This window comes from Schistosoma haematobium, chromosome 1 (assembly GCF_000699445.3).
Source record: "Schistosoma haematobium chromosome 1, whole genome shotgun sequence".
Classification (NCBI taxonomy): Eukaryota; Metazoa; Platyhelminthes; class Trematoda; order Strigeidida; family Schistosomatidae; genus Schistosoma; species Schistosoma haematobium.
Window position 1 is genome coordinate 72,601,393 of NC_067196.1, and position 66,223 is coordinate 72,667,615.

Here is a 66,223-nt window from a genome sequence, read left to right on the forward strand (position 1 = left end):
AGTAGGTCATATGACGTATTCAGTGAATATCAAAATAGATTTCAAAGATATGTCAGTGTATGAAGCTGGTAACAAGAATGAGGTGATAGTAAACAGTGTTGATTTATTAACTCACTAAAAAGAGTTATCGTAAATAAAAAATTAGAATCAAACTCACAATCTCTAATTTAAATAATAAACAGTTTTATCTAAGAGATAGGTACATCTGTTAATAGTAGTTCAATAAAATGTCACTGACAAACTGGAATATACTACAGTTACACTCTATTTATCTGGTTTACAACAACTCAACCTAACGACAGCTTGTGATGGAAATTACATTCGAACAGTAAAACAATTGCAGAAAACTATAAGAGATCATTTTAATTTTACAACCTAATTGCAATTTTTTATCGTTGAGAAGTATTCGTTTAACGATAAGTTAATGGATGTTTCATAGATTAGGCATAAGATTGAACACAGAAGAATAATTGATTTTTAACCATCTGATCAATAACTTTGTAATACCATTTGAATGTATTATGCATTTGGTGATTATCATTGTCTATAAAAGGTGATATTTCATTCTCTTTACCAACCCTAATTATCTATCATTAACATATAGTTGAATGGAAACACACTTGCGTGTAAAATGTGTGAAATAAATAATCTTATTGATTCAGATATACTTTGTTGTTCAACATTATTGATGCTAAATATTGTAGAAATCGTTTCACGGCATACTCTATATGATTTTCGTTAATAAATACAAATCTTAAATTTGTGATTTCGTCACAGCGATATCAATAATCAGATCAAATGAATAAACATTCTAGTAGAATAATATCACTTAGATTATGTTACTTAGACATGACGTTCAACACAATAGGAAGAAAACACATTTTAAGATCTAAGCGAAAGACAGAACACATTTCATTTGAAAAAATTCTCATTTCACTGATAGATTCAATGTTAAAAAAATTACTGAGAATAGATGGGACAGAGCATTAACTTAAAAATTATAAACGAAGCCAAATGCAAAAGTCATTTGAATTACTCCAGCAAAAATATGAGCCAATTCTCTTTTTTACGATGAGAACAACATATCGGTATCTACATATTTCTCATCACATTACTAACATTCGTGGAGGAACATAGGTCTCCCTCATCTTTCTGAATCCAACTCCGTCTTGTGCTATCCCCCCATCTTTATTCCAGTTGTCATTCATTCTTTTCATGTCCGCTTCTAATTCCCAATTCACTGTGTTCCTTGATCTTCTTCTCTTCCGTTTCCCTTCACGATTCCAGGTAAGCGCTTGACTCGTGATGCAGTTTGATGATTTCCGTAATGTATGTTCTATCCACTTCCAAAGTCTTTTCTTAATTTTCTAGTCAACTGCAAGCTGGCTTGTTCCCTCCCTCAGTAGGCTGTTGTTGATGGTATCCGACAAACGGATATTGAGTGTCTTACTTAGACAATTGTCTATAAATACTTGTACCCCCTTGATGATGGTTGTGGTAGTTACCTAAGTTTCAGCTCCGTAAAATAGGATAGTCTTGACATTCGTATTGAAAATTTTGACTTTGATGTTGGTCGACAGATAGTTGTTTTGAGTTCCATATATTCGTCAACTGTAGGAATGCTGCCCTTACTTTGCCAATCACTGCCTTTACGTCTGCATCAGATCTTCCTTGTCCATCGATAACACTGTCCAAGCCGATACGTGAAATTTTCCACCTGCTCCAGAGTTCCCCCATCAAGTGTGATTGGGTTGGTGTTCTCTGTTTTGAATTTGAAGATCTTGCTTTTTTCCTTGTGCAAAGGCTGCTGATACATTAGTTATCTTCATCTGAATTTGTTCGTGTGTATGGGATAGAAGGGTCGGGGTCATCGGCAAAGTCCGAATAGTCTAGTTACATCCAACCTGTCCATTGTATTCCGTGCTTTCCCTCAGATATGGAGGTCTTCATAATCCAATCAACCACCATAAGAAATAGAAAAGTGAAGAGTAAGCAGTCTCGTTTGTCGACGGTCTTCAGTTGGAACGCATCTGTTAACTGTCCTCCATTCACCACTCCCAAGCGCGGTTCATCGTATAAACTCCATGTGGTGTTGATGATCTGAGATACACCATAATATCAGAGACGTTTCCATAATGTCCTCCTATCCACACTGTAAAATGCTTTCTCATGGTCAAGGAAGTTGATGTTTGGCGAAGAAATCCTTCCAATTGACTTTTCGACAAATATCTATAGTCCACAATTTGGTTTATGCAAGACGGATCCCTAAGTAATCCGGTCTATTGATCTCGGAGCTGGACATCTACTGAATCTTTCATTCGTTCAACAGCACCCCACTGAAAACCTTTCCTGGTGCCGATAATAGTGTGTTACCTGTGTAATTATCACACTTACTGAAATCTCCTTTCTTTGGTATCATGTTAAGGTGTCCTTCTTTCCAGCTTATCGGCACTTATTCCTTCTCCTAAATTTCCCTGAATAGAATGTGAGGCATAACTGTAGTTACTTTTATGTTTGTCTTCAGTGCTTCAGAAGGTATGTTGTATGTTCTTGCTGCTTTCCAATTTTCGATTTTTCTGAAGAACATCCTGATTTCTTTGACCGTTGGTGGGGTGACACCTACTGAGAGGTCTGTGTGTGCTGTTTCAATATCCGGTGAACCTAGTGTGGCTAGTTTATTCAAGAGTTCCTCAAAGTGTTCTACACACCTGTTCCTCTGTTCTTTAATCCCAGTGATTATCTTGCCTTCTTTGTCCTTGACTGCTCTCTCTGGTTTGCTATATTTTCCAACCAGTCTCTTCGCTATATCATATATTCGTCTCATATTTCTTCCTTTACAGCTTTTTCCTGTGTCATTGCTTGGTTTTCCACATTTTTCTGTCTGTCAGCTTTATTGCTCCTCTTCACTTTCTTGTTTACTTCTGTGTATTTTGTCTGTGCGTTGACCTCTTATGATCTTGTTGTGCTTTTGTTAATTGTCGTCTTCTTGTTTTTCCTTTCTTGAATCCTGCACAATGTTTTGGTAGAGATCCATTTGATTGGATGACGCTGGTTGTGGCAGAGCATCTGCTGACACGTTGAAGTTAGTGCTTCTTTGATCCTTTTCCAGTTGTCTTCCATAATAGTTCATTTTCCTTTGAGTAGATCTAGTAAGGCTTGTAACCTTTTGCTAAGAATTACCTTGAATTAATCGAGATGTAATAAAAGCCATAATCATTTTTTGAAACCTTTTTCCACTTTCATCTTTCAGTGGTAATAATTTGATCATGCTTGCAACAAATCTCTAATCATATAGATTATAAAATCTGTTGAACAACACAAGTTTATGTTGCTGAAAACAAATAAAACAACAGGCTCGTTGTCCTAAAAGAAAAAACAAGTAAACTACAAACAGGAAATACAAGCTAAAAACCGCCAAATGTAAATGATTCATATGGTACAACTGTGAAAATAAAAACATATTCATGAAAATGTAAAATAGATTGATGAGAAATATGACTAGTAAAGAAATTAATCCCTCATAATGAAATAAGTAACCATAGTAATCATGCATCATTGCCAGACATAATGAAGGATAAACATATGATTCATCATGAAGTACATATACATTGAATGCACAATTTATATTACACATTCATCATGTTCTGTCAAAAGTAAGTATAGTTGAGTAGTACACTCCTCATCCATTTTACATCAAGTTGAGTTGATTAAACTAGCACATAATTAGTTAAATTAATAAACAAGAAAATAAATCATGTTCGTTCGTGTTCAATAAAATCACAAACTTGTGAATGTAATGAGTAATTTATAGAAAGAGTTTGTTTTTTGTTAAATAGATTCCCGAATAGTTTGAAGTTTAAAGTTTAGTTAGAGAAATTATTTACTATAATAACAATAATAATAATATTTTAGAGTTGTTATTGCTCAGACAAATAGCAATAATCAATCTGTTGTGGCTTGTGACTGTGGATTAGATGCGCAGCGAATTATCGATCGGATCAATGACACGTAAAACGTGCACGAACGGCCTAGAGTTCCGATTGGTCCTGCTCCCCTGTTCAGCCCAGCCAGTCGAGTCCAGAACACAATTCTCAGCCTCTGAGATATGAATCGTTATATTTCAAACATACTCTGTTTATATACCAATCAAGCAGACCACATCGTACCATAAAATAGAAAACAACATCTGTACAATATTTGGCAAGTGAAATAAACATTGACCAATAGGAAATGTCCATTTAAAGTCCAAGGACACCATTAGACTTAACATGATAATTATTGGTATATTTTTACGAATATTCCAACACAATCTAAATTAAATTTGTTTTATAAATTTATGAATGTTGACAGTCTTTAAATGACTACCTTTTTTTATTTTATTTCGATGCTTAAGATAATAGCTTTACTAAAAAAACAATTTCAATGCTATGACTTGATATGTAATAGTCATCCATAGTAGGTATTTTATTGAACTTTTGAGTATTGGGTAACGTTAAAGTGGGGGATAAAGGTTTTATTCTATTTGGAATCTGTCAGCTAAATGAATCTTCATGCCAGCGATGAAGGTTATACTTGAACCATATATCTAGTACCTTCTGTTTTGTGGTTTATTTGGACAGAGATAAATTGCGAAGACCTTTAGAATATGTATTTTCTAAATCATGTTGGGTGGTTGAAGATAGTTGACAAACAATCCTGGACAAAGGTTGCTTACCATTTGGCAATTGTTAGCTAGGTGTCCCTGCGTTACCCAGCTTGACAGACAGAGACGTTGGCAATGAATTGTCTGGGACTTAATTGATCTCCGGTAAGAGTAAAATGTATTTGCAATTGATTTATTACTGAGTAGCGTTCAGTGTCATGTATTTCAAGTTCTTCTTTTATTAGTGATAAAACTCTATCGATCAAGTTAGAATGTGTTGACCAGCCCAGGTAACTCGATATCGTATGTATTATGTCGAGACGTTAGGTATCTGCGACCCGATTATAAATAAGAAGACTAGCCAAAAATAGTTTTGGACACTACTCAGCTATCAATCAATTGTAAATTATCTGAATCATGTTAATAACTGTCTACATAGAAAATATAACTTAGAAACGTGAGCGAAGATGAAATTTCGAAGCATGTTTCAAAGGCGTGGCTGGGTCATAGATACACACTGACAAGTAGTCCCATACTAAAACAAAACATCCGTCCAATTCTTTGTAGTTTTTAATAGTTGCTTAACTGAGATCAGTTTATAACATCAACTATAAAAGGATATTTTTCAAACATCATAATGAAATAATAAAAAGAATTGACAAAAAAAGAATGTTTTTATTTTCTTAGGGAATCAAATCAGTTTTGATTGCCGACATTCGAAGTTTAATGAAACATTTCATTGAAACTGGATTATGTTAATGAATGATCATGTAACTATGGTAAACCAAATAATTTCAAAGGAATATAAATGGAATGGTAGATGTTTGTTTAATGAAAAGAAAGATACTTTATTGTTCATGTAGAGAATATGTTTGGTATTTAATTTCTTACTAACTTGATAAATTATATTAATGATGTATAATGGATGACGGAATTCAGCACTAACGCTCTTTATATTCAATATTAATATATAATAATAATCTTAAAGGAAATTGAATTTATCTGAGTCATAGTATTATTGTAAAAAGTATGTGTAAGTTAAATGTTCCTCATTTCAGAGAGACATTTGATTGGAAGTTTTCTATGACAGTAAATTTTATATGTAAATAAAAATATGAGGAAAATGATAGAAAATTTTTGTTTATCGCCGAATTTATCAAGGTGAATATTTATTTCGGTTTAAAACGGAACAAGATGGAATGATAATTGAATGTCATTATGTATCTACCAATTAGTTGAGGCCACAAATTTTAATAAGTAATCTTGAAAAAACTGGTCGATACAAAGCAGACCTATTCTACCTATTCACAATTATGGGTAAGTGTACCTACTGTTCTGAAGAAAGTAATGTTGTCAAAATTACAATCGAAGGAATTGTAAGTCATGGTTAAGAAAGGTGGTGCAGAAAACATTTACTGAAACCAAATTGAATGCGATTTTTTTACAACCACCAGATAATAAAAGCCATCAATAAAGACAAATTGCTTCAATTCTCCGCATCCATGTGTATTTATCAATTTAGCTGCTGTCGTGGAGTCAGTTATATAGGGCGTAAAATTTGGTAAGTTCGTCATCGCATAGCAGAACACCATCCGTCTTGGTTGAGCGAAGGACAGGCAGGAGTGATCCAGTAAATTGGAGGGCATAAGTCATCAAGTTGATTTAAATAAAGCTCTTATAGTAATCTATCATATTTCATTGAATTAACTACATTATTTACGAGTTCGTGTTCTGCATATGACTGAAGTTATTAGAATCCATGTTCACAAACCTTGGCCATCGGTACAGAACTGAGTTTTTAGCCCAACTTCGAAAAAATCCTTCACATCAAAATATTCAAACATTTTTCCAATTTTTATTGTTGTATTTTACATATTCTCAACATTCATCTCTTAATTCTAACATAACTATTATAATACTGACCTTTGATCAAAATATTTCGTTAGTTCTTTTTATTTATAATGGACATATTTAGAATCAGTCTTCTTTCTATGTCCTGTTTCCCAGTCTGTACGACATTGAATGATGTAACAGTGTTGACTTTTGCGGGAGTGAAACTTCGAAGATGAATGATAGACAGAATGTCTAACTTCAACCACTTCACAATATTGCGCGACCATCATCAATTGTTTTCGGTGGGTAACCGCCTCACATTTGACACAGTTGAACACTACTAGTCACGGCTTCTCATTGGAATTCCGAGAATCACATCTCAAATCCAGTCACTAGTGAACACATCCTAATTATTATAGGGTTGTAGAGGGTTGTAGAGATCGTTTAGTTTCTATTGAGACCATGAACCATTTTATACAAAGAAATCAAACAAGAAGTTGATCATCCTCAAAATAATGGTTATTTTTTATCTGCAGTTTCAGAAATGAATCATCAGCAAGTGAAGATGAAGTTGGTGTTTATTTCAGTGGTTTTTAATTAGCTTTATTCAATATCATGTTATCAATTCGCTCAACTGATATCAATAAAACTTCACATAATAAAATTCACAGGAAGCAATGAATGAGAGTCAATAAAATGACTTTTCATCATTACTGTATTCATATATTACTGAAGTAAACATGTTCAAAAGCAACCGGATGATACAATTATCAATAAGATGTTTGATAATTTTATAATTTATCAGGAGCGGTCTGTAGTGAGGGTCTAAGATCAGCTCATGGTTTTGTCTATGAAATGTTTACAAACCCCAAAAATCACTCTATACTATGCTCACTGCTGACTAGCTTCAAGGTATATTCCATGGAGTCCTTATGAGAAGCAATGATCAGTTATGTCCGCCAGTGGCGGGTGTGAGACAGATATCTACTGAGAAAAGTTGATGGGAATAACTCAGTATCGTGAATTGGTTGCATCCAAACATCAACACCACTGGATGGAAGCTCAGTGGTTTAAAGGTTAAGCATCGGTCGCGAGATCAAAAGTCCTGGATTCGATTCCTTGATGCAAGTTCATGGATCAGCACTGTCGAGAAGTTCCATACTATGACGAAACGGCCGTCCAGTGCTTCTAGATTTCCAGTGATGGTTTAATTAAGATCAGTTCATGATTTAATCTATGAAAGCTTATCAGATGTATCTTTGGTTAAAAGGGAGATTTTAATTATCCAGATGTCATCAATTTTTTAGTGATATGCATCCCCAACAAATTTTTGTATATTTTAGTTAAACTATGTTAGGTTATCGTATTATATATCGTTCAAAGCATGTCGATTAAACCACATATTAGCAAGCAAACAACTATCACTCGTAAGCAGTTGTGTAGCACAATCATTTCACAAATTTCATTTATTTATAAACTACGGGTTTTACAGATTATCTAAATTATTTTATTTTATTTGTAATTACTTATTTCGTTCACATGTTTGTGTTTTGATTGGACACGAACGAACATGATTTATTTTCTTGTTTATTAATTTAACTAATTATGTGCTAGTTTAATCAACTCAACTTGATGTAAAATGGATGAGGAGTGTACTACTCAACTATACTTACTTTTGACAGAACATGATGAATGTGTAATATAAATTGTGCATTCAATGTATATGTACTTCATGATGAATCACATATTTATCCTTCATTCTGTTTAGCAAAGATACTTGAATAATATGAAAATACTAGCAATCATCAAGGTGTATGACTTATTTCAAACTATTCGATTATTTGGCACTTCATTAATTAGTCAATTAATTGTAAAACGTTTCTATGTGTACGTAGTAAAACTTGACTTGATTTCTGCTACTTTAATTGTTATGAGTAATAGAAGTGACTGTATAGAGTACTTGTAATATTCTATGCCGATAAGTTGTCAGTGTGAACGAAGTGAAACACTGGTACTCTATGACTTTTAAAGTTCAAACTTCTTTCATTAAGGAAATTAACTTAATGTTAGCGAGTTCATCAAAGAAAATACAAAGATGAAAATGATGTTAATATTTATATAATATCTATAGTATATGAAACAGAGACAATATTCATATTTGTGTTTTACAAATTGAATTGAATATTTTTTTAGTCGAAGTCTCTATATTAATTTGTAAATTTACACTTGGTTTCATCTAAACACAACGGTTTTTGTTTTTTAATATCTCAGGCACCTATCTCAGTAAATGTTTCTCAATAAAATGAGAATATTCTCTATTGAAACATGATCTCTCTGTCTCACAGATATTGAAAATTATTTCCTTCCTGTTGTATAAAATTATTCAGTAAAATAGTAAAGTACATTTTGTGCAACAGCGAAAAGATATTCAAGACAAATAGTGTTGGGAAACGGAGTTTCATGGACGGATAAATTTATAAGCTTCATTTTCTCTAGGTACAAGTGTTTTTTTAAGCTTGTCATTACATTAACATCAAATTTAACTTTACTTTGGCCAAATGAATGATAAATCAACTGAAATAAACGATAGAGAAATTCGACAAGTTTTGAAACTGGTTCGCGTTTTTCTTAGTGAGTTAGTTTTCTACGGGATGAGTTCGCTAACCCCATGCCCAACCCTCCCCCTTCGTCCGGGCTTGGACCAGCAGTAGCCCCAGAGGGGCCTCAAGCGTAGTAACGTTTTGAAACTAAACTTAAATAAAGACACTGTTGTTTTTTTGTCGTGAACGAGAACAGAGATGGTGACAACCGATTTGTTTTATTATAAAATTACAGTATCTTGGTAAAATATAAGGACCATACACTAAATACTTCATTTGCAAATTTCCATAATTTGTTCTTCACATTCTGTATGACTCTTCAAGTTTACAATTCTTTTGTATTTTCCCTTCTACTCTCTTGAACTCGATCTTCTTAACCTTTTGCTGCCAGATTTTCCACTATCGATTGAAGTTACATATTACTTATGTCTGCCTACATAAATGGCATCCACCACACTCGTACCCTCTTAAAAGGCCTTCTCTTGCGATTGTTCTGCTCGGTGTGCCACTTTCTTCTTTTCTGAAGCCTTTGCCACGCTCCGCCGGACCAACAAAATCCAATTTCCCCCCAACACCTGTAACATTTGGCACCTGCGCCCCAGAGACTTTCTGAGCCATCTACATCCGATGTTCCCATGCAGTCGCATATCCTGCTGCTGCTATCCGTCGACAGCAAGTGCTACAGCCAACACCGCCATGTTAAAACATTCCACTCAACGTACCGTTCTCGCACTAGACTGCTCTAACTAGCGCCTTCTCTTTTAGCGCAGCAACAATGTCTGAAGAACTTCACTTTCCCCGGCTCCTTTTTGGCAGCGACACCAAATGTTGTGAACGAGAACTCAGGTGAAAACAGATAATGTGATTTATTACAAAATTATAGAGTATCTTGGTAAAATATAAGAACCATACACTGAACTTTTTACATTGTTCACTTTCTATTGTTCATAAGTACTATTTTTAGATTGAATGAATTTGCCATAAAACATCATGTTAGAAATTAAATAAATAAATAATTTGAACAATATACATTTACACATTAATTTGTTAGCCGTCGAAATTACTGAATATCTTCAAATCTGACTACCGACGTTACAGTATATTATTAAGTACTTACAGGCTTGTTACATTAAAATTATTGGCAGATTAAATTTTGATAATACATTTAAATGAAGTAAGTGGTAAAATTTTCTGAAAAATGTTTTCAGGATGCTTGCAGTTTAATTAAATGAAACTGATATTCTAGTATTTCAAACTAATGATCCTCATAACAATGACATCTCAAGACAGATACTAGTTAGTGAATATAATGAATAACCATAGATGGTACTATAGTTAGAAAAATAATCTATTTTCTTTGGTGGACACGCTATGGCAACTTAGTATATTGTTAAAACAATCGTAGAGCTATTCATTGTTTGTTGAGCACACCTAAATCTTACGAGATACAGTAACAGCGCGAGCTTTTTAGCAAATCTAATTTTCCACATGACTTCTGACCTTTTGTGATCAGTAAATTTTTGTATGCTTGAAGGTTATGCTTTTGTCACCATATATACAGAGATGTACCATGTCACGTCATTCTGCTTTTAATCTTAGTACTTCATAAATTGCGTACTCTTCATGTGTTAACTGTTAAAGCATAAGATCGCAGCTATTGTTATCGTGACTGCTATAGAACTGTTCGTATTAGAATGTTCTGATCATTCTTGAACTCGGAAAAGTTGTGGACCAACTGTAAACCACTACACCGTGGCGGCTTTTTAAAAAGATTTAGCATACATATTCGTATCCGAATTAACATTCCTGTAGTTTATGATTATGGTTTAAGGAAAAAAACGTTTATATTCAAACTAAAAATTTATTGTTAAAGAACATAAATACACCAAAATTATGCAATACATAGTGAACTATTTCAAAAAAGCAATAAATTAATGGTGTGAATGTATATGCAAGAAGTTAGGGTGTTAATTAATGAATACATTTCAATTAAAATGACCAAAATATATATAAATTAGAAGCAATTACATAAATCAGTGAAGATTATGGACTTAGTCATTCAGAGAATGTATTTACTGATTCCCATGCAAACAAACAGAACAACAATAACATGACGATGAATAGATAATTTTGTCATTCCATTCCATTTATCTGTTGAGCAACAACCGACTGTATTCTCATGATCCAATTGATCACATGTAGGTCCATGAGTTGTCTGAAGGTGTAAATCAAAATTAAATATTCAATCGAAATAAATGATCAAATTAAAATTTGACATAGGTATATGAAACGTTGTACACAGTTATCAATAATAAATGATTGTGTAATTAATTTATTCAATGAGAATAATTTAGTGAAAAATAGAAGAATTTAATTCATTCAATTTAGATGATAGAAAAGACAATGAATTATATGTTATTTGTTTTTTTCTTTATAATCATTATTTTTAAAATAACTGCTGATTTCTGGTTAGCGTTTTTTTAGCGAGTTAGTTTTCTACGGAATGGGATCACTGACTTCATGCCCAAACCTCCTCTTTTATCCGGGTTTGAGATCAGCAGTAACCTCAGAGAGGTTCCAGGCGGGTTTTACTATAAATAAATTACTTTGTCAAAAAAATTACTAGTCATTCGTGAAATATCTAAAATGTACATTTTTTGTATGGAGTCCCATACTAGGACGAACAGTCCGTCGAGTGCTTTCAGGTTTACCATGGTGGTCTAACTTCAATTGACTCATGAATTCAGCTATTAAATTACTAGAATATCCATGAAACTCTTCTCTGAAAATAAGTAAATATTTGTACATTTTTGAAAACATTTACAGAAAGAAAATAGATCAGTATTTTATTGGCATTGCTCTAACAATTCACTCCAGTTAGAAATATATTCCTTTGCACGTTTATAATTTCTACTTATTTAGTTGGAACATTGTAGATTTATAACCTATAAATATACCATAAATAGACATGATCAGATATGTTAGCAGAAATGGATGACGACTAGTTTATGATGCTTATAATGTTTGCAACTTTAACCATTATCGAGGCAATCAGCATAGGATACAAATATGTCAATATGAGGCTAATCAGTTTCAGTTCTAAACATCAATAAGAAGACTCAACCAATATAAAAATGAAATGATCAGATTTAGTTTTCTTTATTAAACAAGAAATATACTACTGATGTTCATTAATAATATGACAGCAGATAAATTTTGATAAATTTGATTTTAAATTAACATAACTCAAAATGAATTGAGTTGTAAATCATTACTTGAACTTACTACACGCCCTCCATAACCCTCTATAATCATGTAGATAGTAATATTATCACATTCAAGACAAGTATGACAACTTACTGAATTATCTGTAAAATCAAATTAAAGAAATGTCATCATTTTAGAATCTTTACAATAGATATAATGCAATAAGCATCCGAAAAAACTCTGAGAATATAAAAACATAATTTTGACGGAATTTTGTTCTCTGAACTGTATGGTTTAGTCGTGGGGCTCTCGTCGTCATTCTGAACGACAACATCAACACAAACTTCAGGTAGAAAATACTACCCAGAAATAGTCAATGTTATTGTTTCAAAGTAAGCATACAAAAAAAATATTTCGAACGATACAAATTTAAAATAAGAAACAAATCGCTACTTATTACCCGCCAATATTTTAGTTTAAACGTTGAATTTCAGGTACGTTTTGAAAGTATAAATTACTGTTAGAAATGATAAATACAAATCTTTTTATGTGTACATTTGAATTGTCACCACTTGTTTCCCGTTTTTTTTTCAAAATGTGCTAATTTTGCTGTGATTTCGGTATTCGTAGCCTGTGGTGGTTTTTCTGTGGTTGATTATGCCTTTTTCACTTCAATATGAACTATCGACATCAACTATTATTTGTTTTCTAAATACAAGAATGCATATAATGTAAACATTTGTGAATGGGAAATAATTGAGGTTACTTACTGAGGGGATTTGTTTGATTTCCTAAATTCAGTAAAAATGGAAAAGGAAGAAAAATTTTATTAAAATTACAGTGTACTAGTCAAACAAATAACAATATATATATATATATATATATATATATATATATATATTCTTTGAAATAAACTAAACCATATTAAAACAATTAATCCCTTTTATAGAATTTCGATAGAACAATGAGAAGACGGAGTTGATCTGAAAGAATGTGATATATTTGCTTCATACATTTCGAACAATCTGGTCACACATATACTTGTCAGGGCAATTTAAATGAAAATTAATAAAGGTCAATTAAATGAAAGTTCAAGTAAAAAGTAACAAAGGGGAGAGAGACAATTTTACATCATATAAAAAGAATAAGAAATTGTCGCGTTATCCGAGGCCACAGAATAACTTAAGGATTACCACGGTAAATTTAAGGTTACAACAAATTGTTTTTGTACACATAAGGAGGGTTTAAATTTACGAATAGCCAAGGCTTCAATAAACTTGAGAGTTCGTCCTTGACAATTTCTGTAAAACTTTCTAAAAGCTGTATTAATGTCAATTTTGTGCCCCGTTTCAATTATATGCTTCACTATCGATGAACATGGTTTTCTACCTCCCACGTTGATCGAATCATTTGACACTAATTGGTTTTGATGCCGTATTATCCGGCATTTAATTTTATCAGAATATTTGAGGTACTTTGCCAAATATTGAATTATTTTATGTTTGTAAATTTCTAAACTATAAACGTTATGATTCCGTTTCAGAGGTTAAATGATGAGTTTTTCTTTAGAATCAAGAAAACTGTCTCACATCAAACACTCGAAAAGTGTTTTTAACGAAAAAAATTATTTGATCCTGTCACTGAAGGTAGAAATGTATGGAAACACTTATTTTTAAACTGATTGGGAATTGCTGGTTATCATAGTCAGTCATTAAGGTGTATTATCCATATCTTTAAGTTTAATCAGTATTTAGCATAGCATAAGATCATAAATGGATATCATGTTTGACTTTTCTGTTTAAAACTATAGGCAATTGAATAAGTTCATTCGTACAGATTTTTAAAACTTAAATACAAATCTATACATTTTAACAGTTAATCTGTTCAATAATCAATCATTTAAACAAATAATGAACAGAATAAAATCGTCATTTAGTGGATACTTACATGCAGTAATTTGCTAGGTATAATAAATACGGGATCAATAGAAACGAATCATTTCACGAAGATGAAATTCATGTTGACAATGTTTATTATTTTCTACTTACTTAGATGATCGCCAATTATTCGATTATTACACAGATCCGACTTGCACACATTCAGATTCTCCTCTGGAAAGTTTGTGGGAATCGTACTATTACGTAAACATATTCTGTGTACTGAATAATTTTCACCGGCAACCTATGATTCAATTACAAATATATACTTATTAAAGTGATGTAAACTATCCTACAGATAATTTAATAGAGCTAATGCAACTAAAATAAATACGTTAGCCTTTACACATTTTTTACTCACAGAACCGTATAGTATTTCAATTTGATCATTTAATAAGTGAGTTGATAAGCAATGACAATGTATTCAAAATATAATCATAGAAATGAAAGTAGCTTTGACCGTACGATATTCCTAACAAGTAAGCAAAGGTCGTAGATCGTTATTCCATTCAATTCAACTATAATCTGAATGCAAATACAATTAATACGTATTTGATGATTAGGTATGGTATTCTAACGCTTTCAAACGTTTGAGCACGATTCATATGCAAATCCAGATTTCAATGAAACTATTCCTACAATAAGGAATGAGAAGAAATACCGAATATGAATAATAACATGTAGCCGACATAGAATTCGAGTTTTTCGTAAACTATGAATTTTAAAGAACATCTGAAAAGCGTAATTTTTTAGTTTTGATGACATACTGATTCCTTCTGAAATTCCTAAAAGAACTTGTCAATCTCATACTTGAGAGGATTATCGCTAACATATTATTACTACAACCTTGTCACTAATTTGTATAACCTAAGATTGAGTATATTGCGTAGACTTGTAGGAGACTTTAGAGATATGGTTATTGAAAATGTTTTAGACACTTTATAATCCTGTTCAACATAAAGAAAAAACTGCTTTAAATATCAAACTGAATGTCGAGTCAAACTAGCTTATCGTGTGTATTAAATTAGTAATCTAAACGGTAAATCATGAAAATAAATATGCAAATATAGTTATTCAGATATATTTATTTCGAAATTTAACTCACTGCACATGAAGTACAATTTTCATTTGATATTGACTTATTCGTTACTATTGGGCAGTAATCACACACATGACATTTAATTGACTGAATTTGATCTGTACAAAACAAAGTAAGTAGAGATATGTAGTATGTAGAATAATTTCATTTTAAAATCAGTAAAATACTCATCAATTCAATAGGTAATATGATTGTCTTAAACATCACTGGGATCAGACAAGATAAAAACCACCACGACATTTTCAGAAAATATTCATCCTCAACTCAACACAATCAATTAATCAATCCACATTTCATCTATTCGAAAGTGTATTGAATGCTGATTCACAAATTTCGTAAGAGGAAAATAATGTATTTTGTTGTTAAAGAATAGAACTAAATAAGCTGGCGGATGGGTGATGAAGGAGTTCACTCATTCATTTAAAATAATACAGTCTAGGCAAACTATTCAAAGTTGATTAATATGCAAGTGGATTGAATGAGATCTATGATTATTGTTTATTCATTTGATCATGTCATAGGAGAATCTTATGATTATATAAATATCTGATGTGTTGTTGTTTGATGAGAATCAAACAATTGTGACGAAGTACTTCAATGAATAAGTGGGCAATCAAAGTATTTTTCTATATACTATCACAATTGATCATTCAGAATCCCTGTGAATTTTAGATAGATGTTGATAGATTTTTAAGCATCAATAACTTTCTATCTGTATTGGGAAATTGCTACTCGTTTTAACTTGACTTTGAATGTTTTATGCTTATTTTCATAGTAAACAAATACTGTTCTTAATTATTCATAATAAACAAATTAGCATTTATATTCAAATAGATATTTTACAGACGATAGAGTCTTTAATTAAAGAAATCTTTCATAAAACAGAGAAATTCTTTAAGTTTCACTGGATTGTCATAAGAAATTTGAGCCATTAGTGAAAACAGCTCAACTATGAGGATGAGTTAGTTCATTACTATGTACATCATTAATTATAAACAATAAATCCAAATGCTTCTGAAAAAAAATGTAACATTCTAGTTAAAGTTTTAGAATATTTGACACTGCTACATGCAAAACAAGAACTATACACATTTATTCAACTGATGACAGTAAACTGCTTTTCATTTAAAATATGGATTTACTGAAACCATTTAAGTAGAGATAATCTACCGAAATTAATTTGTAACAAATTAAGATGAAATGCCCTATGTGATCACATTTTTATACGCTGTGTTTCTTAAAAGTGAATGAATTTTATTGTACACGAGTCCATGTATATTTCATTGCCAACAGGGTCTTATAAATATGCAAGATTACAACGAAATTTTATGATCCTAATTTTCTCAGATACACGCATTTAGGCTGTAAATCATAATTTCATCTGAAGGAAATTGATTATTAGCAGAAAATATTTAAGAGTTGTAAGTACTCAAAGTAATACTCCAGGATCATGATATAACATCATTTCCTCTTCAAATCATACAAATTTTAAGTTTAAATATTATTCACTTACAGGCAACTCAAATGTATGCTACAAAATGTGAATCGAATTACTTACGTCTATCGAGTATATTGAATAAGAAATATATCGAGATTCCAATATACTTTAAACCTTCACCCATCATTCAGGAAACTTGAGATGCACAAATATTCGGAATTAGCGTATATATATATATATATATATATATATATATATATATATATATATATAAATGCATTTGAAACCTTGCTACAATCCATCAATAAATATGCACCTTCATAATCTACGCACATGAATTACCCAATTAATAACTAGAATATTAGAAGTCAGCTATTAAAATTTGTCTATTAATCACACTTCGGTGGGACTTAACTGAAACTATAGAAGCACTGTTAAATGAATCAAGTATTAGACAATATTGTTATAGTATGTCTCACTCGACTAGATGTAAAGGAAAATTTAGAAAATGTTTTGAGCTGTGATAAATTTACCGAATTTTTTCATCAAAAAAAAGTAATTAAAATTTATCACCTTGCAGTATTTAGTAGCTTGAATTAAAACAGTGTTCACAAGTTTAAAAAGTATCAAGGAACAGTGATGTATACGAATGATTGTTTTATGGATTAATAATTGGTTTATTGTATATAACTGAAGAGAAGAAATATAATGTTTGAAACGAATTTGAATTATCGTATGAACTAGGAATCACAGAATTAACGCAACTGAATAAGGAATTACGACACAAGCACGAACGAGTGTATTGTATTTAAAATTGGAAATCGAGCATTTAACAAGTACAAAGAAATCATTAGTTAATTTAAACACCACATCCGCCACATCTTAAATTGGAATATAAATGTCTGTAATAGGTTGTACGTCTTCTTCTTAAGTTCATCCTGAGTCTGTCCGACATTGTATTGGATAAAAACTCTGTATTATCCAGAATACACTCATTAGTATTAGAATTAACATCTGAAATCGGAGCAGACTTACCTGGAATTGTATACAACCAGCATGTTGCTTTTGTACTGAAATCATTAATATCTACAATTTGAACCATAGATTTTTCAACACTATCCTCCCCCACGAAATAATGTTGGATCTTTATATCCCCAAGTTATGAATAATGTGGCTTCATTTAAAACACATTTCTCACATTGATTAGAGTATACATTGGAAGTGAATTTGTGATAAGGATGAACAGCAGTTGATATGAAATCATCTGAATTGTAATAAAAATCGAGGTCATTTAGTACTTGTGCTTCGCATTGAACAAGTTTCCCACAAGAAACAAATGCATTATGAGGACAAATAATATTTGGTATGACATCAAGCTTTGACTCTTCTGAAATAGTTTCCTCGAATTTATTAGGAATGTCATTGCAGAACAAAGGATCATTAGAAAAATCAGCATCCATCAAAGTTGCATCAGGTTTTTGATCATCATTATGTTCACTCAACATATTTTCTTCAGATTTGCAAGGAATTTCATCAGAAATATGTGAATCATTAGGAAAAGTCATACCTGGTACAATAACATCAGAATTCTGACAAATTGATTGATTAGAAACCATTGTCTCACAAGGATTCTGAGTTTCATTCAACTCCGAACTGCTATATGACTCTACACTGTCTTTTAAAATCGTTGATAAAGATAAATGATCATTATAAATACTCGACTCAGTAGAATCAGAATTACAAAACTTAAAATTAGTTGCAGTAAGATGAACATTAGTATTACAAACTGACTGAATATGTCCAATTTCAACAAATTTAAAGCACTTAGAATTACGAAATTTACATGAATTAAAAGAGTGGAACTTGCCACAGGACAAAAACTGATCAAACTTGTGCCCATCTTCGTGAAATGCATTGCAACTCCTCAATGAATTATCTGCATGGCGTTGAGTATGCACTGGGTCGGGATGACGTAGTAAAATAGTGGAATTTTTTATATCCTCATGAATCACTTTACAAAATCTTCCTTTATTGCGTTCGAAATTTGTATACTTAACACAGTCTGGCAGCAGTTCCTTGAGAGTTGTTTAAGGAAGCGAGATAGGCTTTTCCGTCATAGCCAGAGTTCTTAATAAGCTATATGCTTCTTTACCGATGAATGTGAGGAAATGTGCCACAATATTAACATCCTCAGCATCTCCTTTGGTCATAGTCCAGATTTCGAACCTTTCAAAATAATCCTCAAAAGCTTCATAAGTTGAATAAATATATAACTTTTCCATCGCAGGCTCCATCGCGACGCCAATATAATATTTGAAAGTATTTGAATTACAGTATTTGGATCACAGAATTAACGCAACTGAATAAAGAATTACGACACGAGCACGAACGGATGTATTGTATTTAACAAGTACAAAGAAATCCTCAGTTAATTCAAACACCACAAGAAATTATTGTATTATAATCATTTAATTTGATAACATATGTAGATTAATGTTAACAATCCATATATTTCTTTTATCATGCTTTATAGGATCTTTCACAAATAAGACAATGGGATTAAAGCTCGTTAAAACAAATGGATAATGTAGATGGTGGAAATGAAACTTTTTGGCGTCTACTGACATCGAATAACTTGAAGGTGTATATGGTAATGATATTTGGGTATCAATGTTACAATATCCCTCCTGATCTCTTTCTAGTGGTTTGAATTGTTGGAACCAATCAACTTATTAATGAACTCATTGTTCAGGAAGAGCCTACAACGGTGTAGTAATTGAGTTGATTTTCGTCAAAGATTACACTTTATTCATAACATATTAAGTTAATATATCAATTTGTATTCAATGAATTCACTACTACTACACATTCAGAATGAACATATTTGCAAACCGACAGTTAATGAAGTTCAGTGGATACAATCTTGAATAAAATGTCAACATATTTCTATGTTGACCAATTGTTCTCTCTATAAGACGTTTTATTCATCCTTCTATTAATCACTTGTCTTTCATCCAAATGAAGCCTGTTAGTCAAAAATGAAATGAAGGAACAATTCCTCTTACGTTGTTAATAACACAATAATTTTCAGAATACCATTGAACCATTCAGTGTAATGCACGACCAGTTACCATTGTAAAAGATTATTTTTCCCCCTATTTTCCTACACTTTTTTGATCAATCAACCCTACTTTTGTGAAGTAACCACATATATGTAGTTAAACAATCCAAGTAATATAAATGTATAAACATATATTTATTGTTTGTTAGCTTGACAAATAAATTTATTTGATCTGTGTTCTTGGATTATATACTACATAAAGGAAATATTACTATTCAATAAATTTCAATAGTTGAGATCATGAGTCAATCGAAGCTAGACCATCATGGAAGACCTGGAAGCACTGGGTGGCCGTTTCATCCTAGCATCGGACTCCTCAGCAGTACGCATCCACGATCTCGCCTCACGAGATTCGAATCCAGGAGCTATCAGTCTCGCGCGAACGCTTAGCCTCTAAATCACTGATTTGGCGGTGTTAATGTCTAACTTCAACTAATCCACGAAATTGAGCAACACACCCACCATTGTCTTCAGTGAGTTATTATCTCACTACAAATCTGGTTGAACTCCACTGATCGCTGGTCAATAAATGTTACTTATCATCAACATGTTCATTATTGTTTTGATATGTTTTTTTTGAAAATGTATACTTAAACACCAAATTGTTTGTCGTTGATTTCTGTCAATTTTCATGAATGAATATGCTAAGAAAAACAACAGCTGTTATTTCTTGAACACTGATATTGTGTAGTATAGTGTTTTTCATTGTTATTATTATAAATTCTTGTTGGACAGTATTTCGTTATCTGAAGCAATCATAATTTTCATGGCAATAAGTATGAAAACAAATCAAGTACAACTAATACTATTCAACTACAAAATAATTCATCATTTTGTATTATCATTTCAGTCATCGTATGAATGAATAGCTAGTTATTAATGTATACAAAAAATATCGTTGGTTACATTTTCTGTTTATGGAAAAAAACCCAGTAAAATCAAGTTTTTATATTATCAAAACCAAGGGGGTTAATTTATTAAATGTGTATTATATTGTATTGATCACAAAGTAATTTATGATGCAAAAATCGGATAATTTCAGTAAAGACGCTAATGAGACTAGATTTTGTCAACCATTCTGAATATCACTTTTGTTTTAGCTTTAACTTATGGAAGCTATAGTTAGGATAGATTATTGATTGAACGATATGAACTATCTGGAAGTTTCCGAAGAGCTAAAACAACTTACATGCAACATTCTCTATTCAATATTTTGTCTCTATTTTTGATGCAAATAATTCCCACACTAATTCATCTTACAAAAATATTCATATTAAGAAAAGTATTCATCATTCCAACAAGTTTGTTAGATGTTAACCGTATCCGAGTACATTTTAATCTTTGAATAAAGAAAGAATAAGACTAGTAGTAGAACAATATGAATTCATTGATATCCTTACTATCTAGAAACGAATAATTATGTACAAAACAAAATTTGTGCCTACTTTATATGAGAAAGAGGTTTAGATTAAAATTTAGTTAGATATGGAAACGTCAATTAATAAAAGACAATAATTGTAGACGTATAAAGACGCTTGTTCGAAAGTTCGTACATTAACAGGTTGAATATATAAATGTTATAGAAGAAAAAGTTCAGAAGAGCATAGAAACAGAAGTTCTATGAATGAAATGAGAAATTAATACTATAGTTTACGTGAAACTTGAAAATAAAATAGAATTGCTCAACTGAATACAGCTCGGATGAAAAATAGAAAATTATAATTCATATCATGGAAAAAATGTTACATAACAGATATTGGTATCTGTGGTCAGGATCCCAAAGAAAGATTTATAACTACACTTTTGGATCCTTCCACTGTGACCGATTCAACAAAACATAGTAAACTGAATGTCTTCATGTTCATTATTAAATTAACAAGAAATCGCACTACAAACACTAGTCATTCAATTTATTCATTCATTCAATGTATGTGCTTTGCTATGTACATATAAATTGGTGGACATATTAAGTGTGATATCTGGAAGTTGAATTTTTGCTATATCGCGTACAACTTGAGCACTCGAACGTTTGAACCGTCCAAGTTGCAAGTTAGTAGGCAGAAGACGAGAGGTAAGGAATCTTATTTTTAACTCTGTCAGATATAGTACGAAAACACTCGGGTATTTATAATTTTTAGTAAAAATGAAATCGTCATTACAACAACAGTAGTTCCTAGCATTTGTTCAATCAGGAAGCTACAATTCGAGACTTTAGAGTGTTCTTCCGAACGATGATTGGATAGAATGTCTTCTGCTCTTTCAGAGCTTCCTTGAGTTCATCGGGAGCTTTCTCCACAGAATGAAGTAATATAATATGGGAATTCGTTTACTTTTGACCATTGCAATCAGTAATTCATTTAGTAAAAAGAAATCCACTTGGCTGATGAATATAGTCTTTCTAAGCTGAGCTTTAATATGAAATCATTTTATCACTTTTGTAGCCAAGGCTAAAAGAGACAGGCTTTTCAGAAAACTAGATTTCCTTTATTTCAATCTTCCCATACTTAGTTTTAAATGTTTAAGGGTAACCATTATCACAAAAACCACGTTCAACTACGGCTAATTCTCTCTCAATCCTATTATCTGAACACAAACTTTCTACTTGGTTGAAGTACTTTCGGATCAAAGTTCGCCGTAGCGCTCTGGAAAAAACTGTTGAAATCTAATCGCATTCCGTCCTGCTTCGTTTCGATGAATATATCCTTGAAACTGCGCCTTTGTATTATGCCCAGTATCAAAGTCTGTAATGCAAAACATGCCATCAGGTGACATAATTTGGTGTGTTGTATCGATAAGCTCCAACTTATGGGAAGCGTGTTGATAATCATTACTGGCAACAAATGTAACGTTAAAATAGTCGTTCTTCAACGAAAGATTTTGATAAACTCTTCCCAGAGTTACTACATACTTGTGACTGAGCCTCTTACAGTAAAATAACTAAATTCTACGTGAAATGTTATATATTCACCAACTTTATTGATAAGGCCTTTTTGAGTTCAATTTGCGATTTCACTATAAGTTAAGGGTTTGTATATACAGAAGGTTATTTGCAAAAGCTGACAGTTTTCGAAAACTGCCTGAAATAGTTACGTATGTTTAGTCAATGTTTGAAGAAACGTAACTTTTCATGTCAATAATTATAATGCTTTACTGTTTCTATAAACTGTACTCAAGTATTCAAGTTTATTTTTAAGTACCACGTCAAGTATGATATCAACCTTTCACTTACTTTTAAAACTTCTGTTTTTATACACTTGTCAGTTCTTTCTCTAGAATATTTATACTGTCATAAACTCTTACTATTCGAGCAATTATGTCAAAAGATGCAGAAGAATGAGTTTTAGTTACATTGATAACTAAATCCAACTGAATAACTTAGACTCACTAACAGATGGGTTATTAAATGGTTCTTTATTAATAATTGAATGAAAGGCAAATATATGGAAAATATATTTTTCATATTGATCAGTCAAGTGGAAATATTATAACGAAATAGAAACTGACAAATAAATTTCATTGTATTCAAGCAATGATAATTAGTGTTTCAGATCAGCTGACGAATTCTTTACAAAAATATTATCCCATAATAGATATACTAAGGTGACTTCTCATGTACTACAGTGGAGACCGTATAACTCTTATTATAAACGGTTTATAACGACATACCAACCATCATCTCTTAACATATATTTAATTAGAATGGTGGTTGGAGATAGTAAACAGAAAACTCTGGACCTAGATTTCGTGCTACTTGGCACTCGTCAGCAAGGTGTACTTGTAATCTTGTGGGAACTGATGACCCCTGACGGATTCAATCCCGTGTCACTCAGCTTCACAGTCAGATACGTTACCATTGAGCTATCCGGGCCGTGTGTGTGGTGAACAATGTTATGTATGTCAGCTCCTTCTTAGTGCAGATCGAATCTTATCATATATTCAATTACAAATTAGTTTTCTTGAAATTTACCTCAGCTAACTGTTATTCTCTAGAACAAGTAGATTTACGTTCAAAATAGAAATTTATTACAAATATTACGATAAATGTAGTAAATAGTGAACTATTTCAAAAAGCAATAAATTAATGGTGTGAATGTATATGCAAGAAGTTAGGGTGTTAATTAATGAATACATTTCAATTAAAATGACCAAAATATATATAAATTAGAAGCAATTACATAAATCAGTGAAGATTATGGACTTAGTCATTCAGAGAATGTATTTACTGATTCCCATGCAAACAAACAGAACAACAATAACATGACGATGAATAGATAATTTTGTCATTCCATTACATTTATCTGTTGAGCAACAACCGACTGTATACGCATGTACCAATTTATCACATGTAGGTCCACAAAATTTACTAGTAACCCCAGAACCATGAGTTGTCTAAAGATATAAATGAAAGCCAAATATTCAGCCAAAAGAAATCATTAATTTGCAGATACGTTTAATTTAAGTGGGTGAAACACCAAACACGTCACTTGAAGAATATAACTAATAAATGGTTTTTAACCAAGATGAATGGTGGCTAGTAGTGGAATCCAAAATATGCGTTTCTCTCTATTTAGGACTTGTCACATGGATATTCACCTCCGGACTCGAACCTAGTATAGTTCATTCCTAACGTCGCCGAGTTATGCACTTTGCTACTGAGTCCAGATGGCTATTGTCTTGTGCAATGGGGTGAAATTTAATTCGTCAATACAAGTAAAGTCATTGATTTGTAATAATTTATTCGATGAGCATAAATCAGCGACAGATTTATATTAGGACATCGTAAAACGTTCTAAATCAGTGTAAAGTTTAGCAGTTGTAAAATTTCTTTTATTTTGTTGATCTTAATTTGAGTTTGCCTGACTTTAATGACTATATAGGTGATCTCATATAAGTCAATATAATGATTTATCAACTATCGGTTGGGTTAAATGTGATGAACATGGTCGACACACAACGTAATTTAACTCATGATCATTTCTGATTACAAAAATCTAATCTAGAATATTACATAGGAAGTGAGGATTTGTGATGTTAAACACAAGTTATTGACTAGCTGTATTAAAGATGTCATTTATACTGCTTGAAATGCTCACTTTTCATCAACTAGTAAAACACGCAATCTAGCATTACAATCTTCTTATTACATCATCATTTTTATTTCTTGTTCATATGTCCTCACGGAACTAATACTCTAACAAAAAATTTCTCATATATATATATAATTGTACAGCTTGATAATAAATACAAATTGACACTTTAGTTGTGCTTTGAATACAATTAACCAAGATTTGTAATGCTGCGTGATACTGATCAAATTATTGTGTCTTATTCAAAATACTAGGAAAATTCGTTTAGTTTATTATGTACCACATAAATGGAAATATACTAAATTTCACACAGGTTTCACTGTGAAATAATTATTACGTCACAAAATCTTTGATATATAATACATTGTCTTTTTTTTATAATGCCTCTGATTAAGGAAATGCAACTATTTCCTTAGTAACCCGTAGAACAGTTGATATAGTATGTAGTATACGAAAATCAAAAACTTAAATTGTTGTCTTAGTTGTAAGTTTAGTCATATACAAAATTACTATTCAGTTTGTTTGGTTAAATGCTTTCCAAAAAATGGTTATTTTGAGAGTAGATATAGTCAAATTATATTTCAAAACTATTTCAATATTGTTTTCAATTCTAATTAATTGCATTGATAGAATTCTATTGAGACGAATTACTAGATACATTCTAATATTTAACTGTTGAATTTAAACTTAGTGAATGAGATGTCTTTCAATAACTTGAAGTGAAGATTATTCACCAAATTTTACTTTTACTCAAGTCATTATGAAATATATTACGCTGATATATTTGAACTTACCACACATCCACCACAACCGTCAATAACATTTTGGTTACCTTTTGTACAATTCAAACAAGTGTAGCAACTGATTGGTTTTGCTGTGAATTGAATTAAAGAAATCAACATGATATAATGACAATATAATAAAAATGAGTTAAAACTGTCAATATACATGTTATCGGATAACTTATATAAATATTGTCAGATATTTATATTCAACTTGAAATGACTGTATGAAATGCAAAGAAAATTACTAGAATTTTTCCTGTACACTAGACGTAAGGGTCTAGACTTGACATAATCAAAACACTATGTTAAAATAATACACATTTATTATACAAGATCCATGTTAATAAAGACAAGATTGAAATAACCTTAGTTGATTATAAACAGAGTGAAAATTCACAATTTAGTTTACACATATATTTTAATGTTACTGTTAAATGATCTCAACGACGTTCATTCATGATGGTTTACAGGTATCACATCAAAATGTATCAAATATGAAATACTAATATTGCATCATTTATTTTTCAGTGTATTCATTTTGCCACAAGTTAAGTGTTTTTAATCGATTGTAAAATCACATACAGTTTAATTTTGTAATAATCATGATAACTTAAAGAAAACAAATTACTTACCTATAGGCCCTAGTGGACGTTCTAAAACCAATTTTAGGATAAAAAAATGTTAAAGCAATAACATTTTAATGAAATAATAAACTAAAAAAAATTGTACTTCACAACTTCTTAACTGAAGACAGAACTACGTGAGATTGATATTTAACGTCATTAATTTTAATAATTTCAATCTACTAACCATAACCGAATATTTTTCGATAAAAGTTTAGATAATAAATATTTTATAAGTTCATATGTTTGTAGATCAATTAACACACAGACGTTACGATTATCCCAGAGAAAGTTAAATACGAGGTCTATTTAGATCACAATAATTTTGATATGTGTAAAGAAATAGAAATCAAATAATTTTTTCTGCTTAAAAATCTATAACTTGATTAGGAATGCATTAAAAATAATCCTTTCCAAGTACATGATGGTTAAACAAAATCATATACTATATAATCTAAGTATAAATGAAATATATCAGATAATTTCAACATATCTGAATCTGTGAATACAACAAATATTTAGTATGATATTACTTGAATAGAGGGTACAATGAAAAAGATGAATAATAACTGGAAAGTATTGCCCAGGACAGGGTTGAATGGAGAATGCTGGTGAGCGGCCTATGCTACTTCACGAAGTGTAACAGGCGTAAGTAAATAAGTGGATACAATACCTGAGTTTTAACTTTTTCCAAATCAATTTAATGAATCAGTAATTATGGTATTTTTCATATGACCTCGAAATATGTGATTAACCATATTATCAATTTCATTTTCAATCATACAGTAGTGGAAATATTTTTTACAAGATCTTACTTTCGTATTTTTTTAAAAATTTTAAGGTAAATGTGCAGAGATTCTTTAGATATTATTATGGGCTAAGCTTTTGCAAGTTTTGTTTAATAACTATCATAAAAATCGATACACGAATATGTGAACATAATGTTTTGATATTCAAACAAATATTGAGCAACTTTCAAAGATTTGAGAAGGGGATTTGTAATATAACTCTAATGCATCAATGATTATTCTATCTGCCAGTTAGCATTTCTTAGATATTCCGTCAACGTTATAAAAACGACGTTTGAGCCTCTGAAAAGTTTAAATGCTATGCATACATCACCTATCAAATTACGATGGGAATTTGAGATTTTACGTTTTGAGAGGTAGATTGAGAAATCCCATGATAAGATTTAAATACACTTTATCATTGAAATATTTAATGTCGTTGGAATTATGAGTCGATTTAAGTTAGATCCTCATTGAGAAACTGGAAGCACTGAACGTTTATTTCATCCTAGCTTGGAACTATTCAACAGTGCGCATCTACGACCACGCATATGGGAATTAAAAGTAGCAACTTCGGACTCATGCTCGAACTCTTAACCCCTAGATCACTGGGTCGTAATCCAATGGTTGGGAGTTCGCACGCGAAGCCAGAAGTGATTGTTTCGACTCCCATTTGGGGGCTCGTGGATGCCCACTGTTGTATCCCGTACTAAAATGAATCGTTCATTCAGTAGTTCTAGGATTTCACTGGTGGCCTAACTTATAATAGTTGATGATTTCAATGAATTTCAACAATCTCTGCAACCCGTTACTGACACTTAACACCATATCTATTGACTTTTTTTGATAATCTCTAAAATTTACACTTGTCACATACTGTCATATATTTGAAATGCTTAAAATTTACATCTGACTGATCTTTAAACTTATGTGTAGTCACATCTGTCTATAATGCACTCAGCAGCCAATTTTTTTGGTGTGTACGGTTGTGCTGTAATTCAAGAGAGAAGTATTAAACGGAAGCTATTTCAAGTGTTAATAAATGGGAGCTAAATAACTTTAGGCACAGTACAGATCTTGTATTTATGGATAAACTCATAAACGTCCTGTTTGTAATTTTACATTTTATTGTTTGTAACAACCAACAATTTCTGTTATAGTAAATGATGTACGAAACAACCAACAATTGAGGAAGTATGTAGTTTTAAAATGAATTATACAGTAGTATTTATAATTTGTCTATTTTATTCCGGATTCTAATATCCTCATTTAGTCGATAAGATTTGAATAATCTCCAGCGATTCAATCTGTCAATTACGAATAAATTAAATAAACATTCTATAGCTGTCTTTGGATAATAAAAACAGTTAATAATCTAAATGGTGACAATCGATAAACTTCCTCTTTTTATTGCACTATTTAGATTAGCGTGAATTAATATACAGTTTAAAACTGTATCTGTTTAAGCTTTTCTGTCTGTTTATATTTTGCATAATAAGTTAGTTTATATATTTTCTTGTTGGTGCATTTTTAATAATGAATATAACGAAATTATCCTTTCATCACTTACGTGCAGTGTTATCAACTGTTTTCCCATTACACAATTCATTGGAACAAGTCTCTCGATTTTCGTTTGGGAAGTTAATGGGTATCTTACCATCAAACACACATATTCTGTGAATTCCGAAACCACTACCACCCATCTGAAAATTAATAAGAAAAAAAAAATAAATTAAGATGGATCAAAATAACTTACCGACAAAATTGAAGAAATAACGTACGATACAATTAGTAAATAAATGTATTTCTTATATTTGTTAGGAACAGCAACTTATCTAATTATCGTCTCAACTGTAAGAAGGGTAATAACTACGATAACAATACATTATAGTAAGTCTACACAAAAAATAACTACAAATTGTCATTTCATTTGACATGTAAATATTAATTTATCAAAAATTCATGTAATTTATTAAACATAGAAATAGGTGTTTATTAAGCCATTTGGTCTAACTTACCACGCAAGATGAACAATTGTTGTAATTTGTTATTGATTCACTCGTTACCATCGGACAATAGTCACATACGTAACAACGCACTGCTTGATATTGGTCTATGTTAAATGTAAACAACCATTAGAAATTCAATAATTTAGACTAAATTAATGAAATCTTCTTTTAAAAAAAATTATAATGTATTTCATTCATTTTTAATAACTTTGTATTAAAATAATAAAAAGGTTACCATCAAACTTTTTAAGCAAGATATTTCATAAGTTGAAGCAATCATCTCTCTTAATACATTGCAATACTCTCCATGGGAATCTATATTTTATTGTTGACATCATTTTTCTTTATTTCCTTTTTGTGATCGGTAAGATTTCTGTCGTTTTGTTTTGTTTTTCGATATGAAACAAAATCAAACTGTCTAATTATTATTATTATTATTATTATTATTATTATTATTATTATTATTATTATTATTATTATAAGCTTTATTCAATATTATATTTTCGGTACAATATAGAATTCTCAGCACAAAGTATTTCAACAAGTTTCCGTTTCTTTCTTCTTGGTCGATCCTGACGATAAATATTGAGTGATAGCCAGTTAGATGTTAGCAGTCCAGTAAATAAACATCTGAATAATGTATATTCTTTTCTCTGCATATTTCCAGCGACCACATTATCTCTTATTGAGCTTTTAGTAACTTTGACAACGAAAGGTTGTAAACTTTTCAGAAATGCACTAGGATGGGTTATGCGATTAATATACATAATGATATATTAAAACAAACAAAAATAGATAAGTTGCTGAAATATTTGGATTACAGGAACAGGTAGCCCAGATGCTCAAGCAGGCCGCCCAATGATTAGGAATAAAACTTCCAGTGTTCTAGACTAAATGATTAAACATTTACAGATCACATCTACAAATGTTTCTTGTTCATCATTCGTTTTTCTTTGAATTAATTAATATTTATTAACCATAATACATTAAACTTCCATAGAACTCAATCAATCCAAGTTTCACAAGACTGTTCAATAGTAAATAAATAAAATTTTACTATATGTGTTTGCCTGTTCATTAAAAAAAATTTAGAGATAATATTCGTCATTTTGTAGACTATAGGTTATTTGATTATTACATACATGTCCCCTTTGTCCGGTTAAAACTGTGATAATAATAATAAGGCAGAAGTATACATTCGACAGCATACTGATTTGTTCAAGTTTTGTACAAACTAATTTACAAATAAAAAGCCGTCCAATTTCGTTCTTTCAGACACAAATCATGCAAAATGAATCGGTGTTCAGTGACTTCAAAGACCGATACAAATAATTAGAAATAAACAATTAGTTTATAAATGTCACATTTTATTCAAACCTGGTATTTAAGTGTTATATTTTACGAGTATAATGACCACAGCTTTAGTTTATCATTGAAAAGTGTATACAAAAACCATGCTAGATTTTTTACGGGCAGTAACTCAAACACTCCTGGCCGAATCAGAGCTTACCACTAACCATCACTTGGATTGATAACTTTGAGTGATTAGTATCGAAAGTGGCCACTATTCCCATTATCACTGAATTTATTTAGTGATCAGAACAATGTAATAACACTTTTGTCATCTAACATTTCACAGACTGATTTTTTATTACGAGAATGAATTATCTACTTAGAGTATACAAATGACGAAAATCCATTTTGATGAAAACGTAAACAATATTCATTCTTCAGAATGCACTAAGTATTAATGTAAACTATTCGAAGCAAATCTCTCTACCTTGAAATGTGAAATGTTGCCTCGGGACTGGGCTACATTATCACCGAGATAGATCACATGAAATGAACTAGTTGAGGAGGTCGGCTACTTCATTTATCTAGGAAATCTCGTCAACCCTGATAGGTCAGAAGCTGACGATATTCATGGGTGGATTCAGAAAGCTATCTTAGCTTTTTCCAAAAGTTGTGGTGCAAGCAAGATGTCCCCCTTTCAACAAAAGTCTATGGTCATATGTGCGCCTCAAGTTTATATATATATATATATATAAAGCTGGCAAATCAGTTTTAAATAGCTGTAAAACTTCATCGCCTGAGGTGATAAGGAGATCTATCAGGGACTTCAAACTGTCACCTACTGCGACATGGAAAGCGGGCTAATGTAAGACCAGGTTAGTAGAAAATAAGAGACTGGCAAATCAAGTGATATCAATATTCGAATTCATTCGGCATTGATCTGAGTCATGTTGATGGGTGAAGTTCAAGTGTCTGAGGGTTGGCTTCTATCAACGATTTAAGATCATAAGTGACATGTCTCGAAATCAGCGGTGTTAGAGCAAATAGATCCGTTATTTATCTTTTTCTATATTTTGAGCTTCAGGATTACTTCATATTACTTACTCCATATTTCCCGTTCATCTTTCAAAACACTGTTTTCTACTTATACTGAAAATCATATTGTTTTAAACCAAATGATCTTCACCACGTTCTTTCTAAGTCACTGTGTTAGCATATCATGGTAATGTGGAGCCATGTACATTTCTGCTCAATTATAAGTTGATAATGACTGACTGTTTATTGTTACTCTTTCTAGGTGATAGATACAAATTTCAAATGTCAAACAGTACATATATTTGGGTGATTTTTCCTTCCAAAGCGACATAAATTCTAGTCTTTACTTATCAAACAAACAACCTATTAAATATAGATAGGAAAAAGGTATCTATTCTACCGGATCGAAATAAAATACTAACTGAAAATACTTTGATTGCATCTTCTTCAATTGGAATCCATATGATTGGAATGTAACACAAAGCTTAACATAGAACATTCTCATCCCAAAATCAAACTGAATTACTTACGTTTACTCAGAATATTCACCATAATGTACAAAAAGATCCCAAAATATTCCAAGCCACTTTTCATTCTTCAACCACTTTAGAATACTTGGAGATGTATGCGAATAAAAATCCGAGAAATAAGTTTAGCTACACAAGCATGGAAATAAATTTATCCGTGTGAAAAACGTCAATGGTCCTATGATAGACATTCGTGTCTGGACTACAAATACTGACCAATCAAAAGCCAGTAAATTGCTATTCAATTAGTGTGTCCGTTAATCACAAACTGTCTGTCTCAACTTCATTGAACCATTGATAAAAACGAACCTTATAATGAATAAAATGTTAATTTTAAGCTGATTCGTTTGTCCTTTTTCTGGGTAATTCGAATGTAGTGAAATGACTTTTCTTACGTTCATAATTTATACCTTTTATGGAAATTCGTAAAACATGGATCACAAGACCTGGAAGACAAAGGTTATCAGAAATATGTGATGTATTTGCTCAACACAGTTTAAGAATGGGATGAATGAATCACAGAACGAACAAATAAACATTTACAATTTAGATGATTCCCGATTTATATCGCATTAGAATTGTTTACAGTAATTACAGTTTTGAATAAAAGAGTTTAACACCATTTAAATAAATGAATATTTTACGTAGTCCAAGTAATAAACTGTGAGGTCCGCCGACGTCACTGAGATAAAAGTTTTGTTTCATTAGAGCATCAAAGTTGTTATGTCTCATCAACATTTACTATAGATAGCTCAATTCTTTAGAGGCAGTTAATAATCTAATGGAATGATTATTCAGACTGAATATTTCATAGTATCCTTAACAATTTGATTTTTATCAAGAATAAATTTTATTCCGTACTATTTTTAATCCTTTTACACATGTAGAATGGAAATGTATGAAAATCAACAGTTAATGGAGTACAGTGGATACAATCTTGAATAAAATGTCAACATATTTCTATGTTGACCAATTGTTCACTCTGTAAAACGTTTTATTCATCTTTCTATTATTCACTTTTTTTTATCCAAATGAAGCCTGTTAGTCAGAAATGAAATGAATGAACAATTCCTCTTACTTTGTTAATAACACAATAATTTTCAGAATACCATTGAACCATTCAGTGTAATGCATGACCAGTTACCATTGTAATAGATTATTTTTCCCCCTATTTTCTTACAACTTAGTTGATCAATCAACCTTACTTTTGTGAAGTAACCATACATCTGTAGTTAAACTATGCAAGTAATTTAAATGCCCTATCTAGAGAATCTTATATTTATCCTCTGTTAGTTTGATAGATCGATTTATCTGATTAATTTTCTTTTATATATATTCACTACTATGAAGAAAGAATTCCACTCAAAGGGCCTTTCTTATTATTTTATTACTACTCAAATACACAACAAAACAAAACATCATCTTGTGTCATCATTTCTATCACTATATCAATGAATTACTAACAATATATGTAGTAGAACGTCTTATGTAAAACAAATGAAATTAAAGATTATTTAAATAATTTCTTGTTCTGAGATATACATTTACTGAAAGGCCATATTTATTATTTTAAGTAATTATTTGTTTCACTGGTTGAAATCATGAGTCAATTGAAGCTAGACCACCATGGAAAACCTGGAAGCACTGGATGGCCGTTTCGCCCTAGTATAGGACTCCTCAGGCCGGAACGGCCGTCCAGTGCTTCCAGGTTTTCCATGGTGGTCTAGCTTCAATCGACTCATGATTTCAACCAGTGAAATTTCTAAAATCTCCACAAAACCCCTTCTGATAATTATTTGTTTATCACATGGTTTAACTGAAGCACCATCTTTTTTCACTTTGCTATGCAAATGTGATGTTTGTCTGTCTCAGATTAATAATCAGAACGCTTTGTATTAGGCTGATATATATGTATATGACTACTACTACTACTACGATATAAAACACTCAAGTCTAATTGTTTGTTTGAGGTATTCTGCGTGTTTTTGGTCCATTTTTGATTGATTGCTTAACTGCTATCAATTTGTTAGTGAATCTATTGATTTCGGGTTATATACGTATGAATATATAAATGTTGTTTCAATAAACTTCTTTAGATATGTATAATGAAGTTGATTCTGAGCACAGTCAAACTGTTATTAAGGATAAGCGAATAAAAAGTGTAGTTAAAAAAAACTTTCCTTAATTCCCTATTTATTTGATCTGAACGCATCTAATATTATCGAACATAAATGAATCAATTTGTTGCACATGGAGTGTGCATTTTCTGGTTGAAAAGTTTTATCTATCTGTTTTAACTATTTTCAGATAAGATATCTATCTAGATATTGAAAACTGAATTATGGTGAAAAGAAGTAAGACAGAGTTTTCAGATATTTATTCTGAGTGATTTTTTAATCGTTGTTAGTAATAGAATTAATAATTTCAATTGTTTGACGCACATTGTTGACTAGATTTCAACTACCATAAAATCGCATAACAGTACTCTATGCTTTATTATATTCAATCTCTTTCCAGTGTGAAAATTAACATGATGTTGATGGGTTCGTAAAATATGATACAAAGATAAAACTGGCACAAATGCTAAAATAATGCTCCTATTATGTTAAACAGAATCTTCATTGAGATTTATTCTTAATAAAATGAATCGAATATCTTTCTAGTTAATGTCTCTATATTAATTTGTAAGTTTTTACTTAGTTTCACCTATTCTCAGTAGTTGTTCTTTTTCTCTAATATAGAAGCCACTAATCTATTGCAAAGATTAGTTCAATCAATATGTTTCTCAGAAAAATGAAAATATTTCCGAAACAAAATTAATCTTTTGTTTAATAGACATTAGGAAATGTATGGTTTCGTTATGTCAAATTTCAGATTTTGACTGGAAGCAACGTAATATTGATAAAATTATTCTTAGAGCATGTATGCTATCTGTTTTGTCCATGAATAATGATTGTAAACAGACCACACGATTGTGAGTAACTATCATTCACCGACATAATGAAGAAAATCTTATGTAACGACCAATAACTATTTAGCAAAAAAAAGTCGTTTGTTAGAACAATAAAACTGATTTGATTTTTTACAACACAAGTATTCATTCATACAACATGACGTGAGTGGAAAATTTGAATTTTTGGGTAATAACACAATATATTTACATTGACAAAGCGATAAATCAACAATACGGGTCTAGATGTCAGCCGACAAAGCCCGAAAGTAAAATATACAAGATAATCGACTACAAACGAAGCCATTAAAAAGAAATAATATAAATATTTTGGAATAAATAGAATTCTTTGTTCTGAATGAATTAGGCACTGACGTTATCAAAAATGATAGGAAGAGCTAAGTGCATAAACCATTTAAGTAAGAGTACACAACATCCTCATAAGTGTCCACCTGATCTACAAACGTTTTCCACTATTTCAAGACCAAATAAGTATATGTACACTTTTTGATAATATTTGGAAAACTAATATGGATCAGAAGATGAACATTGATGAGTTAGCTATCCATCCTATCTTTAAATATACTCATACTAAAAAAGAACAAAAATTTTAGCTAGAATCTGGTTTTAGTTAATGTTGATATTTCACATTAAAATATCATTAGTGTCTGTGAACTTATCAACTCAGTATATGATGTTGGAAAATGTGGGGTAAATTTCACTTTGAATTTATATAAATATAACAAGATGAATCAAACCACGACATTTAAGAACATTTAAGAAAGTATATCACTAGTAAAAAGTTTTGTAATATTACTCAGAATATGCTTAATACTCCCTAATCAACTTGCTTCATTGATAAACAGGGGAAATCAGATGCAGACGTTAAGGCAAGAATTGGAAAAGCGATGACCCAAGACGAAGTTGGATGGAGAATGTTCGTGATTAGACTATGCTCCTACATGAGGGGTGACAGGCTTAAGTAAGTAAGTAATCAAATTGCTTGATGCTAGAGTAACTTTGCTAGAAATGAAAAAAATCGTTGATAACTGAATGAAGTATTTTGGAAATTGGGGATTTGCTTTGGATAATTCAGATAATAGAAATTATATGGTTAATAATGATAATAATATCTACCAGATGGGTTCATTCATTGATTAATATAAAATAAAACAGTCTAGGCAAACTATTCAAAGTTGATTAGTATGCAAGTGAATTGAATGAGATCTATGATTATTGTTTATTCATTTGATCATGTCAGAGGAGAATCTTATGATTATATGAATATCTGATGTGTTGTTGTTTGATGAGAATCAAACAATTATGACGAAGTACTTCAATAAATAAGTGGGCAGTGAAAGTATTTTTCTATATACTATCACAATTGATCATTCATATTTAAGATTGTGTGATACGTACTTGTGTAGATCATTTATGAATTGATAAAATGATAAGGAATGTAATTATTAAGTTTAATTCTCATCTGTAATATGTCATTCGCTACTATGAAGTGTTCACTGAAAATTGTTCAGAATAAATATGAATTTTGGAACTGTTTGATAGGTATTAAATTAAAATGAACTATTACATATAAAAGACGATTGCTATCAACTTTAATGAAATATGTATATACAAGATCACTCAGTTGAAATTGCTCAGTGAAGAGCTTAAATTACGTTATACTATATCATTTCCTTTACGAAATATTGATGGTTATATGTTAAGGAATGTAAATTTAATGAAAAAACAAAATATATTCTTCAGAATGTGAATTGAATTATTACATCCTTTGAGTATATTTAATAAACATTACATCAAGGTCCCTAAATATTGAAAACCCCTACTCATTATTAAACAGCTAAATATGCTGTAGCAACACTCCACCTGTTAATGTCAATTATGGTTGATTTTCGTCAAGCTTTTTTATTAAGTTATTTAACAGACATCAACGATTCGTCTATTTCTTTGTATTACTGTGATCACCATCATGTTTGTGTAAACGTCCAGTCTTGATCACATGACAGCCTACGCACATATCTCTTAAGTTTAAATGTAGATAGCTTAAATATCGCTCGATGAATCATTCTCTTCCATATATAAATATGTGGTCGAATACTATTAATAGCCGTTCTCATTGCCTAGTCTCCGCCTTGATTCAATTTGACTATAAAATTGTGCGTGTATTCGTTTGCACACGCATACACACACACACACTAGCCTCACTACTCCATGTGTGCTTGTAACTTTGTGATCTGTGCTATCCGTTAATAAACTGTAGTCGCCACTTCTTAGTACCTTCTGAATTCAAACATCATTGGGGATTTATATGATAATGGTTATCAAGGTGATCGATTAATGAAGCTAAGCCACTACAATGTGAATCTTCGAAATTTACTACTATTAATAATGAAGAAAAATATTTATTTAGATATTTAAATAATAATAATAATAATAATAAATACAAACAAAAAATACTTGCTATTCGTCTATAGATATATAACTTGATGATCTGCACACAAGATTGTTCAACTTTTTTAAATCCGATCAAGAATTACAGATTATAAATCTTAAAAGATTTATGATGACTATAAACAAAATATAAAATAACTATTCAACGTGCCTATATGAACATTATTGTTTATCATAATTATTCACTTAAGTTCAAATCATTTTTTTATATAAGATCTGATTCATTGAATTCATTAGAGTCAATTACATTTTAGTTAAAACCTTTTGTTTTAGTTTTAAGTTATCTCATTTGAAAATTAACTGATCTGGAAAAAAAGATTATCAGTGTATTTAAATAAATTAATAAATTTGCAATATCAGAAAACGTTTTGTGGAGATTTTAGTAATTTCAATGGTTGAAATCATCAGTCATTTTAAGCTAGACCACGATAGAAACACCTGGAAGCACTGGATGGCCGTTTCGTACTAGCATCGGACTCCTCAGCAGTGCGCATCTACGATCCCGCCCCCCGCGAGATTCAAACTCAGAAGCTATCAGTCTCGCGCGCGAGCGCTTAACCATTAGACCACTGAGCTGGTTGGCATCCAACGGTGTTAATGTTTAACTTTAACCAATCCACGAAATTGAGCGACACCATTGTCTTCAATGAGTTACTATCTCACAACAAACCTGGTTGAGCTCCACTGGTCACTGCTTCTCACTAGAACTTCAGGAAATGTCTCTTGAAGTCATTATAAATGGTTCCTAAAAACAGTAAATACATTAATGTATGAAGTGTCACTATTTTCAATACTGGACATTTTCCAGTTAAAAGTTTTTAAATGTTTATCAGTTTTAAAAATGTTATCCCATATGAGAAGATTTGTTTACCAGGATATTCATTAATTATTGTGAAAATGAACATTTCAATGAATAGATAATTTTTTTATTCCGTTGCATAAATTTCCTAAGCAACAATTAAGTTTAATATCCTTTTCTATTTGATTACTGGGAGGTCCACAATATTTAGATTAGATGTGTATAAAGTAATCATGACCTTATGTTAACAAAGTGAATAGTTACAATTTTCATATTGAGGTGTTAATCTCAGGTATAGTTCGTAATGTTCGAGTATGCAAATAATTTCCCACTGGTTGATGTGATATTCCACCAAAACACGGTTTAGTTTAAATGATGAGCATAAAATATGATTTTAGAGAGATATTTCTTGAACAGGTGTAATACACAGCTCGATGCTTTCTAATGATTATCCAGTCTAGATTCGCATTATAAGAATTGAAGTTCATTGAAAAGATTTGATGAAGTGAGTACAAAATATTTTTTCCTATTGTGTATTTATTCTGTTGACTATTGATGTATGAATAAATGTTGTGTTTGCAAATTTAGTCTACCACAGATTACGGTTTTGATCTTATCTCAAAACTTAGTCAATCAGTTTGAGAATTAATTCATGATACTGGTCTAAATGAGTATCACTTTTCTGATAGATAAAATAATTTTCAGCAACTCAAAAATGTTTGATGCAGTGTGAAAATTAAATTTATTCATTTTGTCCTTCTCAACTCTTCGTACATACTAGATACACAGAAATCGTCATGTAGATCGAATTACAAACTAGTTCATATATGAAACATGACTATTAACTAGTACAAAGATTAGAATGTTTATTTCCAGAAGCTTTTTTCTCAAGAGAATTAAAACGTTACATGTTTATTCATACACATATATATATTAGCATAGTTGTATAATTAAACTACATTTATACGAATATTCGTCAAGATTAGAACGAATAGTTTGATAGAAATTAGGCGCCAAGCATAGAGCAGTCATTATATATGAAAATTATATTTGGAATAATCACAGCGATTGAAATTTAAATTATTCCAATGTTTCGTCCAACTAATATGTCTAGACTTCTTCAGAAGAACGATTGAATTATTTAAATTTTAATCACTGTGATTATTTCAAATTTAATTTTCACATATAATAAATAACATTTAGTTTTTAACCACAAGTATGATCATCTAAAAAAACAAATCGAATCCGATATACTTAAAAAAATAACAGTCTAGCTTCGTTTGGCTGATAAATTTTGTTACAGCCTACTGAAATAAATCATAGTTTATATTCACAAATCAAACTATTGATATTCAACATTATGACTATAGTGTATTTCAATTGTTTCAAACTGAAAGTTTTAGGTAAATTGTACTTTTAATTTATGACTTTTACTTAAAATCAAATAAGATACAATGATTACTTGAACTTATCATACATTTACTACAATAATTTCGATTATTTTGATTAGCATTAGTACAATTCACTCAAGCATAACAATTAATTGGATTTGCTATAAATAAAATTCAGAAGATAGTGTAGTGGCTTTGCTTCGTTGACCAATCACTCTCGTAACCGTTATCGTATAATCGTCAACGATGTTTTAAATCAGAAGGCAAAGAGAAGCAGTAACTAAAGTTTTATTAGCAGATAACTCAGACCACAAAGCCAAAAGGCAAATGAAGGAGTCAGCGAACCGAGAGTGTAGAGTGTGTAGAGTGTAAATGTACATGTATATATATACGGAAATGAATGGATCATCGAATCAATTAGGCAGCTAATAATAAAGCCAGCAGAATGAATATATGTGTAGACGGTAAGCAATATTCAGGCATACACATTTCATACAAGCACAACAATAATAAAGGTACAATCGAACCCAGGACCTTTGAACTCGCACGCGAACGCTTAGCCTTTAGCCCACTGAGCCGGCATCTAACGGTGTTTATGTCTAAAGTAAACCGATTCACGATATTGCACTGCCGTTCTCGATTGTTTTCAATGAGTAACTGCCTCACAACAGGCCCGCTTGAACTCCACTGGTAACGGCTCCTCACTAGTACTCCAGGAAATACATCTTGAAGATAGACACTAGTGACCACATGATAGTTATCAGTATATGGTTATGGAGATTGTTGAGTTTAGTTTGAAATCATGAATGGATCAATGTTAGACCACTATTGAATTTTGCTTTTCAATAATCTGAATAAATATTATTCACCATTCAAAAGAGGAAAGAACAACCTTTGAAGACGATGAATTCAGTTGAATTTCATTTTTCACTCTTCAGTTTCACAAATACTTAGATACTCCAAAAAAATATTAAAACACTTGTAAAATACCAAATCAATTGAATATTATAGAATAGTAAATTATCTAGAATGGAACGAAATATAATGTATTCTGGAAATACTACGATCACGAGAGTGAGTAACTCAAAGTTAAAATTTAGTATGACTTCTTTAAATCAACTAACTGTATTATTCAATGTTAAACATATTTTTGCAAAATATTTCCGGAAATCGAGTAACAAGTCTCAGTTTTAAATATTTTCAAATGTTCCGAAGAAATAAAAATTATGATTGTGTTGCGCTGCATACTTCTAGCTTGTTTTGAAATGAAAATAATTTGATTTACTTCTGCTAAGGAAGATGTAAGTCATATGATAAAATGTCAAGAGATCCGTTTTAATTTTCTAGTTCTAAATAACTACATACATAATGTTATAACTTGTGGCCTTGTGCCCTATTAATATATAACGTAATGATACCACCAATTAGAGAACAGTTAATTATCGATCGGACCAATGATACATAAAACCCATACGAGCAGTCTAGAGTCTTTATCTGTTCTTCTTACCTAGCCCTGCTTGCTAAGTCCAGAACACCAATCTCAGCCTCTGTGATATGAATCATGTATTTCAAACATATCGTACCATAAAAGAGAAAATAACATTTGTACAAAATCTAGTCAGAAGTGCATGCGAATGTGGGAGACTGTAATTAATAGACTGGGTATAGCTTAAAAACGGCAAATCGTACAATAATAGTCTATGGGTCAAAATAAAGCTGATAATAAGAGGAATATAAATATGCATAATTTAGCTACTTAATAATTATATAACAAAAGTATATGTATCGTATTGGTCCATAAATAGTTCTCAGAAGTTACCATTCATAATTCTCGCCGGGATACAACACATAAATAGTCTAAAAGGATTAAAATTTTCCCATTTTTGTACAAAAATATGTTAACCAGACTAGTTAAGTGATAGCTTTAACAAAAAAAATACATCCAGTTTGGTCGATATCTAAGATATGATACTTTATTATTACTGAATACAATATTCGTGTTTTTAGTTCCTGAAATCAATTCATAAAACAGTAATCTTAATAGTTTTTTTCATGATAACCAAAAATACAATTGAGTAGCATAAGAGGAATTTGAATTTTAACTCGTACATTTTCACATGAGTTTAATTCACAGGAATGTTCGTAAAATTATTATGAACATAACAGCAGTAAAGTAAGCTTGAAGGCCGATTCAGTTGCTGCTATAAAGATGTGCCTGAATACCTTAATTATATTCACCATTTGTTTCGAATAGATGTTGAATAACTATGTAAGAATTCACTTTATTAATTTTCCTAAAATGTTCTCCAACTATAACACGATGGTTCAGTATTTGAAATGATATTCTGCGCAGTAAAAGAAGCATGAAAATTGTTGCATATTTTTTGAAAAGCTAGTCATCTGGAAAGGCCTTCATCATTCGATTTCGTTTTGATGTTTAGAATGAGGTAATGGTGGAGAAGATTTGTAGCTCAGGTGGTTGATTTTGATGGAGTTTTGTTCTCTGAGCTGGATGGTTTGCTCGTGGAGTTTTCATCGTTCTTCTGAGCGACATCATCAGCTCTCCTCCTTTACCCCGGCTTGGGACCGGTAGTAACTCTAGAAGAGCTACAAATATTTTTAATAAATAACAAACCGATTGTTACGTCAGCATCCAATTTATTTGCTAAACTCTTAATTATAGTAATATACTGGTATATGCATTTTATATTTCGAATTTTGTTGGCTTTTCACTTCAAATGATTTTAAGTCTCACCATACATGAGATTAACTGCTGAACATGTTTATACAAGCATTCAGAATTAATTTGCTTTAAGCCTCATACATAACTGATAGTTAACACTTTGTTTATTGAACAGGTAGCACACTAACACAGAAGTTAAATCCCACAAATTGCCTTAATTCACTACATATTAAAGTTGGTTACTTCGAGAAGTTAATTTTCCAAATAAATAAGTTCACTGAGACGTTTTATAAACCTACTATTAAAATCATCCAATGAAAATGAGGTTTTATAGATTATAGGCACCCATGTTATTTATATAGAAACTTTGGAATTCACTTTCAAAAGTAAATGTTCATATCACATTCATTTAGTTCACTTTCTCATTCATTATCATACATACATGGTACAATTACTATGGATTCCTATGTAGGTGACATTTTCCTTAAAGTCACTATTTGGCCTGATTAGATTGGTGTTCCCACTCACATATTGGCTACAGTACAATGAACACCCATATTTGAAAACTAAAAATTCTCTCAATGATCTGAAATGATTATTGAATGTTTACTTCCTTCTTGGCTTTCATTATTCTTTACAAATTATATCAAGATGTAAGATATTTTAACATCTATACAAATAATCACATTGTACAATATCTTCATTTCATTAATAAGCTTAATTCAAGATACTCGAATAATATCTATTGTGTGTAGCAAGATAGAGAATACACTTTTGAAATTGTAATATCATGTTCACATGATAGCAACTATTTCAATATATGTAGGATTGGATTATGGAGTATAACTCATATTGTGTTCATTTTAGTCTGATGTCCTGTTGTTTAATGTTCGAAAAATGAAAAGCGATGGTGTTATGATTTTATCATCCAAGTAGTTTTACTTGATAATCTCTTAATTATTTTATTTTAATATTGTATAATAGTAATGGTAATAATAATAAGACATTGGCTTGGTGAAATATAATCACGCTCTCATTAAATTTCATTATTGTGGTAATCATAGTAATATTATTATTACCTATTTTTTAGATATGTAGTTCTGTTCAATTAATTGATTATAAATTTTGTCACTTTCAATAAAAATCAAAAAGAAACTTTGTTATATACAAGAATTAGAATTTCAGTGAACATTATTATTTATAATGATTTGTGTTTGCTGGCTGTTGATACTCAAGACTAAGCTTAATCAATCACTGTTGGGACAAGCACTCCTTGAGGCTCGTCACTTGCACCTCAGTTTGAAATTTCACATTGAGATTTGAAGTTAGTTCCTATTGTTAACATGTTTTCAAGCTCATAAAACGAAAGACTAAGTTTTAAATGCTTATTGAAAACTATTTGCTAACTCTTTACTTGCTATGAACAAATGTACATTCTCCCAAAATTGACTATTAGAAGTTCAAAGTACTATCGTCAGGCTGACAATTGGAATGTAGTGATCATCAAAACTATTGTTATTACTTACTTGCTTACTTACGCCTGTTACTCCTCGTGAAGGAGCACAGGGCGCTCACCAGCATTCTCCATCCAACCCTGTCCTGGGCAATCCTTTCCAGCTCTTTCCAGTTGTTATTCATCCTTTTTATATCTGATTCTATTTCCCGATGTAATGTGTTCTTAGGCCTTCCTCTTTTCCGCTTCCCTTCAGGATTCCAAGTTAGGACTTACCTCGTGATGCAGTTTGATGATTTGCGTAATGTATGTCCTATCCACTTCCAATACCTTTTCATAATTTCCTCCTCAGATGGAAGTTGGTTTGTTTTCTCCCACAGAAGGCTGTTGCTGATGGTATCCGGCCAATGGGTGTTGAGTACCTTGCATAGACAGCTATTTATAAATACTTGAACCTTCTTGATGATGATTGTTGTAGTTCTCCACGTTTGAGCTCCGTACAGTAGAACTGACTGTTTCGACGTTCGTATTGAAGATTGTGACTTTGATATTGGTTGACAGACAGTTGTTTTGAGTTCCATATATACTTCAACTGTAGAAATGCGGCTCTTGCTTTTCCAATTGTGTTAGTGTACCCTGTTTTGAATTTGAAAATCTTGCTTTTTCCTTTGTGTATGTTAAAGCCTGCTGGTGCAAAGGCTGTTGATACACTAATTGTCTTCATTTACATTTGTTGGTGTGTGTCGTATAGAATGACCAGGTCATATACGAAGTCTGAGCTGTCTATTATATTCTGTGCTTCACCTGAGATGTAGAAGTCTTCATCATCCAGTCGACAACAAAACTATAGTTTGTTATTTGAAGGCATGTTGAGATAAATTTCGATTTTAGCACATAGTATATTAATTAATTGTACATTTATAATGAATTTACTCTTATTATTATTATTATTCATTATTTATAATTAATAATTAGAAAAAAAGTTATTGTGTTTTATCAACCATTTAATATTATTGTAACCTACTCTACAATCTTTCTCTTTTTGTTTTCTATTCCACTATACACTATACAAACATTTAACACTTTTATAAAGCAGTTTAATTATGAAATTCTGTCATTATGTTCTTTTTAAACCATATCCAACTCATCATGATTTTTGTTTTTATTTGACACTAGTAAAATTTGTTTCTGTTCTTCTTTTCTTTTCTTTTTTTTTGTAAAATCACCGAAGCTTTACTCTTGACATGAATTGAGAATAGTAAGATTTAATGGATTCATTTTACTTAAGTTACAAAATGCTCAATATACTTGTTATTGTGAATAGATATACAGTGAAGTTTAATCATAGAATGTCAACTTTCTTTTTATTGTTGTATAATTTATTTTTGGCAAAGGTTTTATCTTTAAAAAATAAAAAAAATGATTTCTTATTATTATTATTTAAAATTGTTACTATATTAATTGATACGTCCGGTACTCGAATACTTACTATTGATTTCTTATCTGATTTCTTTCATTCTAGATGTGACGACGGACCACAGGTGAACTCGAGGAAGCTGTAGAAGGCTCAGAAGGAGCTGAAGATGTTCCATCCAATCACCTTTTAGAAAAATATTCTAGAATTCCTACGTGCAGCTTCCCGATTGGACAATGCTAATAACCTTCTGAATGCAGATTAGAGGACTGTAATGATGATTTCGTTCTTACTAAAAACTACAAATACCTGACAATTTTGTACTATAATTGACACTGTGTGGGAATAATATTCCTTTCATTAGTCTTCTGTCTTTTCATTGCGACTTGGAAGGATTCTGGCGTTCTAGTGCTCACGTTATACGCGGTATACCAAGAACAACCTTCTAGATATAACACTAGACTAATTTGATAATTAAACTTGAACAGTAGATTAAAGGAATAAATTAAGAATAGAAACTTTGCTAAATATTTAATTTTCGTGCTAAAAACAATTCTTTAAGTTACAGAGTAGACTTGACTTTCTAAAACCTCCCTGGAAATAAAATAAATTTAATAACAAAGTAAATAATTATCGAAACATATGATTCTTCTTTTTTTTTGGTTGTACATCAAACGTTTTTATTAGCTGCTGAGCGGATAAAACAGTCCCTATGTCTTCTGAGTTTCTAGGACCTTATCGAGCAATTCTTGGTGCTCTTTACATTAATTCTAAATAGATCTTTTCTCTCGTTCATTTTTGAAAATCATATTCTTGAAAATAACTTTCTCTTTTTTAGTATATTATATGTGATCAATTGGTCAACATTCAACGCTTCACAATAATTGGACATTTAATGAAGATTTAGTTTCTCTGAATTATATTTTCTGCATTTTAATAACTTGATAAAATATGGTGCATTGTCAAGTTTAATCGTTATGCTTTTAGATATTCGGGATATCAGCATGTAGCTAAAATAATGTAAGCATACTTCCATTGATAGCGAATTTTATTTCGATAGATTCTGGATTTCTTAATGTATACCATGTAACCAGCAACTTCCTTATAGCTGAATAAAGTTTGCTTCAGTTTGTAAACGGTGTAATTCATTATTTTAGCGACAACTAGATAATGCATTGTGTGATAAACTTCTACAACAGCATGATACATAAACCTCTCTTCTAACATTGCATACACGGTCAGTCTAATTTCGCAACATTATTGAGCGAAATTCGTTAATATATACACATAAAGGTCACAAAATCCATGAAATGACTTCTGAATTACTTACAAATGATATTGTACTTCCGTATGCAACTATCTTTTTGACCATCTTGAAGATTAAAAAAACCTGCTGAGTGACGGGTAAAATCCCGAAATTAAAACATGAAATACATTTATTATACGGCGTTATTAACACTGACAACATAGAGAGGAAGAATGCTTTTAATATCTCACATCAACTCGGAGCCCAAATATTGTGAAACTATTCGATCAAATTTAGCGAAAATTCTTGTATATTGACAACACAAGCTATAGATTTCAAGAAACTTATTTCTTGAAGTATCTATGTTATTTACATAAATCAAGGTGTGATCAAAATATACTTACTTACCATAGTGATTATCTAACGATTATTCACAAAAAACCTATGATAAACCATATAACAGCCAGTAGCTGCATCAATTCTGCAGCGCAAACTAACATTTGGGGACGAGAACTAAGCACATAAACTATGGAAACTGTCGCAAATCGACAGATATCCAATAGCGACATACATATTAAGATAACCATCAAAATATCACGAGAATGCAATTGCAAAGATAAATGGATTAAATTATACAGATTCACGTAGGTTTTAGAATCCGTACACAACAACGTAAAGTTCATTTGGGTTTATATTTAAAGATGATTAAAATATTTTAGTTACTGAATATTAGTAAGTAGTATAGTATGGTCAGCGAAAAGAAACCGAAATAATAGGGCAATGAAGGTGAAAATAACAAAGAAAGTTAATATTAAGCTTGAAAACCAAAGTTATTCTTGATTTTCATTTTCATTACCCGATAATGATGTCATCAATGTTTTGGGAGGTATTCCAAAAAATGTGTGAACTGAATACGGAGTGAATAAAATAGAAATTGTCATAGAGGACCAAAAGATGAAGCTACAAAGGACACTTACGTCAGAACACTTGGAAATCTTGACAACAGCCATCGAGATATCATGCAAACGACACAGAGAACAAAGAAGAAACGCCTTAAAGAAAAAACTGATCAAGATCTCAAAACCACCCATGGAAGAAAACACAAACAACTGCGTGATCAATTTGTCAAAACAACCACTAACAAATACGGAAGAACACCTACTCCAAAAAGGATTAAACTACAATACAAGCGACGCCTCAAAGCTAGAATTCTTCGCAGCACTGGAGTCATCACTCAAAACTTCGGGAATCAGTGAAGAAACACAACAAGAAATAAGGCAAACGATAGTACCGCTAACTCAACAGGCGAAGGAAAACAACCAACTGACTCCACAAGAACAAAAGGCCTTAAAAGAACTCAAAAATAGAAAGGATATCGTCATAATACCAGCGGACAAAGGACGCACCACAGTAATCATGGACAAAGAAGAATACGTCAAAAAAGCCTAAGAACTACTGGAAGACAAGAGCACATACAAACTGATGGATACAAATCCCGTCAAAAAATTAGACAACCAAATCTCAAAGACCTTAAACAAGCTAGTCAAAGCAGGAGAAATAACAAAACAAGAACAATGGAGAATGAAATCCAACGAACCAGTACTTCCTCGATTCTACGGCAGACCCAAAATACACAAACCAAACGTCCCACTACGTCCAATTGTAGCACTCCCCGGAACACCAACGTACAATTTGTCAAAAGAAATTTCAAGAATACTGAGACATTTAGTAGATTCAGCCAACCACTCAATCAAATCCCCTACACAATTCCTGGACCAAATTAAGGACATCCAAATCAACAACGACGAACTGATGATATCCTTCGACGTGACAGCACTATTCACCTCAATTGAACCAAAATTAGCAAAAGAAACTATATCCCTGCTGCTCAACAACGACACAAACCTCACTAAATACACGAAGCTTCAAATTCAAAGTCTACAGGAACTCATCAACTTATGCCTAACAACATACTTTCAATTCAACAACAAAATCTACGAACAAACGAAAGGGACACCAATGGGATCACCAATATCAGGATTGATCGTAGAGGAAGTGATGCAAAGACTAGAAGCTGCTATATTACCAGTGATCAAACCAAAAATTTGGATTCGCTATGTAGACGACACCTTCTTCATCGTCAAAAAGAACTAACTAGAAAACACTTACAACCTGATCAACAACGTCTTCGATGACATCAAGTTCACCATGGAACAGGAGTCAAACAACCAACTAGCATTCTTGGATATATTGATCACTAGAACCGATACAGGAAAACTGGAAACTCGGGTATATAGGAAACCGACCCATACGGATCAAATTCTCAACTACAATAGCAACAACCCCAGAGCTCACAAAATCAACTGCGTACACAATTTGTTCAAGAGGGCGAGGACACACTGCAGCACACTGGCAGCACGAAGAAATGAAGAGAAATATCTAAAGGATATATTTCAGAAGAACGGCTACCCCATCAACTTCATCAAAAAATACCAACCGCACGCAGCATTAGAACTCAAGTCAAGCACAAAAATCAACAAAAGGATCACCCTACCGTACATACAAGGAATATCAGAAACCACAACGAGACTGCTGAAAACCTTCGGAATAGGTGTGGCACACAAACCGACAAAATCACTACAATCAATCTTATGCAAACCAAAAGATGAAATAACAAAGGAAAACAAATCAAACATCGTCTACAAAATAAATTGTGCCAACTGCGAAAAACACTACATTGGACAAAGCGGACGCCCCTTCACCTTCGCCTACATGAACATCAATTAGCAGTCAAACGGCATGATATCTCTTCACTTATATCAATACACGTGGACAACTGCGGACACGCATTCGATTGGAAAAATGTGGAAATCTTAGACAGAGGAAACTCCAAAAACATCAGAGAATTTTTAGAAGCCTGGCACTCAGGTCAATCAGCAATCAACAAGCATATTGAAATCAATCCAATTTATCAACCAATCAGAAAAATCATGCATAAATATAGGAACAAAAATCAAAACAATGGGAGACACAACCAAAACAAAGAAGTAAACAACGACAAATTTAAGGTCAATAAGAACCAATCAACGTCGAGGTGCACAGAACAAGCTTTGAGACACATATGGAGAAATTCAAACACTTCACTTCTATCTGAAGTTTGTGCTGATGATGTCGTTCAGAAGAACGACGAAAGCTCCACGACCAAACCATCCAGCTCAGAGAACAAAACTCCACCAGAAATTGTTGCAGTTAAAAAACATACTTGTGATTCAGAAAATATGTTGATTATGCGTTATTTTGATATATTTTATTTGAGTTAAAGATAAAGGAATTTTCCTGAATAGCCAATACAATCGACCCGGAATGTCAGTAACTCGTTGAAGTTAGGAATTTGTAGCAGTGAACGCTAGTTTACGGATTAGAATGTGAAATCTTATTGCCTTGGGATACACTGTATGTAGAGTTCTATTACAAAGCCCTAAACTAGAATAAAGCAAGTGTGGAATGGCATTTAAACTGTAATAAAAACCACTTCAACTAGCCCTTCTTTCTGTTATAAACGGGATTGGGTTTAACTCTCGCTTACACGTTAACGACAGGTAATGAAAATTAGCCATTATCTTCAGTAAATAGGATAATACTTTCCCGGATTTTGGCTGGCAGTGGAGTATAGAAAGTTTTTCGATCCAGCTGTTGTTCAGTCTTAGTCTTGGACCTAATGTCTTTCTCCTCAAGCATCACCGAATTATTCATTAAACTAGCGGTTACCAGAGATCAATAGCTTTTGGGAGGATTTGTACCGAGTTGAATTCTCTAAGCGAATCTCAGCAACAGGATTTAAGGACAACCGCCTGATGAATTCCGAATAGGACGAAACATCCATCCTACACTCCGCTGGTAGTCATGATCCAAATGCACACTATAAACGTGTGCCTAAGTGGTAATACTGTGTCAGTTTACTGAGGATGTACATTTACCTATAGAGACTAATCAATTTAGAATGAAGAAGTTTAAATACTTATAAACAATACATTTTTTTATTAAGTCAGTCAAATACGAAGTACTTGTAACACATAATCAGTGATAATGTTGGGGACGATAGATCCCCAAAACTCATATTTTGTAATTTTATCTGTTTGGAGCGTGTATGCAGATGTATCCTTGGGCATTTCTTAACATCCACACACGTAGTCGATCGACTAACTTATCGATTAAATGTTTAAAAACTTCCATGGCACTGTCGATTATATATATTGTATATATACGTTTTGAATTGTGTTTGTTGTTACCGCTCGTTTCTGGCTGTTTTGCAGAATATACTTCCCATTCCAAGCTTGGACTTCTCCTTCTAGTTAGCGGGGCTGGGATGCATCAATAACTAGCTTGCTGGTCTTTGGTCGCCGAGTCTTGTTCTCGTTCGCAGATTAAGTGAACTCGTGATAGCTTCAAACCTAGCAAATTTGGATCCCATCCCCTTCGCAGATAATTAAATAAAGACAAAGGTATACAACTACTTACAAGTAGTTGAACATATTACAATTAAAAACGTAAAGATCGTGAGAAAGTTGTGTATATTGTTTTTTGTTGGCTACAAGATCAAGAAAACATGTTACATTAGCGTATATAAATTACTCATGAATAAGAATCCAAAGGGGAAAATTCATTTATATAGAATATTAAGGAAATATATATTATTATCAGAATGGGTTTTGTGGAGATTTTTTTAGAAATTTCACAGGTTGAAATCATGAGCCAATTGAAGCTAGACCACTATGGAAAACCTGGAAGCACTGAACGTCCGTTTCGTCCTAGCATGGGACTCCTCAGCAGTGTGTAACCACGACCTCGCCTCGCGGGATTCGAACCCAGGACCTATCAGTCTCACGCACGAGCGCTTAACATTTAGAGTCCCACAATAGGATGAAACGGCTGTCCAGTGCTACCAGGTTTTGCAAGGTGGTTTAGCTTCAATTGACTCATGATCTCAACCACTGAAATTACTACAATCTCCAAAAACCCCTTCTGATACTAAATGATGACAGCATTAGTTTCACTGTTAGATGAATATTTCTTAAGCATATTTTACACATTAAAATATGTAGGAAACATATTTATAATGAAATAACAATGATCGGTGGAAAAGCATAGAACAAAAATATGATATTATTTAACAAGATCAATCAGTCAGTTGTAATTGTCGAAAATTGTGTATCAGTTGAAGTTGTCATACAATTCACTCATCTTAATAAGTAGAACTTAATAAATACGTTTTTAAAGTAATTTTCGAGTTATTTGATAACAAGTATCTATCTATCTATCTATCTATCTATCTATCTATCTATCTATCTATCTATCTATCTATCTATCTATCTATCTATCTATCTATCTATCTATCTATAGATTTAGTAAAAGAATGTAGAAGGTTATATTGGAATTCACATTTGAAGGAACAGATTAAAAGTATTTAGTTAACGATAGCTGAATTCAGGGTTGACTTAAAAAGTATCAAAATAAAGTTGTTATCATACCTCCAACTTCTACCAAGAACTATACATCTCCCTATAGAGTGTATATTTATGTTTTTTAAGTTAAAGCAACAAATTAACACCTCATATTTGAAACGTTTACATGTTACAAATATCGATAACATATAGAACAAAACATATTTTCTTCGAATTTCATCAAATTTGAAGGACTCTATGAATAGCTATTTCGGACTGAATTTTGTAATACCTTATAAATATACATATGACATTTCATTCTCATATGTTTCCAAATTTTTATTTACCACTAAATTCAATTTTTCTAACTCACTGACTCAGTCTTATCAAGTCATCAAAAAGATTCATCAACAATTTGTGAATTTCCTTCTTCGTATCACTTTTTTTCCTACTTATTTAAAGTAAGTGAGTATTTGTAAACGATTGAAGTAACTTTATTTTCTAGTTACTCCATAATACGTCCATTGTACAGTTCATTAAAAGTCCATTATTTATTTCTAATATTACTTACTTACACCTGTTACTCCTTGTGAATGAGCATAGGCCGCTAACCAGCATTCGCCATCCAACACTGTCCCAAGCAATCCGTTCCAGCTCCTTCCAGTTGTTATTCATCTTTTTCATGTCTGCTTCTATTTCCCAACGTAATGTGTTCTTTCGCCTTCCTCTTTTCCGCTTCCCTTCACGATTCTAAGTTAGGGCTTGTCTCGTAATGAAGTTTGACTATTTGCATTGTGTATGTCCTATCCATTTCCATCGTCTTTTCCTAATCTCCTCTTCAGCTGGAATCTGGTTTGTTCTCTCCCAGAGAAGGCTATTGCTGATGGTATCCGGCCAATAGATGTTGAGTATCACGCGTAGACAACTATTTATAAATACTTGTACCTTTTTGATGGTGGTTGTTGTAGTTCTCCAAGTTTCAGCCCCGTACAGTAGAACTGACTGTCTTGACGTTCGTATTGAAGATTCTCACTTCTAATATTACTGATGAAATATTTATATAAGGTAAATTTTATTATTATTTTTATTATAAATTTTTAGTTAGTGATATAATTAAATTTTTTATTACTTAAGATTTCATTTAAATAAATTACATAGACCGTGTTTTCTAATGATGACCTGAGATAAATGACCCAATTATAAAGAAGATAATTAACTTTTTAATTACTGTTTATGACAAATTAATTGAAAATAATTTAATAATAGAGTAATAATAAAAAAGAATAATGTATAATTATCAACAAAAATGCATTTTAATCAAAAAGGGGTTTTGCGGATATTATAGTAATTTTAATAGTTGAGTTCATGAACTAGTTGAAGTTAGATCATCGTGAAAAATCTGGAAGCACTATATGGCCGTTTCATCTTAGTATGGGACTCCTCTATAGGTTAAGCGCTTGTGCGTAAGACTGTTAGATCCTGGGTTCGAATCTCTCAAGACGGGGTCATGGATGCATACTGCTGAGAAGTCCCATCCTAGGATGAAACAGCCGTCCAGTAGTTACACGTTTTCCATGGTGGTCTAGCTTCAACTGACTCATGGATTCAAGTATTAAAAATGTATTTATTAAATTTCCTAGTATTTATTTTATTAAGATAATTATATAGTAATATGTATCAAAGACTCATTATTTCTTATTTGGGATATTTTTTAAGATTGAATAATATTTAAAGGTTTTGCATGATGAAAAGGCTTTAATTAGATCGAAACATTTAAGATCTGTAAACTGATATCTCTTTATCAAATTGTAGATTGATACATAGAGAAATAGATTAATTGATCATTTGTTTGTTAGAAATGAATTATTATAAGTACATCTAGTATTATGGAATATGTAAAATATACTTGAATTGTATAACTTTATAATATCAATCTTAGTGTCACAATATATTTATTCATTATTTATATTCAATCTACAATTATATAATAGAACAATAAACTCGATAAATGACCATTATTTGAATATGAAATAATTTGTAGTGGATGTGGTTCGTTAACCAATCACCCTCGTAACCGTCACCATATAATCCTCAACGCTATTTGAAATCAGAAGGCAAAGAGATGCAGCGAATACAGTTTTATTAGCAGATAACTCAGACCACAAAGCAGTGAGGTGAATAAGTGAGTCAGCAAACCGAGAGTGTAGAGTGTTCAATGTACATGTATATATATAGAGAAATGAATGGATCATTGACTCCATTAAGCAGTTAATAATAAAACTAGCACAATAAATACATGCGTAGGCGGTAAGCAATGTTCAAGCATACATATTTCATACAAGCACAACAATAATAAAGGTACAATAAGTTATTATAGTACGGATGACTCTGTCTGCTAAATAAGTTTACAAAAGGGCTTGACCAAATTAAATGAGAACAAGCTCAATTGCATATGAGGTGCTATAAATTTTATCAATTTAGATGAAGCAATCCGTTGGTATGAAATCTAATTATTAGTCTCAATGGTTAATATTAATAGACTTTATCATATTATTACGTCATATATGTAGATATGTGTAAATGGTTGATTATTTCTATGACTACTGGAATTAAAATAATAATCAATATGCAAATTAACCGATCATTATAATCAATATCCAAATCAATCGATCGTTATTAGAATCATTAATAATGAAATAAATTAAACTAATAATAATTATTAAGAGAAAAACACAAATCATAAATCATAAGATAAATGTCAAAAGATAATGATCATATGAACAGGAAATTAATCTTTTCATTGTTTTTTTCTTTTCTTTTTCTTTTCTTGTTTTATTTTTGTTCTACAACAAACAGATTTTATTTAATATATTACTTAAATAAGTGATATAACTTGACTAAGTTTAGTTAATTATTTTAATAAATTTAATATATTTTAATGATAAATATTATTGTTTTTAAATTAAAGATAATGAATGAATCAGTTTTATAAAAGTTGAACATCATACAGTTGTTAGGGTTGTTAGATCCTCAGAACTCATTTGATAAATATCTTGTTTTTGTAATTTTATTTTAAAATTTTGAATTTTCTTGTTTTCGCGCTAAAAGCTCTCAGTTTCACCTTTATGTCATATTTCTCATTTGAGAGAATCTTAAACGTTATTGGTTCGTTGTATCTTTTAGTATGCTATTTTGTAACTCTTCTCAAGGATAATTTTATGTTGTATATATACATTTGATTTGTGCTTGTTGTTATTGGCTCGTGCTTCTGGTTGCTTGCGGAATATATTTCTCCGTTTGAACTTGGACTATTCTTTTAAGTTAGCGGGGCTAGGACGCATCAGTTTACCTAGCTTATTGGTCTTTGGTCACGGAGTCATGTTCTGTTGGCAGACTAGATGAACTCGTAATCGCTTCAAACATAACAACAGTTAATAATTTTCTGAAAATGTATGTACAATATGCATCTTACAGAAAATTTCTGTAATACAAACTAGTTAATACTGTTTAAACTACCTTTATTTTTCTTTTCACTTGACTCTAATCGTGTTGATACTTTGACATGTATGACGTATTTAACATTACAATTATAGTTAAGGAAATGATAGAATTTTCTGTGTTAGTTAACTTATTGTCACAAGTTACTTTATCAAATTCCGATATGATTTTATATCTCACTTGTTATATTTAATAATTACAACTATTTAAGTGACATAATTTTGATTTGTTTCAATGGAACAGGTAATGTGTACGTATTGCTGACGAGTTCCATAATGAAACAAAACAATTTATCTACGACGATATAGTTTTCTTCAGTTACAAGTCAAATTTGATTCAAACACGATTTATGTTATATTGATATCTTGGGATTTACCAAATGAATTATTATTTATACCATATTTAGTCAATACTTCTATGTGGTCTGAATGAAAATGTAGTATAGACCAGCTACTTAGAATTTCAATATTCTGTTTTAAACTCAGAATAAACCAGATACATCAATAACTTTTTGTTTTTATAGATATCATTACCAAGGATTAATTTGATAATTTCGAATAAATTGAGTATTGGGTAAATTAGTATAAATAAAATAATATATTTTTAATATCTTAATGAGTAGAAAAATGAAGTTTTCTGACGTTTCATGACTCAGTGTAAGTCAATTCTTCAGAGAATAAATAACCAAATCTAGAAAAACAAAACCTCTATTTATGCTCAGTTATTTCATCATATATATATGGAGTTACTGATTATGTTGTAGTTACACAAAAGAGAATGTGAAACAGTTATACACTTAAACTATTTCACCTTTTCTAATATTACTTTTAAAAAAGAATGTTATGTTAATTTAATAGTTGAATTCATGAGTCAATTGAAGCTAGACAAGCATAGAAAAATGGAAGCACTGGATGACTGTTTCGTGCTAATATGGAACTCCTCAGCAGTGCGTATACACGATCCTGCCTCGCAAGATTCTAACCCTGGACTTATCAGTCTCACTCGCATGCGTTTAACCTCTAGACCACTGAGTCGTCATCCAACTGTATTAATATCTAACTTTGACTAACTAATTCACGAAATTGCACCACCGTCTCACGAGGCGGTATGTTGGATGCGCACTGTTGAAAAGTCCCATACTAGAATGAAACGATCATCGAATGCATTCAGATTTTTCATGATTGTCTAGCTTTAATTAACTCGTGAATTCAACTATTAAATTACTATAAAAAAATGTTATAGTTGAATATTTTTTCCTTATAAATAAATATCATGATGAATTTATTATTTAGAATAATTAATTTTTCATAAAGGAATAGAGAGAATGAGAACATTTTTGATTCTCTTTATGTTACATTGCCAAACATTTCACGCAATCCTCATATATATTGAACGATTTAATAAAGCTAGTACATTACCATTCTGATTATTTAAATAGATAAGTACAAATTGAATGTATGTTTATGCCAATTAAATACAAACAAACAAACAAACACACAAGCAAACAAACGAATAAATAAATTGAAATTAAAATGTTCTATAATTTATTATTTTCATATGTGTTCATTTCGAAACAAATGAATTAATTATGATGTAATTAGTTTAATATTACTGAATAGAATAGATTAAACTACTTAAATAGGATTATATTATTTTAATTGTTAATGTATAAGTAAAATGTGAAATGATTCTAGTAAATTTTCATATTTATTAATATATTCTGATTAGATTATATTTGATTCGTTTTTCTTTATGAGGAGAAATAATATAAAGGTTGATATAGAATATATATGAATGATTTATATTAGTAGTATAATAAGACAAGTTGAATAGTCAATACTATATATTATTAATTAAAAGTAAATTATTCTTGAAAAAAATAATAATACGTAACAACAAAACTGACGACAGTATGGGAAATGAACTGCTCGCTCAAACAAACTAAAATCGACAGGTCATCTTTCCTCAGTAACTCCAAATGTATTTACCAATTTGCATGTATTTGACAAAGCACATATATTGGAAGAATCGAGAGAAGAGTACATGTTTACATTTCTGAGCATGTTTAAAAAATTGAGATTGCGAGGGACAAGGGTTCTCAACAGCGTAATAGCTTGGTGTTATAACTTGTGAATTTGTGTGCCCTGTTATTGTATAGCGCAACGATAACGCCAATTAGAGAGCAGAGAATTATCGATCGAACCAGTGACGTATAGAACACGTGCGAGCAGCCTAGTGTCGTGATTTGGTCTCGCTTCCTGTCTAGCCCAGCCAGTTAAGTTCAGAACACCAATCTCAGCTTCTGCAATATGAATCATTTATTTCAAATATGCTCGGTTTAAATACAAATCAAACCGACCACAACGTACCACAAAATAGAAAATAACATTTGTACAATATTTAGCCAAAAGTGGCTGTGAATGAGGGAGGTAGGGATTAACAGACAGGGCATAACTCAAGAATGGTAAATCGTATAGCAATAGTCTATGGGTCAAATTAAGGCTTATAATAAGAGCGACATGAATATGAACAGTTTAGTTACATAACAATTATACGATAAAAATATACGTTTAGCATTGGTCCATAAATGGATCCCAAAAATTACCATTCATTATTAATATGGGTATATAACACTTGGCATTTACTTCACACCGGGCACACCAATGACATTCCTCATGTTTTTAAAATTATTAGCAGACAAAGAAATACTGCTTTTCTCCGTTTTGCAGAAGCGATCGCGATGAAAAACTCGAACCGGATCTATGTATTCAAAAAGAGACAGTAATAAACCTTTTACTACCCTGGTATTTCAGTTTTTTTGTTGATGTTTAGTTTGTTTTATATTTCTCTTCCATTACCGACTTCTTAAACCACCCCATCACACACATTTCCACATATTTGATTTTCTTAAATTATGTGAACTCTTCGAATTCTACTCAATTATTACGTAACCCAACTTATCTGTTTTTAATTTTATGAATCCTTGATTACCTCTAAAATTATCACACAATTTATCGTATTTGTCTCTGAACTCCATTCAACTGTTACATCACCCATCCTTAATGTTTCCTTGATCCTAACACCAAATAACCTCTAACCTGTTCTCGCATACATGTATATATTGTTATTATTGATAATCCTTGTCATTCCAATTCTTTACATTCATTTATGTCAATTGTTTCATACTATTTCTTATCTCTATGTAGAACTTTAGTACATATTTGATTGTAAACATCTAATGATAAACCACGAAATATAATGAATTCATATTATTCTGCATCAATGTTCATTCATAAAGGGAACTAGTTGCATAAAAATAACAGATAGTTTAAACTTAAACTTTGAAAGAGACTTTTTCTAATTTTCATAATTTATATCATTAGGTTTAGTGATATAATTTTTGGTTTGGTCGGTCAAACCATCCAGCTCAGAGAACAAAACTCTATCAAAATCATCCACCTGAGATACAAATCTTTTCTATCATCTCTTAGTGATATAATAAAATTATTAACAGACAGTATTTCAAACATTATTTTTTGTTTATCTAGCAAAATACTTTCGATGATAAATTGTGTATTCAAAATCTTAGTCTTATGTTATTCTTTTTTTGTACACAAGAAAATCAGGGGTATAGAATAATAAAATAGAAAGGTTTCCTGGTTAACTTTCTAAGTACACTTTTAAGTTAGACGAGTTATGTACACTTTTTGCTAAGTATATATGGAACTTGATTCTACAATTGTACTTTGCAGAACATAATGAATGATCCAAGAAGGTGGACTTCTTTGACGACGATTTCATCTGTTGAAGATATACAATACAAAAATAATGTGGCAAACATGTTTATTTGTGGTGTTAATATACATATAACGAGCACTCATAATTTCTATATTCAAGTAACTATATTCACGATGCTGTTATTTACCTATAGATTCATTTTTCTTTCACAAAACTATTTATATCCGAAGTCATTCATTTAAGGTAAAAATAGTTATGTCATGATGATAAATGCATCCAATATCAGTTTATTAATTCATTTACATAGTTTGCTCAGCACAGGCATATTATATCACTATTGATAATAATGAAAATCATTCAATTATTTTCTAATATCGTATGTTCTTTTGTACTGAGATGTCCTATCAAAAGTCTTGGTTAAAAATGCTGTTGTCCTTATTTAATTCTGTTGTTATCATCTCAATACATTGATAAGACATAAACATTTTACTGGCATATTGTAAATGGTAACAGGTGAATTATGAAGAAATTATCACACATTTATGGCATCATTTATTTGACAGAGAGTGATTTACAAGTTAAAATGCTCTAAATATGACACCAATCTTAGTCGAAATATAAAATGTGATATTGACCAACAGTTGTTGAAACTTTGTGCAAATATATAAACTATTCAATATTATTGTTCTGACGATAGAAGTGTAACAGCCGGTATTTTCATTTAATTCTGTTTTCATATTTATTCAGTAGTTAAGTAGACTGATATGTTACTTTCAGTGGTGATTATTGAGGTCGATATCTCATCGGTTAAAACACGACATTATGACATGAACTGATATAGAAGAGATGAAATGTGTCTAGCAGTGGAAATCAACATGCGCATTTTGTTCTATTTAGAACCTATCAGCTAGATGTACATGCATTCCATAGTTGATGTTCAGTCTGGAAGTCTCCTGCTAGCTGCATCCCATCTATTCTACATTAACTCGTGCCATGTTGTTTATCGCCAGGCGATCCACACTAGATACCAAGATGCCAACAAGGCTAATCCGATTCCTGGCGAAATATCAAAAACGGGACAACCCGATTTACTTGAAGTTATATAAAATTTCATACCCGTTGCACGAGTGAGTTGCTATCTAAAGTCAGTAGTTAAGTTGATAGCGCGGTGGTATTTGAAGCGAACGTTACCGAGTCCGAGTTCCGGAGTGAACATTTACTCTGCAACCTAGATCTACCTAGCTAACGAGTCTTAAATGGGACAAAACGCGTGTTGTCAGTACCACCGCTGGCCATTTTCTCCCTATTCTAAATTAGAATGCATATTAGTTATGAAAACGAACAAACGTCATAATACATTGAATTTTGTTGAACTTTTTATTGATGGGAAGTTTGTTTTTAGAGAAAACTAATGATTACAACCTGTATATCTTCAGATTTTGGGCATATATTTTAATAACACTTGAACTGAACACGATTTTTAGTGCTTATGGATATATCCTCAAAATTTATTCTAAGGTTTAAATAGAAAGAACGACAATTGCTTTAATGCCACGTATCCATAGCTATAATCACGTGTGAACGTAAATCTGAACTAGTAATAGTATGATAATTAGAGTTTAATATTATTGTAAAGGTAATCACTGCACAAATTATTGGCTTTTATTTTCATCTTTAAAAAAATAATAATAAACGATATTATTATTACTAAAATAATAATTAATATTGGACGATAGTTATGCAGATCAGTAAATCATAAAGGTTTGAAACAATTCGTTCATTAATGAAGGGATTGTATTTAAACTATGGTTGTTTTAATGTTATGCCAACTATCATGATAACCTTGTTTCATTAGTTGATGATATCAATCCTAAAGGTTATTATAAATAAATCAATAATTTTTAAGTTAACAAAATGTCGAACAAGGGTAAAGTGAATGTTTCACTATGATAGATTTGTAAATAAAAAATAGACACTACAATATAATATGTGAAAATGTAATTTGATATAATGTGAAAGATCAAACGTTCTATATTAAAATGTGTATGATATCGCTTAATCTAACCGGAAAATGGATTTAAAAATTAAGTGCGAAGGTATTGAATTGATAAGTTGACCGATTTATCAATATAAACCATTTTTATTTTTAAAAATTAGTTATGGTAAAAATTGATGTTACGTTCCTGTTTATCTATTCTATTATATACACAAATTTCATATATATTACAAACGATTTGTGGGCGTTTAAGAGCGTGTTTTCATATATATTTCACATCATTTTTAGGTGTATTATTGTATTATATACATGCATGAGAGCTCTGATTCTTCATGAACTACAACTATCTGATCTTTGTTAAACTTGCTTAATTACACCTGTTACTCCTAATGGAACATAGACCTCAGACCAGCATTCTCCAACCCACTATGTCCTGGGCCTTCTTTTCTAGTTCCATCCAATTCTTCTTCATTTTTCTCATGTCTATTTCCATTTCCCGGCGTAATGTGTTCTTTCGTCTTCCTCTTCTCCTTTGGCCTTGAGGATTCCATGTGAAGGCTTGTCTTGTGACGCAGTTGGTGCTTTCCTCAATGTGTGTCCTATCCACTTCCAGCGCTTCTTCCTGATTTCTTCCTCCACTGGGATTTGGTTTGTTTTCTCCCACAGTACGTTGTTGCTAATAGTGTCCGGCCAACGGATTCGAAGTATTTTGCGTAGACAATTGTTTATAAACACCTGTATTTTCTGGATGATGGCTTTCGTAGTTCTCCAGGTTTCTGCCCCATACAGTAGAATTGTCTTGACATTTGTATTGAAAATCCTGACCTTTGTGTTGGTTGACAGTTGCTTTGAGCTCCAGATGTTCCTCAGTTGTAAATATGCTGCTCTTGTTTTGCCGATCCACTTCACATCTGCATCAGATCCACCCTGTTCATCAATGATGCTGCCCAAATATGTAAAGGTTTTTACATCTTCCAAATCTTCTCCGTCAATTGTGATTGGATTGGTGCATGCTGTGTTGTATCGGAGAATCCTGCTTTTCCCTTTGTGTATATTGAGACCTACTGCTGCTGAGGCTGCTGCTACACTGGTCTTTTCTCTTGCATTTGTTGTTGCGTTTGGGATAGAAGGGCTAGATCATCTAGCTGCATCCTAGAAGTCCATTGTATCCCTTGTTTCTCTTCAGATGTTGACGTCTTCATGATCCAGTCGACCACCAGGAGAAAGAGAAAGGATGAGAGTAAGCAACCTTGCCTAACACCGGTCTTCACTTCGAACGACTTTGTCAACTGTCCTCCATGCATGATTTTGCAGTGTAATCCATCATAGGAATTCTTTATGATATTGACTATCTTCTGAGGCACGCCGTAGTGTCAAAGAAGTTTCCATAGTGTTGTTCTGTCCACGCTATCAAATGCCTTTTCGTAGTCAACGAAGTTGATGTAGAGTGATGGATTCCATTCAATTGATTGTTCCACAACGATTCGTAGAGTTGCAGTTTGGTCTGTACACGATCTATCCTTACGGAATCCTGTCTGTTGGTCTCGAAGTTGGGCGTCTACGCAGTCCTTCATCCTGTTTAACAATACCCTGTTGAAGACTTTTCCCGGTATTGAGAGAAAAGTGATGCCCCTGTAGTTATCACACTTGCTGAGATCGCCTTTCTTCAGCATTTTGATCAGAAGTCCTTCTTTCCAGTTTGCTGGTACTTGTTCCTCATCCCAAATCTTATTGAAGAGAATGTGGAGTATCCTTGCAGTTGCCACTACGTCTGCTTTCAGTGCATCTGCTGGAATGTTGTCTAGTCCTGCTGCTTTGCCACTCTTGATTTGTCTGATGACCATGCTGATTTCTTCAATTGTTGGTGGGCCAACATTGATTGGGAGGTCCGTGGGTTCTGCTCCGATGTTGGGTGGGTTCAGTGGAGCTGGTCGATTCAAGAGTTCTTTGAAGTGTTCTACCCACCTGTTTCGTTGTTCGTCAATGTTGGAGATTACCTCGTCTTCCTTCCTTTTCACTGGTCGTTCTGGTTTACGGCGATTTCAAAGAGTTTCTTCGTTATGTCATATAGTTCTCTCATGTTTCCTTCTCTTGCAGCCTTTTCCGCCGTCATTGCTAGATCTTCCACATATTTACGTTTGTCAGTTCTGATGCTCCTCTTCACTTGCTTGTTTACTTCTGTGTATTCAGCTTGTGCCTTAACTTTTTCTGCTGTTGTTCGGCTGGTATTGATTGCTGCTTTCTTGTTCCTCCTTTCTTGAATCTTATCCAGTGTATCAGCAGTGATCCATTCCTTGTGATGGTGCTTCTTGTGACCCAGAACCTCATGACATGTTGAAGTGATTGCCTCTTTGATCCCCTTCCAGTTGCTCTCCACAGTAGTTCCTTCTCCATTGAGTAGATCATGAAAGGCCTCGAACTTATTGCTGAGGACTATCTTGAATGTGTTGAGTTTGTCAGTATCCTGAAGAATGGCCGTATTGAACTTTTGTGATATCGTCCGCCCCGTTGTACAGTACTTCTTGAGTTTCAATTTCATCTTAGTGACCAGCGAGTGATGATCTGATGTTATATTAACTCCTCTCTTGGTTCGCACGTCCTCCATCGTCCTCCTGAACTTTTTGTTGATGCAGATATGGTCGATTTAGTTTTGCGTGGTGTGATCCGGTGAAGTCCATGTGGTTTTGTGTATGCGTTTATGTGAGAATATGGTGTCGCCTATGACCAGTTTATTGATGGCACATAGATTTGCAAATCTCTCACCATTTTCGTTCCTTTCTCCCAGTTCGTGTCGTCCCATGACGTCTTCATATCCAGTGTTGTCCATTCCAACCTTGTCATTGAAATCTCCCATCGGAATGGTCAGGCCCTTTGTTGGGCACTTCTCGATGATTGACTGCAGCCTATTGTAGAATTGATCTTTAGCGTCTTCATTGTAGTCGTTGGTGGGCGCATAGCATTGGATGATTTTCATTGAAATGCCTTCTTTCTTTGTTTTGAAGGAGGCTTTGATCATCCTTGGTCCATGAGATTCCCATCCTATAAGTGCATTTTGTGCTCGTTTGGACAGTATCAATGCAACTCCTTGTGTATGTGGAGCATTTTCTTCTTCATGGCCGGAGTATAACAGAAGCTCTCCTGAAGTTAGTCGTTGTTGTCCAACTTGCGTCCAGTGTGTTTCACTGATCCCAAGCACCTCTAGGTTGTTTCTTCTCATTTCTGCAGCAATTTGGAAGGCTCTCCCGGTGTCCCACATTGTACGAACATTCCATGTACCTAAATAAATGGTTGCTCTGGTTGTCAGAAGAGGCATCGGCCTCGTAACTTCCGAAGGAATTCGGCTTTCATCATGAGGCGTCATAGTTCTTCTAAATTAAGACCTCCTGACTCCTAGGGCAGAGTTTAAAAGGTTTGAATAATTTTTCTGGTTAGCGTTTTTTTAGCGAGTTAGTTTTCTACGGGATGGAGACGCTAACCCCATGCCCAACCCTCCTCCTTTATCCGGGCTTGGGACCGGCAGTAGCCCCGGAGGGACTCCAGGGGAGTTATCCAAAGATTAACTAAAGTCAAATAATCGACATTGATTGTTCAAAAGACTTTTTAAACCAGGATTTATTAATAATGTATATTTACTATTAGTGGAAATATAAAGTCATTTCGATAGTTTTATAAATATAATTTAATTAAGGTTTAATGCATTTATTATGTTAACCTATTAAACCACTGATCTACTCAATTGTAACTATTCCAAGCTAAATTAAACCGATATATTTTTGAACTAAATATTTGATTTCTAAGTCTATATTATTTAAATGTGTATTAATATGATTTAGTTATTTAACCAATGAAGAACTAGCTAAGCCTAAGTTGTGAAAAGTTAGAAGTACAATTTCTCCATATTCAGATACTATAAATACCTATAAATAGCCTATTATTCATCATTGATTCGTTAGTAATAATTATCCCTATTGAATAAAATTATTCAATAATTTGAATTAGATTTTCTCGATTACTTTATATACACAAAGTCTAAAGAAAACATGAAAGAAATAACTTTGTACAAGTCTAGTGAAACTAAGTGAAATGAATTAGTTTGTTTTTCTCTCACCTATATCATAAACCAAAGTTTTCATTATCATAGAGCAGTTAAAAATGGAATAGTTTACTTATCATATTGAATATTTAACGTTTACTTGAAGTAATAATATACAATCATGAGAAAATTAATCATTTTCGAGAAAGATGGAACTTAAAATTATATTTAGGAACAATATATGCATATAGTTGGTAAAATATTTCAAGAAATGTCACATGATATTTTCAAATAAACAAACTTTATAAGCAAAAACATCCAGCTGACGAGTCCCAAATAGAACGAAACTCGCGTCCTGGATACCACTTATAGCTACTACTATCCATTTTTGCTTATAATGTTTGTGAATTAAGACAATATCGAGACAATACACACAGTATGCATATATACCAATAAGAGACTGATCAATTGCAGTCCTAATCATCAATGGAAAGATTCATGTAAACAATGTAAAGTAAATTTAAACTTCACCCCATTGTACAAGCAAGTGGTTATCAGGACTCAGTAGCTAAGTGGGTGACGTGATGGCGTTTGAAGCGAACGGTACTAGGTTCAAGTCATGGAGAGAACATCAACTCTGGGATTCAGGCACATCCAGCTGATGAGTCCCAGATAATACAAAGCTTGCTTCCTGGATTCCATTGTTGGCTACTAACCATCTTTGTTGTATAAACAAGTATGTAAAAATCCATTCACGTGATTCATAGTTATTCGAGTAGGCATGCATGTGAATTAGTTTACGGTGATGTTCGAAAACTAATAAAAATAATGAAAAGAAAGAGAGATAAGTTAAATTTATTTATTTGTAAAATAAGGGGAATAGATTCATTCATAAATGAATAAAGCCATGTATGATAGAAAATATCCGATGAATCATTTATTTAAATGATAAGTTGATGAAATCTATGACCCGCGTTTTGTCATATTTGGGACTCATTAACCTTATGTATCATTATCCCAGTGATGATATTCATATTGGGACTCGAACGCCCTATCCTTCACGTCAAACGTTCAAAGTGTTATCAACT

The 66,223-nt window shown here is 31.9% G+C and overlaps 2 protein-coding genes across 2 annotated transcripts; both read right to left on the bottom strand.

Annotated features, from left to right (window-relative positions):
• Positions 1-12,321: 12,321 nt before the first annotated feature.
• Positions 12,322-16,943, bottom strand: MS3_00010215 (uncharacterized protein; the record flags this gene model as incomplete). Its single annotated transcript, XM_051218577.1, has 5 exons — positions 12,322-12,443; positions 13,053-13,073; positions 14,331-14,463; positions 15,325-15,416; positions 16,877-16,943. 5 exons carry the CDS (start codon positions 16,941-16,943, stop codon positions 12,322-12,324), a joined length of 435 nt encoding a protein of 144 aa, XP_051075076.1.
• Positions 16,944-23,621: 6,678 nt separating this feature from the next.
• On the bottom strand, positions 23,622-32,359 carry MS3_00002062 (uncharacterized protein). The gene is made up of 7 exons (XM_051209621.1): positions 32,334-32,359; positions 32,028-32,292; positions 29,179-29,273; positions 28,731-28,863; positions 26,382-26,402; positions 25,759-25,838; positions 23,622-24,266 (listed from the first exon to the last, which is right to left on the bottom strand). The coding sequence occupies exons 2-7, from the start codon at positions 32,089-32,091 to the stop codon at positions 24,084-24,086; spliced, it is 576 nt and encodes a 191-aa protein (XP_051075077.1). The 5' UTR covers positions 32,092-32,292; positions 32,334-32,359; the 3' UTR covers positions 23,622-24,083.
• Between the last annotated feature and the right edge of the window lie 33,864 nt (positions 32,360-66,223).

Bases quoted from the DNA above. Each gene is read 5' to 3' on its own strand.
- MS3_00002062 (XM_051209621.1), bottom strand. From the start codon at position 32,091: ATGAAAAGTGGCTTGGAATATTTTGGGATCTTTTTGTACATTATGGTG. The intron at 29,274-32,027 runs GTAAGTAATTCA...CATTTAACATAG, and splicing joins GGTGAATATTCTGAGTAAAC to ACCAATATCAAGCAGTGCGT. The intron at 24,267-25,758 runs GTAAGTTCAAAT...TTATATCTTTAG, and splicing joins ACGGTTGTGGTGGATGTGTG to ACAACTCATGGTTCTGGGGT.